This window comes from Elephas maximus, chromosome 4 (genome assembly GCF_024166365.1).
Source record: "Elephas maximus indicus isolate mEleMax1 chromosome 4, mEleMax1 primary haplotype, whole genome shotgun sequence".
Taxonomy (NCBI): domain Eukaryota; kingdom Metazoa; phylum Chordata; class Mammalia; order Proboscidea; family Elephantidae; genus Elephas; species Elephas maximus.
The window spans coordinates 25,452,038-25,524,126 of NC_064822.1; the positions used below are offsets into that span (position 1 = coordinate 25,452,038).

The 72,089-nt window shown below is 42.7% G+C and overlaps 1 protein-coding gene across 2 annotated transcripts; it reads left to right on the plus strand.

Moving 5' to 3' along the window:
- The first annotated feature begins 3,345 nt into the window (after positions 1 to 3,345).
- On the plus strand, positions 3,346 to 26,872 carry MAP3K8 (mitogen-activated protein kinase kinase kinase 8). 2 transcript variants are annotated; one of them, XM_049881727.1, is made up of 8 exons: positions 3,346 to 4,044; positions 8,339 to 8,697; positions 16,057 to 16,224; positions 17,937 to 18,198; positions 19,043 to 19,149; positions 23,688 to 23,840; positions 24,582 to 24,828; positions 25,739 to 26,872. In XM_049881727.1, exons 2-8 carry the CDS (start codon positions 8,362 to 8,364, stop codon positions 25,867 to 25,869), a joined length of 1,404 nt encoding a protein of 467 aa, XP_049737684.1. In that variant the 5' UTR covers positions 3,346 to 4,044; positions 8,339 to 8,361; the 3' UTR covers positions 25,870 to 26,872. The 2 variants fall into 2 exon arrangements, with proteins under 2 accessions (XP_049737684.1, XP_049737685.1); XM_049881728.1 differs by lacking the exon at positions 3,346 to 4,044 and adding an exon at positions 4,078 to 4,418.
- Positions 26,873 to 72,089: the final 45,217 nt, after the last annotated feature.

Here is a 72,089-nt window from a genome sequence, read left to right on the forward strand (position 1 = left end):
AGACAGGCCTGGTGATCTACTTCCAAAAATTACCTAGTGAAAATCATATGGATGGCAACAGAACATTATCAGATACAGTGCTGGAAGATGAGCCCGTAGGTTGGAAAACACTTCGTAATAGCTGCAACCTTAGTGGGACAGGCGATGTTTCATTCCGCTGTACGTAAGGTCACTGAGTCAGAGACGACAGCACAAGAAGAAAGCTGAGGGCAGCCTGGCTGCTCTAAAAATGCATACAGGTTGTGCAAATTAAAACTGTCATTTTCAAACAATGTGAAAAAATTCGATTACAATCCAACTCCACTTACATTATCATAAAAATTTACACATACCACTTAAAGAAAATGAAACTTTTTTTTTTTTTTTTTTTACTAAGCCACATATAGATATACCCCAGTTTACTTCGGTGTTTTGTAAAAACAACGTATTTTATGCGTGTCATGAAAAAGACTGGCTGAAGGCTAATGGGCCGACCAGATTGCCTACCCGTTGTTAATAATTTTCTATTTGAGAAAAATGAGTTCTGATTTCCAAACTACAGATACACCAAAACCAAATTGAACCCATTGCTGTGGAGTCCATTCTGACTCGAAATGACCCTACAGGACAGAGTAGAACTAATTGCCCCACAGGGTTTCTAAGGCTGTAAGCTGTATGGAAGCAGACCGCCAGGTCTTTTCTCCCATGGGGCCGCAGCTGAACACTTAAATCACGACGCCACCAGGGTTCCTTAATTACAAGTGTATAAACCCATTATCTGGAGCCCTGGTGGCACAGTATTTAAGAGTTCAGCTGCTAACCAAAAGGTGGACAGTTCGAATCCAGCAGCCGCTCCTTGGAAACCGTATGGGGCAGTTCTCCTCTGGCTTGTAGGGTCGCTATGAGTCGGAATCAACTTGATGGCAACGGGTTAAGTCGATTACTGTCTCAGCCTGTGAGTGGAGAAAGCCTCTTCAAGTCAACTGCAACCAGTTGCAACCCAATTTTAAAGTGCTTTTTGTTGGCTGGAAACAGCTTCAAGAGAGCAGCTTTGTAACACACTTTATAATGGCTTCTCGAATAACCCCCTTTGGCGGTGTACCCTCCAGCTCAGGTGGTTCCTCACTAGCAAGTCTAAAAATCATTTTGCTTGCAAGCTTCTAAAAGAACAGGGTTGTCTTCATAAGCCTGTGTAAGGAAGGGCGGGGGGGAGCTGTGAGTACACAAATCTTTTGTTTCAATTGTTCTTTCTCTTCAGGGTCTTAGCGGTCACCAGGTTCAGTCGTTGTTAGACTTTGAAAACGTTTTTGAGTAAAACTGCTGCCTAATTCACCCCAGCAGATGAAATCTGCTATAGCATTAATCATGAACAGCCAGTGAGAACCCTGTTAAACCAGTCAGTTCACCGGCTCCCTAAAATGCAGCTATATTTGGGCGACCTCTAAATCTGGAGCCCTGGTGGTACAGTGGTTAAGCATTTGGCTGATAACAGAAAGGTCGGCAGTTCAAAGCCACCAGCCCCTGGAAGGGGTAACGATGTGGCAGTCTACTTCCATAAAGATTTACAGCCTAGGAAACCCAATGGGGCAGTTCTACTCTTATTAAGGAAGTAAGCTTAATACTTAGTTCCCAGAAGATTAGGTGTGGTTTTAATGAGCTCATTCCAGGGGATGGGGGCAGGCAAAAGGCGGGGTTCTGTGTTTCTATTTTTAAAATGCTTATAAGGCTCATCCTTTGTTGTGCATAAGACTGACAGATGAGGGAGAGAGGGTTACAATATGAGCCTACAACCTGCCCCAACCTGGTTTCCAGAGTAAAGGCTCAAATAAAGGAGTAAGAGACAAGTTTCAGCCGAGACTGGGATAATCCGCTCTTGAGCCAGTGCCACATTCCCTGGAAACCTTGTCCAGGCCAGGTCGCCTGAGCTTCTTCCCGGCATCAGTACTGGCTGGTTCTGCCCAGGCAGTGCTGCCCGGCCGGTCTAGGCTGCGCTCCCTCCAAGCCCGGAAAGGCCGAGTCTCCTGAGAAAGGCTTTCTCTTTTTCTAGAGGGCGGTAAATGCCTGCGTCATTCACGCCACAGCAATCACCTAGCTCTAGTGCTTTAAATAAATTGAGGGATGATTTAGTACTGAGTCAGTCCTCACCATTTTATTTGCTAATTGCCCTACTTTTCAGTTTATTGGTTGGCTCAGGTGACTGTCAATTTGTTATCATCCTCCTTCCTTCTTCACCAAACACAAAGAAATTATGGGATTTAAGATCCTGCAGCAAAGGCCTTGTTTCTCACCTCAGCTAGCCTTATGTCCACCAGCAAACTTATACGACTTCCTTGGATATGTGTAATACATCCAGTCCTTTAATCGCCACAGAAAAATGCGGAGAGCTCTAAAGCGAGCCCCCTACAGTCTTGAAACTGAGGAGAGACAATGAGCTTGGGTACTGGAGAGGGCGGTCATGCTGCGCCTGAATCTGGGTTCTGCCTGGGATACCCAGCGTTCCTTGGTAAGTTAGAAACGCTATTTACCCTACTTTTTTTTTTTAATCATCTCCTGCCCCCGACACTCTTGGCAAAATGCCTGGCTCGGGTTGGGAATGTCCCGCAGAGTAGATTTCGAGAAGAGAGGTGCAATTTCCCTGGGGTTCTTTTCTTAAATATTAAATACTTCCCACTGAAAAAGGAAGAGGAAACCCTCGTGGTTAAGAGCTACGGCTGCTGACCAAAAGGTCAGCAGTTCGAATCCACCAGGCGCTCCTTGGAAATCCTATGGGGCAGTTCTACTCGGTCTTATAGGGTCGCTTTGAGTCAGAATCGACTCGGTGGCAACGGGTTTTTTTTTTTTTTTTTTAATAACACTATAAACGAACTTTGATCTTCCCAAGCAGGACCCAGCTGCGATCAATACAAGCACACTCCGTAATGGGGGTGGTGACACAAATAACAAGTTCCAATAAAGATTGTAAAGAACAAAACCAGGTTGTATACTGGTTTAATACCGGTGGTTGACCCCCACGTTCTGGACCCACACGGCGCAGCCTGTTTCAAACGTTTGTTAAGCAGAAGTTCGCGGGTGCGGACCACGGATGATGGCACTAATTGTTTGTGGACCTAAACCGGGACCTGGTCGGAGACGGTTCACGTTACCCGCAATCGGATCGACAGACGTGGTTCCCAGAGCAGAAGCTAACTGCACCATGGGCGCTGCTGTCCAGGCGGGTGGGGGCCGGGGGCAGGCCTTCCCGGCACCGCGCAGGATAGGGCCGGGTGCCTTCCGTCTCCCCCTGCCCCACGCAGGCGGGCTGCATCTCCCACCCGGGCACGTGCCTTCCCCGCAGGGCCTAAGATACCGGAGTAGCGCTGAGGGCGCAGGCAGATTAGGGCATATGATCTCCTTCGAATAGACTAGGAAGGGGTGGGGAGGCACGCTCGACCTCTTGCCAACTCCGCCATTAGGACGCCCTCTACCACCAGGTTTTCCGGTCCCCAGGTCCGGAGTCAAACTCATCTGGTGTCCCACGCCCCTCAACTAGGGCCACAGCTGCTTTCACTGGCCCCAAGCCGTGGCAATTTTTCTCCCCAGAACCTCCAGGCAGTTTGGTAATTCCGACTCCAGCGCTTGGCACCCCTCGCCCCCGCCGGCTGTTCCTCCGTAGTCCCCGCCTTCAACTCCGCCCTGGCGCTCGGAGAACACACGGGAGGGGGCCGGAATTTCCCAACGCGGGGGCTCGAGTCTCCGCTGTAACCGAGCAGTCTCTTTCTGTTTACGGAGGAAAGGGGAAATGGAAAACGCGGGGAGGCGGCGGCTACTGCCTGCTGCGCCGCCCCTCGGCGAGCTCAGACGCCGTGAGTCAGGGGCAGACGACGGCGGCCCGGGCTCACTCGTCCGCGACCGCCTGGACGACGCACCACGCTCCGGGGCCTGTCGCCCTGGCTCCCACCTCTGTCCCCGCCGGACCTCGGTTCCCCGGCGCGCTCCGCTCCCAAGGGCCGGCCACCTGCTGCGTACCGAGCAGTCGGAGGGCCGCAGCGGGAGCGCCCGGCCCGCCGGGGCGCTCTAAGGCGGCAGGTAACCAGAGTTTTGGGGCTCGGGGGTTTGTTTCTGGTCGCGCTCCTTGTGGGTGCCTGCCGGGTTCCCGCTCCGACATGGAGGCTGCCCCGCAGAGAGGAGAACTACCGGGCGAGCGGAGTTGGGGGCGCAATTGCGTTTACGTCCTCGGCGCGGGTCTCCTGCTGCAGCTAGATACGGCTGGAAAGCACCTTGCGCAAGGGTCTCCCGGGGTGCAGACTCGCGACTCCTCCCCCTTCCTCCTCCTTCCCGGATCCCCAGCCAGAGCAGTGAGTGCTGGCCTGGACAGTGAGCGGGGAAGCAGGCACCGGGTCACTGCGCCTCCCGCCCCCGATGCCCGCCGGGATAGCCGCACTCTCCCTGCTGAGCTCCGGGTGAGTGGATGTCGGTGGCTGGGGTACCCGGCTGCCGCCTCAGTAACGAACACGTTTAGTGTTGACAAGCCCTCGAAGGCTTTCTTGGCTTTTAGGATCGGGAAGAAGGGAGTAGGGGTTTCCGGTGCAGAGACCTTAGCGAATGGCTGAAAATTAATTTCATGCTTATAACCTGGACTCTGTTCTGGGGCTAAAGAGAGTGGTTATAAAAAAAAAAAAAAAAAAAAAAATTTTTTTTTTTTTTTAAGCAGGACGTAAAACCTAAGCTTTTGGTCTAAGAAAGAATATTAGGAATTTCACAGAAATCGTTTCCCGGCAGTCATGTGATACCGGGATTCCGAAATTCTTGCAGTTGGGCGGTGAGCGCTTGTTTAGAAGGAAGTCACCGCATGTGAGGGGGATGAACCGGAGCGTTAACAGGGGAAGGCCACGAGCTGTCTAAGTGAAAGATACGCGTTTTCATCTTTGGGAAGATATTTTGGTCCAGAACAAGGGGCTGCTCTTGATAAAAACAGGGAAGGAAACGTTAATGCAGTTTCTTGTCGAGCCTGTCGCATGAGTCCTGTGTATTTGTCAAGTATCGTCAGGTTCTAGACGCCTCCCAGTCTTTCCGATGGATTGGGTTTTGTGTGCAGAACGTTCTGGCGGGTGGACTTTAAGGAATGTGTCATTGTGAGGACAATTGGATAGTCAAGGCGTCTAGAAGTTTTGAAGCAGAGTGGCCCGTGCTTCTTTACAACTGCCATGCGTCATTTGGAGGCTTTTTGAAAACAAAACTATGATAAGTGATACGCCCTGAGGGGCAATGTGGTATTTTGGCAGAAAAATCTTTTAAATGGGAAGTAACGCCAAATATATTCAGACTTTGTTGGGCAGAAGCTTGTGCCTGTATTCTTGGCCATTTTTATTCACATTTGCCAGAAATCCTCAACTTTTGTTTGTGTAGAGGGAAATAGCTGAGAGTATTATATTAACTTTTAGGGAATGGGTTTTCTCTTAATTTTATTGCTGGTTTCTGAAATAATTCAAAGCAAATGATTTTGACTGTATGTGCACACCTCTCCAGCTCTAAAATTGGAGCAATCCTCTGCTCCGTTAAGAAGTAGGCATTTTATGAGGATTTTTATTACAAACTGTGTGCTTTCGGTGGGATGGGGGGGAGAAACAGTAGTCCTATACTAATGGTCTTTACTGCTAAACTGGAATATCTTCATAGTCTACACTTTTTCTACAGGGATGCTGATCCTGAATAACTCAGAAACGTTAGCATATTGTGTCCCTAATCAAGGCTGGAAACTGCAGCTGCTTTTCGCAGGGGCTTTTAGCAGGCAGGCAACTGATTGTCAGGGTTGCTGGGGAGCACTGATTTGCCTGAGAAGCCCTACGTTGCTAAGGAAGTACTGCAGGCACTGCAGGCAGTCCCTGTGTCAAAGCCTTCCACACCCCCACACCCTCACCCCCAGCTCCCAGCTTATTAGGGGTGTGTAGTGTCTTTAATCCCAGGTTTTACATATAAATGCTTGAGACTTTCTGCAGGATTTAAAAACCCAAACCTGTCTTTCATTTCTGGATCTGCTGACTGAATTGTAAACTGCATGGAATTTTTCCTCCTCCTTCCTTGAGTCCTGTTAGTACTGGGAACTTTTATTTTCTCTCAAGTCGTCCATTTGACAAGTAAGTCCAGGAGCCTGGGATCTTCCCAGCCAGTGGAGTTCTAAATTAAGCTGCTTTTGTTTTAACTTCTGTTTTTCCAGTTTAAATTCTGAAGTAGAAACTGCAGCTAAATGCCTTGCTGAAGCCAAAGTCTGACACGCTTCCATTAACCCAACAAGTTCCTCTAGTAACTGACAGACTCCAAGGGCCTGAATCACAGCTCACTGTTTAGACGTAGCTGTGGTGGTAACAGCCGGCAAAGCGTTTCATAGATTTCTGCCTTTTCTTTTTCTCTCCTTTTAGATCTAATCTTTATAACCTCACTGTGAAGAAGCTGGGGGAATAGGTAGCCACAGCCCGTTTGCAGATAAGCAGGAAGGCCCAATGCCAGTATCTGCAAAGCTAGGAATCTGACTTCTTTTTAATGCACATAATTGTTGTTGGTTGCCTTCAGTTAGAACTGTGCTCCATAGGGTTTTCCTGCTGTAACCTTTTGGAAGCAGATTGCCAGTTCTTTCTTCTGAGGCACTTCTAGGCGGGTTCGAACACCAGCCTTTAGGCTAGTAGTGGAGGGCTTAACCGTTTGCACTACCCAGGGACTCCTTATGCATATAAGAACAGCTGCGAGTTGCACAGCTAAGTTACTTTGCACCAGACGCTGCTCCGAGCTCCTTAAGCACATGCCCTTATTTAATCCTCATAGCCAGTCTATGAGGTAGGCACAGTTAGTTATTGCTTCCGTTTTACAGATTGGAAAACTGAGTATAGAGAGGTTTAGGTATTGACTGGATCCCAGACAGTCTGCTTCCAAGTCAGCGCTCGAAGGAAGCCAGGATACTAGATGTGATTTGTACATCAGAAAATGACTGTCACTCAAGTTAATGACGACACTGACTTGTGTGGTGGTTTTGTCAAATGAAATTCACTCCAAGGCAGATCACTGGGTCATACGTGCAGATGGTCCTTGGGAAACATTTCCTGGAGCTTTGAATCAACTTGCCAGGTTGACCAGAGGTTCGTGGGTTTTCGCACTGAGTGTCATATATGTGAAGAGCTTATGATTTTAAGAATGTGAAACATTTTTCAGAGAGAGGTTCTGTTTTCAGGGGCACAATGGTTTAAGTAGAAAGATGGGCTTGGGAATTCTCTTAGGCCCTTTCACCTTTCCCTTTCCAGTGGAATTGTTCTAAGATCCTGAGTAACTCTGTCCCTTTCTACACTAGCTTTACCTTTGTTTTTCTCATTTGCAGATTCGCAAGTGTGGTGCTCAATTTGTAGATGAGAACTGAAATACAGCACTGGCTAGTACAGTTAGTTGGCCTTAGCCAGAGCTTGTTTATGATAGATTTGGCTTTTCTGGTCTCTTTGTGCTACTACAACATCTACAAGGCTATTTATCTAGATATTAAATTAACCCCCTTGGGCCTTCCAGATGGAAGCTTTGTGCTCTTGAAGAATTCTGGTCCCAGGAGGGGAGGGCTGCTGATTCACAGGTTAAATGAATCATCTCCGTTGTCATACTGGGCACTGGCAGGGCTAGGATTTGAGATTTGCTGAGTAACTCATTCACATCAGACTTATTCCTGAAACTTGACCTGTCATCATAAAATAGTCTTAGATTAAAATCTATTTTATTTGCCAAGATAGCTCCTAGACTTGGTAAAGTTGGTCCTTTGACCTGAAAGCCACCTAAGCCTAAAAGCCATGGTGATCCTTAAAGGGAAGGTTGCCACCCTAGGATTATGTAGGGTTGGAAATCGTAAAGGGTCGCAGCTAAGCAGAGGTACCTAAACTATTCTCTGTTGGTGCTGTATTTTCAGGGAAAGTTTGTTTTCTCCAACTCTGTGAGTGTCAGGTATGTTCTCTGGGGCTCAGGTTTCGCCTCTGCAAAGCAGGCAGGTTAGCCTGAGGTTACGCTCCCTTTTAACGCTTCACTGCCTGTAAACTTGAATTCACACTCACTGTTGACATAAAGGAAACCCTGGTGGCATAATGGTTGAGTGCTGTGGTTGCTAACCAAGAGGTCAGCAGTTCAAATCCACCAGGCACTCCTTGGAAACTCTGTTGGGCAGTTCTACTCTGTCCTGTAGGGTTGCTACGGATCGGAATCAACTCGACGGCAGTGGGTTTGGTTTTTTGGTTGACATAAAGCCCTCATTTTGTAAGCAAAGGCATATTGATGCCTTTCTGGACCCTTTCATGCATTTGGATCTCAATGCTAGCAGGAAACAAACCATTCAAATGAATATTGGTGTTTTCTTTCACAGACGTTCGAGACACCACAACAGTAATGGAGTACATGAGCACTGGAAGTGACAACAAGGAAGAAATTGATTTATTAATTAAACATTTAAACGTGTCCGATGTAATAGGCATGATGGAAAATCTCTATGCAAGTGAAGAGCCAGCTGTTTATGACCCCAGTCTGATGACCATGTGTCAAGACAGTAATCAAAATGAGGAGCGTTCAGAGTCTCTGCTGCTCAGTGGCCAAGAGGTGCCTTGGTTGTCATCGGTCAGATATGGCACGGTGGAGGATTTGCTTGCTTTTGCAAACCATATATCAAATACCGCAAAGCATTTTTATGGACACCGACCACAAGAATCTGGAATTTTATTAAATATGGTATGTTATTTTCTAATCAGTTGAGTGCTGTGTCTTTGGTTTTTACTACTGCAGCTGCATTTAATGCATTTGAACTTGGTTTTGACCGGTTGCCAGGTATGGTTTTAAAAAGTGTAATGTCTGAAAGAATCACCTCCATGTTAAAAAATTCAAGAAAACGTCTTCAAGTATGATTTTAAAAAATGTAATATCTGAAAGAATCACCTCCACTTTAAAGATTCAAGAAAAAGTCTTCATTACAGATTCTGTTAAAAACTGTTGACTATATCTGAATTGTAGTTCTGCAAATAGGTAATTAAGAAGAATGTATTTTAACTGAACGGTTCATTAAAAAGTTCATTTATCCTTGAGGCTGAAGAGAAAGGCTTAATGAGCATCCCTTGTCTCTGATTGATAATTCTGACAGCTGGATTCCTTACTGCTCTCTTTCCACTCTTAAAATGAGAATGGCTAAATTCAGTTCTTGCAGAAATGTAATTTGCAGGCAGTAAATAGCTATCCACAGATTCACTGTATTTAATTGGCAAAGGATAAATGACAAATGATATGTTTGCTCAGTCATCCTGAGTATCCCAAATATTGTGGCAACAGTTGTTGCCACAAAAACAGATCAGGTGATGTGTTCAGGTGTGCCTAGGATGGAGTCAGCTTCTTAGTATGTCAGAGGTGAACATAGGTGCTGGCTAAATTCCATCCAATTTTTTTTTCAAAGAGCAGTTTGCAAAGGAGTAGGTGGTAACTTGCAAAACATGCTTGTTGATGTAAGTGAGTCCCTTTCCTTAGGTGTGTCTCACTGGCAAAATGGCTACTGCAGGAGGGGAAGGCCAGTGCTGAAGCACTAGAGAGTCTAGACAAATTCAGTACTTGTTTGTTTCATTTAATTAAGAACAACACCATCATTTAGGTCAGCTATGTAGTGAATGGAAACCCTGGTGGTGTAGTGGTTAACTGCTATGGCTGCTAACCAAAGGGTCAGCAGTTCGAATCTGCCAGGCGCTCCTTGGAAACTCTATGGGGCAATTCTACTCTGTCCTATAGGGTTGCTATGAGTTGGAATCAACTTGATGGCACTGGGTTTGGTTTGGTGTTTTTGATATGTAGTGAATATGGAAACCCTGGTGGTGTAGTGGCTAAGAGTTACAGCTGCTAACCAAAAAAGGTTGGCAGTTCCAATCCACCAGGCACTCCTTGGAAACTCTATGGAGCAGCCCTACCCAGTCCTATAGGGTTGCTATGAGTCGGAGTCAACTCAGTGGCTACCAGATTAATGTAGTGAATTGTTTGTTTTGTTAAAAGCAAGTTGTATTCAGCTGTACATCAGTGTGGACAAGATTACGTTTGCATAGTTGTATATCTTGCTTTGGTATGGATATACCAAACTGTTTTTAATAGTTGACTGACTACTTTAACTTGGGAATACTACTTCCTCTTATGCATGGGAAGTAATAATTCGAACTAGGAACAATGCCTTCAGCGGGTGCCTGATTTTATCAGCTGAAGTGTAGCAGGATAACTCTGGTCCAAAATAATGTGTGTATCTAATGGGAAATCAGAGTTACTGGGTGATATAAAGTGTTAGACCACTGGGCTGCTAACCAAAAGGCTGAGGTTCAAGTCCAACTAGAGGCACCTGGGAAGACATGCCTGGCAATCTACTTCCGAAATTATAAAGAGTGCAGAGAAATAGCCCCCTGAAGTTTTCGGAGCAGGGCCAGAAAAACTAAGGCAGAAAGGAGAGAAACTAAGACATGAAAAGCAAGCAAGAACTTTATCAGGAAATGGTCAGAGTAAAACGTTGTCGGTGGTGCCACAGAGCCTGTGCTCCTGAAATGAGCCAATGTGATTAAAGAGGAAATTTAAGAATAGATTATATTGTAAAGGCAGGGGTCTTTGAAACTTTGAAAGAGACTCTTATTTTTAAAATGAGCAAGATGATAAAATCTAAAGCAAGAAGACTTAAAAACAGTAAGAGGAGAACATTAAAATCCACAGAGAGGTAGAATTTGCCTCTCTGGACAAATCAATCCAATGATGGACGGCTCAGGGGGCCATGGCTGACTTTGCTGTCATTGGCGTGAAAGGCCAGATCACTTCCTATGTCTGTTAGTAATCTGTCTGTGTTTCAATAAGAATGACACAGGAGGCGTGACTTGCCATCCCTGATCTTAGCCAGTCTGAGACAAAATGGTGAAAGAGTTAGGGTTGGCTTTTGTCTCACTTCCACCCAGTTTTCTCAGTGTCTTTCCTCACATGATTCTCTCATTAGAGCCATCCTGTGTTCAATAATTTTCTCCTCCCATCCTCTACCACCCACTACCATATCAAAACTTTTCTCTTCTGGACTTCATCTGCTGCTCTGTGTCTCTCTGCTTTACAAAATGACAGCCAATGGCCTCCCACACTCATTGATCAATTTATAAAGTACATGTTCAGAATGAGGGGAAGCTGTCATTCCAGTATTCATCAGTTTGTTTACTGCAGGGATTCGGAACATCACCAGTGTATCAGGTACTGTTCCAAGTGCTGAAGATAGGCTGTGCCCTCTAGGAGTTTACTGCTTAACGAATGCAGGAGGCAAGTAAACAGGCAATTACAACAGTGTGGTCCTTGTCCAAGTATGACTATACCCGGATTGCTGTGGGAACAGGGTATCTTACGTAGTCACTAGGGTGGGGAGGGAGAAGGGAAAATGACTGCAGAGGTTTCCAGGAGGAATGGATGCCTAAGCTGAGGCCTGAAGCACTGAGTTGGAGTAGCCAGATGAAAGAATTGGAGAGTGAGGAGTGTTCCGGATAAAGGGAGTACCGTGTGCAGAGTCCCAGAGGCATAGTGAGTGTGGTGTGTTCTGGGAAACTAACAACCATAACACCTGTAATGTTAATTAAACAGGGTGGAGGGCCGGGAACTACAAAAATGTTCTGCTGCGTAGTCACATTGAATGGTGATCTCTGTACGTGTATGCATGTTTGTACTGTTTTCTTAGAAATATTATTTATTAAAGATTCTACCAACATCCAGCAAGACCTGGAGGAGAAACTTTCAGGACACTGACCTAGGGATCGCTAGGTGCAAGAGTGCCACAAGTTATTTATATTGTAGTCCGCTTCATAACCCGGTCTGGGGACAAATAACCTCCGGTGGATTGCAAACACGCCACCCTTTGGTGGCTATCTGGGAAGCTGACGGCCCCCATCAAATGGCCCATTGGTAGGTGCTGAATGCTGTTCTTCAGGGGTTAGTCATGGAGTCATATCTTCTCAGGGCTGAAGGAACCTTAAAGGTCCTTGAGTCCAGACCTCTGTCTGATGAGTGAATCACTCCATTCATCATCCCCAAAAACTGGTGGAGCATTTTGTTCTGTGTTTGCACATCTCCTGTGATGAGAAACACGTCACCTACTGGGGCATTTAATTTCATTTTTGGCCAACTCTGACTGTAAGAATGTTCTACCATACACAGAACTCAAATGTGTCTTTGATTCTCCTTAGTAGTAGTTCTTCTTTTTGGCCATAAAAAAGTATGTACAATGAGTCCTGGTTAAAGCTGCAGGCCTCTGGGCTAATGTGCCTCCGCGTGTATCTCAGCTCTGAAAGGGATTAACTGCATGACCCTGGGCTGGTTATTTCACCCTTCTGTGCCTCAGTTTACTTATCTGTAAAATGGGTAACCTCATACCTCTTACTCCATAGGAACGAATAATGCATGCATGTGACCTGTTTACACATAGTGCTTAATGAATGTAAGCCATCATGGCGGCAGGCAGCTGTTATATACAGTTGGTCCTCCCTTCCTCACGACAGTCCTTCCAGTATTGTAAAAATCTCACGTTCCCAAGATTTTCTCTCTTTTTCCACAAGCATGTCTGATTGTGTCTCCTTGTCTTACAGTGTTAACTTTCCTCATCCTCTATGTAGTGCCCTCTGATCTCAGACCTGTGCCAACGCACAGAACTTGAATGTGGCAGCTCTGTTGTTGTGTGACCAGCGGAGCAGGACAGAGCTAGCCTTGTGTTTGTTCTAGATATTGTGCCTCTTTTAATGAAGCTCAGCATCACATCAGTTTCGTAACAGCCATATCTTGCAGGTCACTTAGCAAACTCACTCTTACTAAAATACCTAAAGCTTTTTCGCACGTGTTGCTCCTGGGCCCAGTATTGTTTAGTAGAGATGACAGCAATCTGGATGAGGAAACAGGAAGCGTGCGTTAAGAACTGCACTTAAAGATGATTTTGAAATTGAAGAAGTTGGCAGAAATAATCAGCATCGAGTTCCATAAGTTTGTTTTTTTTTTCTAGAAAGAAGAAAAAAACTCATCCCAAATCCAAACAGGGAGGGAATTGCCATGAGTCGGAATCGACTTCATGGCAACTAGCAGCAACAACAACAAAACCAGGGAAAGACAAGGTCCGGACTTTGCAGAACTGTACACTAGTCAGAAATTGCATATCACACTGTGTTAAAGTCCTTGGGCCTGTCATCAAAGTAGCATGGAGAACTTGCAGGGTATTCTGAAGAGGGTCCCCTGAATGAGGGAGGCTGTAAAACGGGGTCCAAGGAACTTTGAGTATTTCATTCAAGGAGGAAAAGGCTAAGGTACGCTGAGTGACATGCTGTTGTGTGCCACTGAGTCAATTCCCACTCATAGTGACCCTATAGGACAGAGGAAAACTGCCCCTACGGTTTTCCAGGCTGAAATCTTTACCAAAGCAGATCACCAGGTCCTTTCTCCCTTGAAGCATCTGGTGGGTTGGAACCACTGACCTTTTGGTTAGCAGCTGAATGCTTAACCACTGTGCCACCAGGGCTCCTTCAAACCAAAAAACCATATCCTTGCTGTCGAGTCAATTCTGACCCATGGTGACCCTATAGAACAGAGTAGACCTGCCCCATAGGGTTTCCAATGGGTGCCTGGTGGATTCGAACTGCCGACACTTTGGTTAGCAGCCGAACCCTTAACCAGCACACCACCAGGGTTTCCAGGGCTCCTTTAGTGACATGTAAATGTAGGCTTTTAGTAACTGGTTTTGATACTGGCTCAGCTTTAATTACAGCCTTCTGGAAGATAAAAGAAAGGAGGTACGGCTTTGGGGTCAGAATCCTGGGGTGGAATCCTGGTTCTGTCACTAGCAAGTTACTTAACTTCTTGAAGCCAGTTTCCTCATCTGTGAAAAGGAGTTAAAAATAGCACTTGCCTCATAGGATTGTTCTGAGACTTTGATGAGATAATATGTTAAGGTACTGAGCACAGTGCCTGGCCCATAATCGGTACTCCATCTGCCTGCTCTTATTATCCTTTGCCCTCTTGGACAGAATAAGATGACACGGCCAAATGGAGGGGCCCTGGTGGTGCAGTGGTTAAGAGCTCAGCTGTTAACCAAAAGGCCGGCAGTTCGAAATCACCAGCTGCTCCATGGAAACCCTATGAGGCAGTTCTGCTCTGTCCTATGGGCTTGCTATGAGTAGGAATCAACTCAATGGCAACAGATTTTTGACGGAGCGGGGCGGGGGTCAAATTAAGGTATAACAAATTGCAGTTGGGCAAAAGTGAAAACTTTCATAAAGGGTAACTGGAAGGTCTGGTGAAATTGTGTCTGTAAATATTTAGTAAGAAGAAGCAATAACCAGGTGCAATTGAGTGCTGTGATTCTGGTTCTGTCGAAATACGGAAACAGACTCAATTCATGTGTTCTTAGCGTGGTGCAAAAAGACGCCTCCAGCTACTAGAGAAGACACGCTTCTTGAAAGGAGGTCATGTTCCAAACAAGGCAAGACCATGGTCTGTATTTATTCCTATTCCCTTTAGAGCCCTGCAGAAGGCCCCACGCAGAGGACGCACTCAGTAAATACTTAATTTCTTAACTTAGTGACTGCACTTCGAAGTATTAAGAGTTATTCTCTGCTTCGTGCCCTAACAGTGAGCGCGTCTGTTTGTGGATGTGTAGCTAAAATTAGCAGTAGAGGGTACTGAATGAATAACCCTTACAGGCACTAGAAATGTTCCCGTAGCACTGGCCCGAGTGAAGAGTCTGATGTATCTGCGGATGAATCAGGTATTCATTCATTCCCTTCCCGTGTGCTAAATTTGGGAGTTTGTCACGTTCCCCCTTGAGCACCTTCTGTACTTGAAATAACATAATGTCACAATGATGGTTTCATAATTCCTAGTATAATCCCAAGTCAAAATACTACTAGTTACATTTAGGAAAAACTGGACTTTTGAGACTCTTTGTCCCTTGAAAGAACACTAAATATTCTCGAGGTGTGGGCTTCAAGTCACACGTCTTGTGGGCTACCAGATTAAGCAGGAATCCCTGGGTGGGGCAAACAGTGAAGCTCTCAGCTGCTAGCCAAAATGGTGGTTTGAACCCACCCAGAGGGGGCCGCAAAAGAAAGGCATGGAAAACTGCTTCTGAAAACCCCCCAATGAGTGCTGTTTATTTTGCAACACATGGAGTTGCCATGAACTGAAGTCAACTGTACTGCAATTGGTTTACCATACTAACCTGCTTTTAATTTTAATTATAATTCCCTTTTTTTCCTCTTTAAAAATCCAGATACAATTTATAGCAGGTAAAATACACACGTCTTAAATATCTGATTTGATGAGTCTTGACAAATGCACACACCCTGGCAACCCACATGGCTATCAAGATATATCGGTTTTAATTTTTAAATTGGCTTGTTTTGCAACCTCTTGGAGGTGTTGCCTTGCCCGTGAATTCTCAGTGGCCAGAGATCATATAGATACCTTCTTCATGGCTATCTCCTTGGCACTAAGCACAACACCTCAAACATATTACTCAGTAAACAGCAGATGAGTAAGTAGATGAAATTAATTTGGCCCTGACTTTGTGTATGCAGCATTGTCAGCTCGTAGCTCTGGCATAACACATTGTTTTAAACAACCTTCTGTGATCACCAGTTAATTCGCAGGCTCTGTGTATGCATCATGTGTGAGTAATAGCTACATGGCTCAACAGGTTAGCACATTTTAATCAGAAACAAATCAACCTGCAGGCACAGTTTATATTTATGCAGTCTTTATTTTCAGCCTTTTGATCGCAGCAGTCGTGTTCCTCAGATAAATAACTTTTCAAGTTCTAGTCGGCAATTAATTACTCAGGAGTAGATGGAAATGCGATCAGGTCTGACCATGGAACTGTTTCTGTTAACATGCTTTCTCTGTCTTGCTGAAGCTCTAAATATCACCCCTGTATAGTGTTATGATGACACCTGGTGACACTCATTTCAAGTACTGCATTTAGAAATGCATCTCAAATAACCAGTTTCCAGTGTGTGGGTCTTAGAAAATGACAGCTTTGCGAGATTCTCACCCACCCCGGTTTTTATTTTGTTGTAGGTCATCACCCCCCAAAATGGACGCTATCAAATAGACTCTGATGTGCTCCTCATTCCTTGGAAGCTGACTTACAGGAACATTGGCTCTAATTTCATTCCTCGGGGGGCCTTTGGAAAAGTGTACTTGGCCCAGGACATGAAGACGAAGAAAAGAATGGCGTGTAAACTGGTAAGCACTTCATAGCTAGGCCGTGTGCATTGACTGTTTGACATTAGAGCTTTTGCTTGTTTGTTTACTTTTTTACATTATTCCGAGGTTCTTATCCAAATGACTGGATCTTACCTAAGGGCACTGTATGCAAAAGCACCTGTTTTTGTGGATTTGCTTGCTATTGCTACCTACTGCCCATTTGACCCCTAACCAGTAACCAGTTACCCTTGAGCTGATTTCAACTTACGATGACCCCATGTATGTCAGAGTAGAGCTGTGCTCCATAGGATTTTCAGTGGCTGATTTTTTGGAAGTAGATTGCCAGGCTTTTCTCCTGAGGTGCCTCTGGGTGGACTTAAACCTCCAACCTTTTGGTTAGCAGTAGAGTGCGTTAACCATTTGCTCCACCCAGAGACTCCATTCTGCCCCTAAGTCTCTGCTTATGTGGGTAGTTGATTTTAATCTAGCCTCAACCACGATAAAAAAGGAAGTGTTAGTTTATTTAGCACCATCTTGGGTAGTTTTTTTTTTTGGATAGTGTCATCACTCCGGGCGGGGGGAGGGGTGGCGGGGGGAGTAGGTGTGGATAGAGGAACGCTATCACCCAATGCAAGAACGTATCTAGGTGCTACTCCTTCAATTACACCCGCTGAAGAAAGGGGCAGGCCAGAAAGCAGCTTGGAAATCTGCAAGGTTTCTCAAGATTACAGATTTAAAGGGATGAGTTTAAATAGACCAATTGTTGAAAAGACCCCATTTCTTCTTATTAAAAAATTACTGCTAAGATATCACCAGTTTGGAAAACTGTCAGTATTCACCAAATTGAACATTCACATGCCCCATGACTCAGCAATTCCAGTCTTGTAAGTATACACCTGACAGAAATGTGTGCACGTGTTTCCCAAAAGCTATGTACTAGAATGTTCATAGCAGCACTATTTGTGACAGTTCCAAACTGGGAACTTCCCAAATGCTGAAATGTGGCGTATTTATACAATGGAATACGGTACAACAAAGAGAATGAGTGACTTCCAAGTATAATAGTGTAGGTGAATCTCATAACCATTGTGATGAATCAAAGAAACCAGACACAAAATAAGATCTAGAGTTTTTTTTTTACAAATGGGAACATGCTGTCTGTCCTTCTGGATCTTGCTTTTTTCACCTATCACTACATTTTGGAGACATTTGCCTATCTATCCGCACTTAAAGATCTACTCTCTTTAATAATAACTGTCTGGAAAAAAAAAAAAAATTTTTTTTTTTTTTTTGGTCTGGTATTGCATGATACAGATGGCCATACTTATTTTAAATGCATTGTCAAGAGTATTAACTATGGGACCAAGGCCTTTATACTTTCTCATCATAAACTGAAATAGTGAAAATACAAACTAAGGTCTATGTCTGTAATCGGTGGAAAATGATCTCGCCTTTGATTCTGTCAGGAATAATTTTAAACCCTTGGTTGATTTCTATACTCCATAAAAATAAAATTTTATTATTGTTGTTTTTTATTTTCTTATTTAGAATTTTATACCTATAGCTAACATGATAAAGAGGCAGGTCTGAGGTAACATTTTTTGAATTCTGCAGTACAGTTTCATATAGTACAATTTCATAGTATCCTTGAGGGTGCTTGTTTGCCTTTTGATTTGTGTGTTGATTTACGTTATATATTTTTTCATTATCCAGAGTTGGCTTAGACTCTTACTCATAGTTTTCTGTTCTAGATCCCAGTAGATCAATTTAAGCCTTCAGATGTTGAAATCCAAGCTTGCTTCCGGCACGAGAACATCGCTGAGCTGTATGGTGCGGTCCTCTGGGGTGACACTGTCCATCTCTTTATGGAAGCAGGCGAGGGAGGGTCAGTTCTGGAGAAGCTGGAGAGCTGTGGACCAATGAGAGAATTTGAAATTATTTGGGTGACAAAGCATGTTCTCAAGGGACTTGATTTTCTACACTCAAAGAAAGTGATCCATCATGATATTAAACGTGAGTTATCTCTGGATGTACACTTTTTGACTTAAAGAGACTAGTTAGATGGAAGAAAATGGTTTTAGACAGGAGCCTAATAGATTCCTCCCTTCGGCCTGTAGACCCTCAGTGGCAGGGCTAACTCCTGTGGTGTACACTCTGCCTTCTGCCCTGGTGCTCTGGAAACGTGTTTTTTAAGAATCAAGATGTGTCTCTAGAACTTTCAAGGCATAAGGAGGAGAGATGGCCCAATTCTCAAAAAGATAGAGCCACACACATCTGTTAAGTACTACTCATGCCCTTATGAACAATGCTTTTTAAAATTTAATTTTTCTTCAACATATACACAGTCACATATTTTTGAGAAACAAATAGCTTTTTAATTTTGAAGACCAATTTGGCAATAGTCCACTGAACAAGCCTTCACTGGCTGCCTTCTAAGAGTGACATATGGTGAGGAAATAAGAGAGACCTGCTATAAATCCTAATTGCTGTAGCTAAATTGGACTAGCAAAACTTCTACTTCAAAAAACAAACAAACAAAAAACCAGGTATTTTAATTGTTTTAGAAGAGTGACTTGATAATAGTGTGCTTACATGTTAGAATTTGAAACATTATGTTAGTAGCTACCACCATTTATACCCGTGTTGGCTGAATTCTGGACAGATGTGAAACAACGTCCACCTGAATGCTAACCAAGATTCACTGTCCTTTTTTGAATATAATACACTCATCTCAACTGGGAAAACATTTCAAGTCTATTCTGATTTGGGATTCGTTATTATTTAGATAATGTTTTCATTTCGTTTATGTGTGTATATACAATTTTGTACTAAGATACAATTTTCCCTCCCCTTACAGCTAGCAACATTGTTTTCATGTCCACAAAAGCTGTTCTGGTGGATTTTGGCCTGAGTGTTCAAATGACTGAAGATATCTATTTTCCTAAGGATCTCCGAGGGACAGAGGTAATTATATTCACATGAAAGTGGTTAATATCCTACTAAGAATAAAGAAAAAAAAAATAGTACTAGAATTACTGTGGGGAAGAAGGTTAAAGACAGTAGGAAAATCATTGCATTAAGTCATTGTTGTCATTGTTAGCATATTTAAGGAGCACTTGCTATGTGCCAAGTTCTAAGTTTAGCATTTTGAGTGAATTATTTAATTCTCTCAGTAACCCTGTTGTGGGTAGGTATTATTATTGTAGGCAAGTACTGTTGTTATTCCTCTTTTACACTAAGGAAATGAGCTTAGAGAGGTTAAAATTTGTACCCAAAGTTACTCAACTGGAAACAAATCTAACGCTTGAACCCAGTGCTTTCTGAGTCTAAAGTCTAAGTTTTGACTGCTGTGTGACTCTTTTAATATAACTAATATATATATATATTTATATATTAACATGTTTTTTAATATAACTAATGTATATATTTTTTATTAACATATGTTACTAATATAATGAGTATTACTAAGTTCTGGCCCTATTACCACCTTGATTATCAGGGTCATTAATAATATGTATTGAGGACCTGCAATATTTCAGGCATATTTTTTAGTCCTAGAGATACCGTACCGTATTTTTACACAAATAACACGTGCCCTCTACGTTTGTTTGCAAACTGAATTTTTGTAAGCACCGCCATGCCATTTTTTTTTACATATTGCTGTAAGAAATTTAGCATAGCATGCTTATGAAAATACATGGGGTGGGGAGGGAGCGGTTTGCAAACAAAGGTAGAAGGCATGCGTTATTTGCATAAAAATATGGTAATAAACCTCAAGTAGTGAGCACTAACTAGACATAAATTAGCTATAATATTTAACTCATTTGTGAAGCAAAAAAGAAACCTATAAATGAATCAAAATGAGATTCAGAGAATTGTATTCATGGACTTTCACATAACAATTAATTTAGCATTCAAATTATTAGACTGAATAATTGATTCATCTAGCAAATGTTTATTGAGCATCTACTATGTGGCAGGGCCTGTTATGGGCAGCAGGGATAAAGCATTGAACAGAACTAACAAGAACTTATGCTCAGTGGTACTTTAGAGGTTTCCCTTCTCTGATGGAGAGGACCTACGCAAGTAATAATAATTTACCGAAATTATTAAAACAGCAGCTGTCTATTTCGCAGTAGGTTATCATAGGGTTGGATGGAAACAGGAAAGTAAAAGCCATTGCCGCCGAGTTGATTCCCACTCATGGTGACCCCATAAGACAGAGCAGAACTGCTTCCTTGGGTTTCCAAGGCCGTAATCTTTATGGAGGCAGACTGCCACATCTTTCTCACTTGGAGTGGCTGGTGGATTCAAACTGCCAACTACCTTTCGGTTAGCAGCCAAGCACTTAACCACTGGGAAAGTAAATGGATATAAAAACTGCTTTTCTAGCCTCCTCTCTATTCCTGTGGGGTGTTTCAAAGACTCCCAGATGCTCTTTCTGTCAGCTGTGCCTATAGGAAATCAAGAGAGGGCGCTCAGTTGCACCTTTTGCCTCAAGGTTACCAGGTGCGGTCAGTCTTGGGGTTTAAGCAAATAATGTCCCCTTAGTCAAGCTAGTATATGCGTTGCACTGAACTGAAGCGAAGTGAAAAAAAAAAAAAAATCACCTTCATTTCAAACCAGGATGCTGAAAGCCTTTTCTTAACTGTCAAAGCAAAGACTCTTCGGGCGTCAGAACAAACCCTTGTTTTTGCTGATATTACTAACTAAAGTTATTACTGGGAAATACTTGACAGAGGATTCTTGATAGTCTCCTTTGAGCAGAATAATATTCAGAAGAGAAAACTGGAGACCTTTTTTTTTTTTTTTTTTAAAGAATGTTTTCATCTCCAGATTTTAAGAATACCTTGCCAAAGAACAAATCTAATAAGACTTAATAATTATGACATGTTTTCTTTGGAAAATGTTTCAGCATATCTTGGCATTAGTCAAGAGTTTAGATATGTGACATTCTCCCCTTTTTCCTGGAGCCAGTTTGAGAAACAAACTATTTATGGTATTAAAGATGGAAAATACCTTTCTCTTCCTGGCAGCATGATTAAATCAAACATTTTGCAATGCTGGAGAAAGACACGTCCTTTCTGGGATTCTCCAGCAGAAAGAGAATGTATGCTTGGGTGTGAAATGGTAACACGGCATTCACTCCTGAGTAGTATTTAGATAAGTTATTTTCAGCAAACGTAAATTGTTTTTTATGAACTGGCCAAACTGGCTCTAAGGCTTGACTCCATTTCTATAGCTATAAACTCTGTTCAGTCTGTGTTAGCTGTCTATTCAGTACTCGCTAGTTGAACTGTGGTAGTAAGCAAGATGGTAGAGTCCTCAGTGAACCTTTCAACAAGTTTATTCTTACTCCTCATACTTAAAAAGCCAGTAAAATTAGTCAAAGTCATTGATGATTCCTGATTCCAGCAAGACAGCTCACAGATGCAAATACTGACCCAGCCATGCTTTGTGTTCTCTGTTTCAGTGTACGTGCTCAGGACATTATATTCTAAGCACATAAGGCATAGCATTATCTAGTATATATTTAATCTATAGTTTTTGAGTTGCCTGGTACATAGTGTAACTAGTGAATGTCACGAACAAATTAGAATTACTTTTTTAGCATGGCTCCCTTTTTTTTTTTTTTTAAAGGTCTTACTTTCCTTGGAGTCTGATCTTGCTTTACATAAGTTAACATGTAATGGTCACACACATATACACAGTTTCGTCCCCTTTCTAACAAACACTTTGGGAGATGAAGCTCCAGACCTGATGGCCAGTTCCTTTGTTCCAGTGCCCCTGCCGCAGGGCGAGACACTCTCAAAGTGCTTCTGTCTGTCTGTCAGCCCTGACGCCAGCCTTTGCTCAGCCAGCCTGCAAAGTCCTTGAGCATTCTGCCCTGAGGCTCCCTGCCCAGGCTGTTCCAGCTCTTGTAGAGCTTGAGGAAGCAGGAGCTGTGGGTGGTGAAGCTCAGGCTGCCAGCCGGAGGGGCAGTAGTAAGGTCACAAGATTGGACAGGGTGCTGCCACCCACAATGTTCCCCAAGGGTGCAGTCACATGGCGCTCAAGCATTGCCTCAGCACAGCTACTGCTGATGACACCAACAGTAGATACTTGGCCTACCCCTGCTTTATGGGGGTAGGGAAGGGGAGGAAATAGGCATTGTCCACTGACAGTTCATAATAACCCACTGCATTTATTTTTTAACTTTGTGATTGCATTTAGTAAGAAAGTCCTCAGAATCTAAGTACTCCTATCTTTTCTGCAGGGAAAGCTTGAGAACAAGGAACTCTGGCTAGCCTTTTTGCAAGTGAGGGAGCATGCGCGAAAGTGGGCCAGCTGGGAAGTGTTATAGGAAGGAGCTGGGCAGGGTTAGGATGAGGAAACTGGGCAATTTCCCCACTTTTTGCAAGCCAGTTCTTTACTTACTTACTCTGCAGTGTATTCCGGGAACACTCATGCCCCTCCTCCATATTCTAATGACCCAGAGAATTTAAAACCTTCTTAAAGCAACATATTGATAATTAGGATATTAGCTACTACATGTCTGTGACAGCCGGGTCACAAACCTAGCTCATTGTCACCTGTATTTGTGCGCTCTCTCTTTTGAGTTAAAGACAAACACGTATGAGAGAAACTATAAAACTAGGCTTACTTATTCACTCTCTCTTACTGAAACCAAATACTACTTACACAGTATTAATGTGGCAGGTATTTCATATTTAATGACTGGGCAACATGGTAGGTAGAAATAAGAAGTAGTTCTTAGAAATGACAAATTGGGGTCATTTTTGCAGCACTGTATTTTATTTTTTAAGTTCTTCTGTTCCAAAGGATTGGTGATAATACCCTGTAGACCGCTGCCACCTTTTGTTACTGGAGATAGAGGTTTCACAGTTTAATTGCAAGAATTAGGTGAAGTATTTTTGTTGTGTCCATTTAAATATGAAAGCAGCTGGTATTTTAATTGGAAAATTACCTACCCCCTATAAAGGCAGTTCCAACTCATAGTGAGCTGATAGCACAGAGCAGAACTGCCCCATAGGGTTTCTAAGGCTGTAAAGCTTTATAGAAGCAGACTGCCACATCTTTCTCCCTTAGAGCAACTGGTGGGGTTGAACCAATGAAAGTTTGGTTAGCAGTCGAGTGCTTTAGCCACTACGCCACCGGGACCCCTCCATTAACTACTTCAGATCAGTGCTCTACAGAGATTTGATGAGTGGAAATCCCAGGCCCCTTTGCTGCCCGATCAACCTTGTGTTCAGGTCACGGGCAAGTGGTCTTTACCAGGCTGTTCTGACCCCGTCAGCCCAAGCTACTTGGACTCCAGGTAATGCCTGATCGTCCTCCTTCACTCTAGGGGACACAACAGTGACATTCTCCGCTGCCGGGGATGAAGTGTGCAATAAAGGTCGCCAGGGTGGAGGCCGCCAGTTTTCCACACACTGGATTGGGGATGTGGAAAAACAAGACAAAGGACGGGATTCAGCCTGACTTTCCCACTTCTTTTTCAGATATACATGAGCCCAGAGGTGATTCTCTGTAGGGGCCATTCAACCGAAGCAGACATCTACAGCCTGGGGGCCACGCTCATCCACATGCAGACGGGCACCCCGCCCTGGGTGAAGCGCTACCCTCGTTCAGCCTATCCCTCTTACCTGTACATTGTAAGTGAGGCAAACCAGGTGTGGTGCTGGGATGGGGGAGAGTTCCACCTGGGCTGGGGAGCTCTTACACCTCCTGTTCTATCCCCACCTGAATGGGCTGATCATGCGAGACAAGCACGGGTTCTTCCCATGTGGAGGGAAGCCCCCTTCTAAAAAGAAGACATTGCTATTTTAGTGAGAACTTAAATGTGAATTAGGCGTAAATTATACATTATTCCATCATAAACCAGTAACTGGTTGCTGTAGAACTGATTCCGCCTCATGGCGACCCCATGTGTGTCAGAGTAGGACTGTTGTTGTTCTTGTTAGTTGCTGTTGAGTCAGTTATGACTCATGGTGACCCCACGTGGACCTTGTGTATCCAAAGTCGAACTGCTCCATAGGGTTTTCAAGGATGTAACCTTTTGAAAGCAGATCACCTGGCCTGCCTTCCGAGGCGCCTCTGGGTGGGTTTGAACTGACAACCTTTTTGGCTAGTAGTCCAGTGCGTAACTGTTTGCACCACCCAGGGATTCTATATTCAAATGTAGCCTGTATCTTTTACAAGTTTAAACTAAAAGATGGGTTTAACTCAAGGTCCTTAGGAAATTAAAGGGCAGCTTGTCTAAGGGGATGGCCTGGGTTTACTGCAGGGGGTGTGGTGGGAAACCAATTACTTTCCGATGTGTTATTACTGGAGTATTTTCCTGTCGAGGATCTGTTTTCTTACCATTAATGCTAAGAATGCTGGTCTGTCGATAGATCCACAAGCAAGCGCCTCCGTTGGAAGACATCGCAGACGACTGCAGTCCCGGCATGAGAGAGCTGATAGAGGCAGCCCTGGAGAGAAACCCCAACCACCGCCCCAGGGCCGCAGACCTCCTAAAGCACGAAGCCCTGAACCCCCCGAGAGAGGACCAGCCACGCTGCCAGAGTCTGGACTCTGCTCTCTTTGAGAGGAAGAGGCTGCTGAGTAGGAAGGAGCTAGAACTTCCTGAGAACATTGCTGGTAGGGACAGCCTGCTGTGGTCATCATCTCTTGCTTTCCTTCCTTTTCATTCTACATCAAACCTGCAGGGTTCCTGAAACAACTTGAAAAAAAAAAAAGAAAACAGTTTCTTGAGTACCATAAGTTGTTTGAGAACTTTCAGCCAGTACAAAAGCATTTTGTCTTAAATTGGCCAATTTACCAGGAAATTATAACAGGTTTTCAGTGCGAATGTGGTTAACACAGTCCTTGGGAATTGCCTTTGGCTTGCTTTTTTGCAGCAGAGAATATCTTTTGGTTTTAAAAACAAATCAGGGATGATAGTTTTGCAGTTGGTAAAGCACGGGGTTCTTCTGAGTTCAGTTATGGTGCCTGCTACCGTCTTCTGTTGTAAATATCATGGCACAGTTCTGCACAGAGAAAATACTGAGTTTAAAGTCAACTCGTATTTCTGTTTTCCTGTGCTTGAAACTCTTTGCCAGTTGTGGAACTTTCCCATTTAGGAACGTTGGTAAGCATTCCAGGAGCACTGAATAAGCTTAGGAGAACGGCTTCCATTTTTATCATTGATATCCGTGGCATTCTTAGTCCATTTAGATCCAAAGCCAGATGCCAAGCCTGTAAAGCTGACTTGCATTCCTCTGCTGCTTGTCTGACTTTTCTGTATCAAAGAGAACCGTCTGGAATGTTGGAAAATATGCCGGGGTTTCCAAATAATTTCCTGTAGCCATTGACTCTTCTGTGAACTCTTTGGTATATGTCGTATTATGTCAGCTAGTCCATCCTGTTCACAGAACGAGTCTTTGAGAAAACCAGAGCTTAGAGGCTATTGCATTAGGCCCCAAAGTATTCTTCCTTTGCAGAAGGAACAGGTATTTATTATTGGGCTTTTTCCCTCATGATTTATTGTCTTCAATGTTGCCCTTTTCAGATTCTTCATGCACAGGAAGCACAGAGGAATCCGAGATGCTAAAGAGACAACGTTCTCTCTACATAGACCTGGGAGCCCTGGCCGGCTATTTCAATCTTGTTCGGGGTCCACCCACGCTAGAGTATGGCTGATTGATGACATCATTTCCTCTAAATTAAGACTCAGCGTTTATCTTCTGGAAGCTGATTCTGCTGACTGGACACGGAGACTCTATACAATGGCTTGTGCCATTCATTAGCTGTGCACCGTGGCTCCAATGACTCATGAATGTGAGCTCCAGGCGGCTCCCGTGTGTCTGATTGTGAAGCGACACTGGTACACACTAGGTCTACAGGTTCTCATTTCTCAGGTGGTGTGACTCCAAGGAAGGACATTGGGAGTTCATAGAAGGATCGTTTTTGGTGACTGATTCTATTCACTTTGCACTTTGCTCAGATTTTTAATCACAAGGATAATATATTAGCCTAAAATTACTGTTCTTGATTCTAATTTAAGTGTGGGGGTCTTCATTTAACTCAGAATAATTGTTTGGTATAAATATTATGTCATAACTCTTTAAGCCTTTGTCAGTAGATTTTAGTACAAATCGAATTCATTATGTTTTGGGTAAATAGGATAACTTGAGTATTGTAGCAATAAGCTGAACTAGTGTCTTAAAAATGGCTGAGCGGTGAATTAGGTGCCATCTGACAGCCTATCACTAATGACACGTCCTAATATATTCCTATGGAAACATTTTGTACTGTACGTGCTATGCCTAGAACATTTGAAACACGATGTTTTGAATGTGGATAAAACTGTGTAAACCACATAATTTCTGTACATCCCAAAGGATGAAAATGTAACCTTAAAGAAAAACAGGAACTTTTGTAAATTCTTAAACAATGCTTCTTTTATAATTCTTATGACTACTTTCTTTCAAGCATTTGTATATTAAAATAGCATACTGTGTATGTTTTATAGCAAATGCTTTCATGAGACTGTCTTATATCTATCTATATATATATATTTTGACATTGTAAAGTATGTGAGTACTCCTACTTAAAGTATGTTTTTACAGTCTGCAAATGAAACCAGCATTTTGTCCAATGTGATTGGTCAGGTCAACCAAATAAATCCAATATTTTGTCTTAATTATTGTGAGGAGTGTGATTCTTAACTGGGACTGGGGATGGGCTGTAGGGGATGGGGTATAGGCAGCTGGCATTTGTACCCAGGGCTTTCTGACTCCCAAGCTCATGCTTGTCCTCACACCATGCTGCTCTCAAGAGACCAATCATCTCTGCACAGGAAGCCCAGTTCCCAAGGGGGTTCCCTTCCCAAGGAAAAGGCGGGGGCGGGGATTCTCCACAAAGCTAATGAAGCCTTGGCTTCAGGGCTCCTCACTCACACTGGCCTTTTCTGTGGTCCTATAATTTATCATCACCCCAAATCAGGCCCAACAAAACCTGGATCTGCCCCTGATTAAAGGTATACAACTTCTGATGATTTTCAAAAAAAACTGACAAAGCCTGTGTAAATTGAGTCCTGCTTAACAAATCCCATCTGGGGAAAAGCATTCCTATTTTGTAAATCTGAACTCTGGTGGGGAGATTTGGGGATGTTTGTGTTCTGAGAACCGGTCAGTGGTGGCGATGGCTGAGGAAGCGGTGGCGAGAGCTGCCAGGAGAAGTTCAGGGCTGAAACCCGCACCCCAGGCTCTGCAGAGCCGCTCACCGGGAAGGCAGAGAACTGTGCCCGGACAGAGAACCTGCTTCAGAGAAGCAAGGAGGCCTGACTAGGTTCTCGGGGAACCCATCACACTTCATCCTGAGAAGACGGGCAGTCGGACAGTCAGGCATGAGTGTCGCTGGGAGAGAAAAATCACGTCCTGAAACTTCCTTCTGCCCAGTTTGCTAATTCCTGCTTCAGGTGGCAAGGGCCCTATCCGGGATGAGAGATGCACTGGAATGCATGTGCAAGTGGAGAGTGGGTCCCTCCACTGCAGGCCTTTGAGGCCATCCTGTCAGATCCCTTGTTGGTGAGTCATGGCTGGTTGAAGGCGACAGAGCCAGGGCTAGAGCCTCATCTTCTGGTTTTCACTACATCATTAAGTGTGAGTCCCCCTACCTTCACTATCTTTTAGCTCCTTGTGTGTTACCTTCAAGTCTGTAAAGTCACCTGAAACGAGTGAAGATGACTGCCTGTCAGCAATTGGCCTGACCTGATGGGAATTTACCCAGCCTTGGAGAAATGGGAAGAGCACCGGTGGCTCAGTGAATAAGAGCTTGTCAGCGGTTCAAACCCACCAGCCACCCTGCGGGAGAAAGATGTGGCAGTCTGCTTCCGTAAAGAAGAAACCCTATGGAGCGGTTCTACCCTGTCTGATAGGGTCGCTAGGAGTTGGAATCGACTTGACAGCAACAGGTTTGGGTTTTTTTTTTTTTTGGTTTTTGGAGAGGTGGCTTCTATCTGGGGATCAGCCAATGGGTTTCTGCTCCTGAAGCTAAGTTTCCGCCGATGTCTGCCATGTTACTGAGCTCTGATGTGAGACCTGACAGGTCTTCTTTCAGTTCCCTGTGTTTCTCTCTGGTGCTTGATTACTTTCAGACAGACCCAAACAAATCGGCCTTTTATTGATAGCAAATTTATATGGTGTTACTATAAAAGCCAGTGTTTTCTGGAGGGCCCAGAGGATTTTTTTTCTTAAGCCTGCAATTTGATTAGTAGTTGTATTGATCAGGGTTCTCCAGAGAAACCCAACTCTCTTTCTCTGTTTCTATGTATGAGTGTGTGTGTGTGTGTGTGTGTACATATATATTAGAGAGAGAGTCATCTTAAGGAGTTGGCTCAAATGATTGTGGGGACTGGCAAGTCCAAAATAACTTCACAGGCTGAAAACCCCAGCAAGATGTCTGTGTTACAGTCTTAAGGTAGAATTCGTTCTTTTCCAGGAAACCTCAGGTTTCGCTCTTTAAATCCTTCAACTAATCGGATGAGGCCCACCCACATTATCCAGGGTAATCTCCTTTCCTTAGAATCAACCGGTTGCAAATGTTAACCACATCTACAAAATACAGTACCTTCACAGCAACACCTAGACCAGTGTTTGACACAACAGCTGGGCACCAGAGTCTCGCCAAGCTGACAGGTAACACTAAGCATCACAGGGTGTGATGTCAGGACTACATCACAGGAGTAAAGACTGCTCGATGTCAGGGGTCCGAGGCCAAGCCCTGTGGGCAGCCTGGAGGAAGTGTGCTGAGTGGGAGAGCACCCCTGCTTAGTGGAGAGCTGAAGCCTTCTGGGGACCTACTCAGGCAAAGAACTGCCGGACCCTGCAGGGAACACAGGTGAGGAGGGGGCTGGCCCCTCTTACTTAATTTGTCCCTGCTTAAGGGTGCACATTCCATTTTGGAACTCTTACAAGGCTCTTTGTTTAAGGTATCTGTTTCCAAAAAGACTTTTTTGGCCAAGCAATTGCTTGCAATTTTACTTTTTGCCTGTGAGCTGGTTTTTAAAATGCCAATTTTATCTCCAAGGCAAAAGAAAGCAGCGATAACAATGCCATGTTTTGGGGACCAATGTCTGGTTTCAAAAGTCCACTTAGGGACGAGAGAAGAGAGATGTAAAGTAGCTGCACACAAAGCACCTTTGTAATAATCTGTATCCAACCTAGGGTCCCTGGGTGCTCCAAACAGTTAACAGGCTTATCTGCTGAATGAAAGGTTGGAGGTTCAAGTTCACCCAGAGTTACCTCGGAAGAAACACCTGGCGCTCTACTTCCAGAAAACTCGCGACTGAAAACCCTGTGGAGCACAGTTCTACTGTGACATGCGCTGGGTGGCAATCACCTCAACAGCAACTGGTTTGGTACCCGCCCTCCCTGGGGTGTTTGTTGCACTCTCTGTGGAGTGAGCACACGGGGAGTCTGAAGCGGGAGGAGAGGGTATCATCTATCACTCTCCCCTGTTCTTTGGGACAAAGGTCCTGACCTCTGTGAGCAGCAGCTGCCGCCTGAACATCTGGAGCTTGGCTCTTCCCTCTCTCAAGACCGTTTATTGCTTCCCTGTTCATCTCCCATGTTTGACTTAGACATGGGAAAATTGATTTGTCTCACTTCAAAACGGAAGTGAGAGGAAGTGAGAGATTATCACGTGCAGTTACCATGCACGAGAACAAAGCACGTGTTTCAGTTATTTTCAATGCTGGGAGAAGTTCTGAGTACTTCACCAATTCAGAGAAATCTGCTTCGCCACATGTTATAGATCAAGAAGCCATAACAGCTGGCTATCTGCTGACAGCACAGCACAGTAGCTGTTGTAACCAGATCCCATTAAGTCTCACGACTGTGCAAGGGGGCCAACTGCAAAGGCAAATGAACAAGTAATCAGTTAAAGAGCGGAGAACTCTCTCATTACAGCTCTAGGTGGGAGTGCCTTGAGTTGTCTTCGTAATTTAACATCATACAAATAACGTGGAATTGCTCCACAAACACTGGCTATTATTATTATAATATAATTATATATATTATATACTATTATTAAAATATATAAATATTATATAATTATTGATACTATATGATACTATTATTTCCTTTCATTACTTCATGTTAAAGTCTCTCCATGTGAAGCTTAATGTGCATCGGCTTCGTTTTTCCACGTGAATGTCGGGCTTCAGAGAGCAGGGCTCATCTTGCACTCGATTGGAACACGTTCCCACATTCACTGATTTATAGGTTCTGGTAGACTTGATTCTCCTGAGCCTGATCAACATTTTTCCAAGGCATCAAGGAAGATGCAAAGGAAGCAGAATATTTTCAGGAAAAAGAGGGTTAATGGGCACTACCGAAGGCTTGGGGCCATTGGTGGTTTAGTGGTAGAATTCCCACCATCCATGTGGAAGGCCCGGGTTCAATTCCCAGCCAACGTATCTCATAAGCAGCCATCACCCGTCTGTTAGTGGAGGCTTGAGCGTTATGACGGTGAACAGATTTCACCAGAGCTTCCAGACTAATAGAAGCCCTGGTGGCACAGTGGTTAAAGTGCTTGACTTCAAACTGAAAGGTCAGCAGTTCTAAGCCACCGAAGCTCTGCAGGAGAAAGATGTTTGGCAGTCTGCTTCTGCAGTGATTTACAGCCTTGGAAACCCTATGGGGCAGTTCTACTCTGTCCTATCGGGTCGCTATGAGTTGGAATCACCTTGACAGCAGTGGGTGGCTTCCAGACTAAGACAGACTAGGAAGAAAGGCCTGACAATCTGTTTCTGAAAATCGGCCAGTGAAAAACCCTATGGATCATAATGGTCTGATCCTCAATGGATCATGGGAATGTCTGGACCAGGCAGTGTTTTATCTCATTGTACCTGGCATCCCCATGATTTTGGGACCAATATGAGGACAGTTAAATGAAAGCTTAGAGTTACAGATTGACTCCTGGTTCAATATTGCTTTTGACAAATGTACCAATGAGCTACAGCCCCGATGCAACTGATGAGGGAGAGGCTACAGATGACAACAGCAGGCGCCAAGAAGGGCTTCTGCCAACTTTCAGCTTGTGCAGTAAGGAAGTGGCATGACCTCCAACCGCCCCACTCCCAACCCCACATTCCCACCACCTGCCTAGGTATTTCTTCTTATTGGAAATTCTGGTCTTACCAAAGTTTTGCTCCCAATAGGACAGAGGACAGAGTGGTGACTCAGGCCCTGGGAGGCCCCCTCCTACTTCTCACAACTTCTCTCTGTGGATTAATTATGAGTCCCAGCCAAGGCCACTGAGCAGGAAAGCACCAATTGTTTCTCTTAATTAAGTCACATAAAAAACAAAGAGAAAGAGCAAGGTAATTAATTCAGAGTTTCTCATTGGAATCCAAAGTTCCTTTTTTGGTAGGGCCAGCAGACAAAAGTGAGCAGGCAACTGCTTTCCGCATTTCCCTCTTTAGTGTCTTGCACCAGTTCCAGGGAAAACTCATCCAAAGCAGCAGGGGGCTTCGACACTGTTGTTGCCGCATGCAGAGCGGAAGAAAGCGCTGCCCAGCCTGTCTTGTCTGGGAGCTCTGATTCGGCATCATAGCAGAATGCATGCCGCCATGGACAGACAGGTGGTGGCTGCCTGAGCTACAGTGGTCAGTTTGGAAGGACAGAAATCTACTATCCAACCAGTAATGCCTCATGAGCTTTGAGATAAGAATGTGGTTTCTTGAGGTTTGCATTGCCCCAGGTTATTTGCTTCTAGTTTAATCATCTATCAATTCAGTAGTGACTTCTCTTATTTTTCACTCAGAACTGATTTTCTCTCTATTTTGTTGAAGGAGACTAGCAGAAAAGATTGGTTTATTTATTTATTTATTTCCTATTTCAACATTTTGTACACGTACAATTCAATGACATTAATTACATTCATCATGTGCATCTGTCATCACTGTTTCCAAATTTTTCCATATTTTTAATAAAAATTCATATTGCCTTTTTTGGAATAGATACTATGTGCACATGGTAAAATATTCGAACAGTAAAAACTAGGTCTCCCTCCCTTTCCTGGACCCTTCCCCCCATCAGTTCTTCAGCTCTCGGGAGATAATTGCTGCTAGCAAAGATATTTTATGCAAATACAAATATATGCAATTATAGAACCTTTTGTAAAACAACAACCAAAAAACCTACACAAACGGTAGCCTAATTTCCACATAGATTTACGTCTTATTTTCCTTACAGACAGTTTCTCAGTGATTCCAGAAGGAAGTGTTTTTAATCAGAGGAGGCCCTGAACATGTGTCTCACTTTGTAGTCTAAGCCTTTTCTCAACCATTTGTGCTGTGAGGTGGGGTGTCTCTGCTCTTGGCTTTCCTTGTGCTTTTGTTTCCTCCTCTAGAAGTTGAGGGGTGGAACCAGAGGGCCTCTCAGGTTACTCGCAGTCACTGAAATCTTTAAGATTATAAGAAAGGAAACTGAGAGGCAACAAGTTTATGGATCTGCTAAGGTCCAAACATGGGGGCAGTGGAGGTTCAGTGGTAGAATTCTCACCTTCCCTGCAGGAGACCCAGTTCAATTCCCAACCAACTCACCTCAAGCAGTTACCACCTGTCTGTCAGTGGAGGCTTGTGTGTTGCTATGACACTGAACAGGTCTCAGTGGAGCTTCCAGACTAAGACAGACTAGGAAGAAAGGTCTGGTGACCTACTTCTGAAAATCAGCCAGTGAAACCCCATGGATGACAACAGTCTGACTGGAGGCCAACTCAACAGCAGCTAACAACAACAACAACATTTCTGTTTAGGATGAATAAATAGACTCATGGTAAATTGTGAATTCAGAAAATGGTAACAAGTGTTTTAAGAGCAAAGCTCTCCCACAATAACCCTAACCTTGGAGTTAGCAGGAGTGTTGGGAAGTGCTGGTCTCCTTTGTTACTTGCTTTGGTGGCCGGGTCTCAGAGAAAGCCAGAGTGGGTCACACCTGCTTTCGATAAGCCAGGGCCTGGGCCTGCGTGGGGGAGGGCTGTGTTCAGGACTGCAAAGCCTGTTCGCTTAGAAAGTGTTGCCTGAGCCAATGTCAAGTATGAGGTTTTCATTTTGTCAAGCAGGAGAGAAACCTCAGAGGAAATGAAAACTAACATCGACTGAGTGCTTTATTTGCCACTGACATTGTGGTAGCTGCTTTTATGTACCTTAGCCAGCAAGGGAACTGAGACTGAGAGGTTAGGGAAGTGGCCCAAGGACTCACAGTGAATAAACGGCAGAAGTGAGACCTGAACCCAGGTCCCTCTGCCTCCAAAGTTCATGCCCTGTCCTCTAAGTTTCATTCTGTCACTGCAGGGAAGTTGTGCTCGTTTCCCAGGCTGCTGCAACAAAGTACCACGAAGTGACTTAAAACAAAACAAAAAAATTATTCTCTCACAGCTCTGGAGGCCAGAGTCTGAAAGCAAGGTGTCAGTACTGTGACTCCTCCGGAGGCTTTGAGGCCGCTCTCCTAGCTTCCGGTGTGGCTGGTAATCCTGGGCGTTCCTTGGCTTTTAGATACACCACTCCAGTTTCTGTCTGCATTGTCACGTGGCTGTCCTCCCTCTGTGTCTCCCTCTGTGTCTCTTCTCCTCTTTTTATAATGACACTGGTCACATCGGATCAGGGCCCACTCTAATCCAGTAGGACCTCACGTTAACTAACTACATCTACAAAGATGCTGTTTCCGAAAAGGTTCAGATTCACAGGTATAGAGGCTAGGACTTTAACATATCATTTTTGGATAACACAAATCAACTCATAACAGAAGAGGAGAAAGAAATTTCCTACCAAAGCTTGTTAAGATGAAAATCCAAATCCTATATTCCCTATATTATTCCTACCTATATATGTCCTATAGGGTCGCTATGAGTCGGAATCGACTCGATGGCACTGGATTTTTTACAATATATGAAGAAAGCAAGAGGTCATTAAAAAGCCAGAAAAGAGCAAAACAGATGTCAGAAGAGACTCTGAAACCTGCTCTTGAAGGTCAAGCAGCTAAAGTGAATGGAAGAAATCATGAAGTAAAAGAGCTGAACAGAAGATTCTAAAAGATGGCTGTAGAAAACAAGTAAAGTATTATAATGCAATGTGCAAAGTTCCGGAGTTAGAAAACCAAAAGGGAACAACATGCTTGGCATTTCTCAAGCTGAAAGAACTGAAGAAAAAATTCAAGCCTTGAGTTACAGTAGTGAATGTTTCTATCAGTGAAATACCAAATGACACAGGAAGCATCAAAAAGAATTGGTCGACACTCAATCATCTCAGGAGGTAGCATATGATCAAGAACCGATGATACTGAAGGAAGAAATCCAAGATGCACTGAAGGCATTGGTGAAAAACAAGGCTCCAGGAATTGATGGAATACCAATTGAGATGTTTCAAAAAATGGATGCAATGCTGGAAGTACTCACTCATCTATGCCAAAAAATTTGAAAGACAGCTACCTGGCCAACTGACTGGAAGAGATCCATTTTTATGCCTTTCCCAAAGAAAGGTGATCCTACAGAATGTAGAAATTATCAAACAATATCATTAACATCACATAGAAGTAAAATTTTGCTGAAGATCATTTAAAAGCAGTTGCAGCAGTACATCAACAGGGAACTGCCAGAAATTCAAGTCAGATTCAAAAGAGAATGTAAAATGAGGGCTATCATTGCTGATGTCAGATGGATCCTGGCTGAAAGCAGAGAATACCAGAAAGATGTTTACCTGTGTTTTATTGACTATGCAAAGGCATTTGACTGTGTGGATCATAAGAAATTATGGATAACATTGTGAAGAATGGGAATTCCAGAACACTTAATTGTGCTCATGAGGAACCTGTACATAGAGAAAGAGGCAGTCATTTGAACAGAACAGGGGAGTACTGTGTAGTTTAATGCCAGGAGAGGTATGCTTCAGGGTTGTATCCTTTCTCCATACTTATTCAATCTGTATGCTGAGCAAATAATCTAAGAAGCTGGACTATCTGAAGAAGAACATAACATCAGGATTGGAGGAAGACTTATTAAAAACTGGTGATATGCAGGTGACACAACCTTGCTTGCTGAAACTGAAGAGGACTTGAAGCACTTACTGATGAAGATCAAAGACCACAGCCTTCAGTATAGATTACACCTCAATATAAAGTAAACAAAAATCCTTTCAATTGGACCAATAAGCAACATCATGATAAACGGAGAAAAGATTGATGTTGTCAAGGATTTCATTTTACTTGGATCCACGACCAACACCTACGGAAGTAGTAGTCAAGAAATCAAAAGACCTCTTTAAAGTGTTGAAAAGCAAAGATGTAACCTCGAAGACTAAGGTTCACCTGACAAGTCATGATGTTTTCAATTGGCTCATATGCATGCAAAATCTGGATAATGAATAAGGAAGACTGAAGAAGAATTGACACCTTTGAATTATGGTGTTGGCGAAGAACATTGACTATACCACGGACTGCCAAAAGAATGAACAAATCTTTCTTGGAAGAAGTACAACCAGAATGCTCCTTAGAAGCAAGGATGGCAAGACTTCATCTCACATGCATTGGACATGTTATCCGGAGGGACTAGTCCCTGGATAAGAACATCATGCTTGATAAAGTAGAGGGTTAGCAGAAAAGAGGAAGACCCTCAATGACGTGAATTGACACAGTGGCTGTAAAAATGGGCTTCAGCACAAGAATGATTGTGAGGATGGTTCAGGACTGGGTGGTGTTTTGTTCTGTAGTACAATGGGTTGCTATGAGTTGGAACCAACTCTGTGGCACCTAACAGCAATGACAACATAGGAAAGAAGTTCCTTGTGTTGTTATAGGATGTATTTGCTTTATAATAGAAACAGAACTGTAAAATGAACATGACCTTAGCTCATAAGGAGTTTTCAATCTTTACAAGATCAGGACTTGTAAAAATATCAACTGGGACATTTAATGTAATTCGGTACAGAATTCTGTTGGCCTGGACTGATGGAGGAGTATGCAGCAACTATAACGTTGGAACAGTGAGAGCTGTAATAAGCTTGTAGAAAGGGAAAGGATCTGTATCACTGAGGGTCTTAGACTGGACTTCCCAGGAAACATAGCATGTGGAAATGCTTATCTGCTAATGCCCGATGGGAGGTTCAATTCGAGGGCAGTGAGATTGAGGGAAGAGGGTAGAGAAGCAGGAAAGGAGGGAAAGCAAATGAAAGGAAACATATTACTGAAGAGGTCACAGCTTCAGAAAAGACACAGCTGGTTTCTTGGCTACATGGGATATCTCAGACAGGCCTTACAGAACATGGTACCCCAAAACAGTCCATTGAAGGGAGGAAGGAAGAGGGATTCATTCTCTTTCTCTCCTCTTGCTCCTGTCTCTCATTGGCCAAGGTTTTCCCATGAAATGCAAACTCTTTTACACATCTGGGTTGCATCACCAGACCCCTTTAGGCAGTTTCTGAGGAAGCTGTTTGCCATGTGCTGGGATTAACATCTCATCCAAATCTATAAGTGATGGAGGTGATCAGACCCTCAGGCTGCACCCACTAGAGCAGGAGCAGTGAGGCCATGTTGGAGCTCAGCACTCACCTTGGTGAAGACTTGGAGATGGTCAGTGTCAGCAGGTGATGTGGTGGTAGCAGTGACAATGGGCAGAGGCAGGGACTCTCCGTGAGTAAGCAACTAAGAGTACAGAAGGGAGGTGGGGTCAAGCAAATATGAGGAGGTGCATAAGTGTGTCTGATAAAGGGTTCCAAGAAAAAAGAGATGGCACATTCAAATTAGGATAATTTGAGAACAATGTATTCACCAAGACATTCTTTCCATAGATGTCAGTGCAAAGGAACCATAGGGGGTAACTCCATAACTCTGGGCTAGGAAATCCCACAGGGCAGTTCTATTCTGTCATATAGAGTTGCTGTGAGTTGGAATCAACTCAAGGCACAACAACAGTAGAAGCAGAGCCATTACCAACTCCAGTCTGGAGGGATTTAAGAATTGTCTTAGTCATCTAGTGCTGCTATAACAGAAATACCAAAAGTGGATGGTTTTAACAAACAGACATTTATTTCCTCACAATGAAGTAGGCTAAAAGTCCAAATTCAGAGCATCAGCTCCAGGGGAAGGCTCTCTCTGTCTGTAGGCTATCTCATCAGTCTTCCCCTAGATTAGGAGCTTCTCTGGGCAGGAACTGTGGGTCCAAAAGACATGCTTTGCTCCCAGCACACTGCTTTCTGTATTTTATATTTCAGTAGAGATTGCCTTAAGGCACTATCTAATCTTGTAGATCTCATCAATATAACTGCCGCTATGGGGCTGATGGTAGCATTCTGGATGCAGTTTACTCAGGGAGAGACAGCAAGCTGCACAGCCTACTCACACCTCTGGAACCAAAGAATGGCACTTTTGGCAAAAGTTAAGCACTTGTGTTTATTTTACAGCACCCCCAGCTCCCAAGTCGGCTTCGGTGGCTGTTGATTTCTCTGGGCCTGAGATAGGCCCTGCCACACACCCTGGCCATTCCCACGGCCTTGGAGAAGGAATAAATTCACAACTGGGGGAAAAGATAATCTGCCAGCTCCACTAAGCTGGGGAGCTCAGGACAGAAGCAGCACCTGTCTAGGCATAAATGGTCCATGGACTTTGAACACTTTTCCCTCCTGCATAGACCTGTACAGGCATATTTCAGTAGAATAGGCCCTTGGCAGACTGCAACTGTTTCAGCTGTGTGGTGGAGAGGTGGGTGTTTGATATATGACACCGCTTTGCCTATTAAACAGGATCCTCATCTACCCACATCAGGGGGCTAAGGACTGGTGGCTCCACGCATGTTGCCTAGCCACCTGCGACAGGGGTCCAAGGATAACTGGTACCTTCCAGTCCTTACAACCAAAAGCACTGGGTGCCCATGGTCCATCTGCAGAACCCACCCACCTGTGTACTCTAGGAAACACGCTTTCCTAAAAGACACTGAGGGTATGGTTGTCAACCCCCCAACTTATTCAGAGCATGATCCCCTGCTGCAACCAGATACCTGTACCTACACCAATCACCCCTGCCCCTCTAAGACTGTAGGACACAGCCTGTAACACACACTTGTTGATCAAATACCTGGGCACCTGAGCTGAATCCATACAAGAAAAGTGAATGGACTCCTGGACTCATATACCTGACAACAGCTGTAGCTATCTGGTGATAGGATGTTAGAACTTCAAAGGTGAATATAATCAAGCTAGCTCACTCAAGCAGCCTATTTGGACATATCAAAACAAAACAAAACAAAGCAAGAAGCTAGGATACAGTAAGGAAACATAAAATAAACTAATACAATAACTTAGAGATGGCTTGGAGAAAACAGTCAATAACAAATCACATAAACAAGCAGACCATGACCACTTCAACAAGAGCTCAAAACAAAGAATCAAGAAATCTTCTGGATGAAGGTGCTTTCCTGGAATTACCAGATGCAGAATACGAAATATTAATATACAGAACAATTGAAGACATCAGGAATGAGATCAGGAAGGAGATCAGGCAAAACACAGAACAAGCCAAGGAACACACAGATAAAGCAGTTGAAGAAATCAAAAAGTTTATTCAAGAACATAATGAAAAATTTAATGAGCGGCAAAAATCCATAGAGAGACAGCAATCAGAAATTCAGAAGATTAACAATAAAATTACAGAATTAGACAACTCAATAGAAAGTCAGAGGAGCAGAACTGAGGAAGTGGAAGGCAGAATTAGTGAGATTGAAGATAAGACACTTGGCACCAATACATGCAAAGAAAAATCAGATAAAGGAATTAAAAAAAATGAAGAAATCTTAAGAATCATGTGGGACTCTATCAAGAGAAAATAACCTAAAAGTGATTGGGGTACCAGAACAGGAAGGGATAATAGAAAATATAGAGAGAATTGGTGAAGATTTTTTTGGCAGAAAACTACCCTGATATCATGAAAGATGAGAGGATATCTATCCAAGAAGCTCATCGAACTCCACATAACGTAGATTTCAAAAGAAAGTCACCAAGACATATTATAATCAAACTTGCCAAAACCAAAGATAGAGAATTTTAAGAGTGGCTAGGGATGAACAAAAAGTCACCTACAAAGGACAGTCAATAGGAATAGGCTTGGACTACTCAGTAGAAACCATGCAAGCAAGAAGGCAATGGGATGACTTATATAAAGCATTGAAGGAAAAAAAAAAAAAAAACTGGCAGCCAAGAATCATACATGCAGCAAAACTGTCTCTCAAATGTGAAGGTGAAATTAGGACATTTCCAGATAAACAGAAGTTTAGGGAATTCATAAAAACCAAACCAAAGCTGCAAGAAATACTACAAGGAGTTCACTGATAGTACCAGACATCAACCCAAGACTAGAACAACCAGATGTCAACCCAGATAGGGAAGGCACAAAAATAAATCAAGATAAAAAGAACACTCAAAACATGGTAACAGCGATGTTATTATGTGAAAGAAGACAACATTAAAACAATAAAAAGGGACTAAGAAATCTAGTCATAGATCTTTTATATGGAGAGTAAGTCAAGGCAATATAAAGAAATAAAAGTTAGGTTTAAACTAAGAAAAATAGGGGTAAATATTAAGGTAACCAAAGAGGAGACTAACGACACTATGCATCAAAATAAAATACAAGGAAAAAAAAAAAAGACTCAGCAGAAACAAAATCAGCAACAACAAATAAGAGGAAAAGACAGTATATAAAGAAAAATACTCAGCACAAAAAATTAAGTGGGGAAAAAAAGGACATCAAAATGAAGCACTAAACTCATATCTATCCATAATTACACTGAATGTGAATCGACTCAATGCATCAATAAAGAGACAGAAAGTGGCAGAATAGATTAAAAAAAAAAAAAAGATCCACCTATATGCTGCCTACAAGAGACATACCTTAGACTTGGAGACACAAACAAACTAAAACTCATACGGTGGAAAAAAATAAATCAAGCAAACAGCAATGAAAAAGGAGCAGGACAAAATAGACTTTAAAGTTAAATCTACCACAAAGGATAAGGAAGGACACTATATAATGATTAAAGGGACAATATACCAGGAAGATATAACTGTTTTAAACATTTATGCACCCAATGACAGGGCTACAAGATACATAAAACAAACAGCATTGAAAAGTGAGATAGACAACGCCACAATTATTGTAGGAGACTTCAACACACCACTTTCGGTAAAGGACAGGACTTCCAGAAAGAAGCTCAATAAAGGCACTGATGATCTAAATGCCACAATCAACCAACTTGACCTCATAGACATATACAGAACACTCCACCCAACAGCAGCCAAGTATACTTTCTTTTCTAGTGCACATGGAACATTCTCTCGAATAGACCACATGTTAGATCATAAAGCAAGCCTCAGCAGAATCCAAAACATCAAACATTACAAAGCATCTTCTCTGACCATAAGGCCATAAAAATAGAAATCAATAACAAAAAAAGCAGGGAAAAGAAATCAAATACTTGGAAACTAAACAATGCCCTGCTCAAAGATGACTGAGTTATAGAAGACATGAAGGATGGAATAAAGACATTCATAGAATCCAATGAGAATGAAAACACTTTCTATCAAAACCTTTGGGATACAGCAAAAGTGGTGCTCAGAGGTCTTATATCAATAAATGCATACATCCAAAAAGAAGAAAGGGCGAAAATGAAAGAATTACCCCTACAACTTGAACAAATAGAAAGAGGGCAACAAAATAAACCCTCAAGCACCAGAAGAAAGGAAATGATAAAAATTAGAGCAGAATTAAGTGAAAGAGAGAACAGAAATCGATTCAACGGCGTTGGGTTTTTTTATTCTGGGTAGAGAGCAGAAAAACAATTGAAAGAGTGAACAAGTCCGAAAGCTGGTTCTCTGAAAAAATTAACAACATTGATAAACCGTTGGCCAATCTGACAAAAGAAGAACAGGAGAGGAAGCAAATAACCCGAATAAGAGATAAGGTGGGTGATATCACAACAGACCCAACTGAAATTAAAAGAATCATATCAGACTTCTATGAAAAATTGTACTCTTAACGAATTTGAAAACCTAGAAGAAATGGATGAATTTCTAGGAACACATTACCTACCTAAACTAACACAGACAGAGGTAGAACAACTAAATAAACCCATAACGAAAAAAGAGATTCAAAAGGTAATTTAAAAACTCCTAACAAAAAAACAAAACAAAACAAAAAACCCTGGCCCAGACAGCTTCACGGCAGAGTGTTACCCAACTTTCAGGGAAGAGTTAACACCACTACTACTAAAGGTATTTCAGAACATAGAAAAGAACAGAATACTCCCAAAGTCATTCTCTGAAGCCAGCATATCCCCAATACCAAAACCAGGTAAAAACACCATAAAAAAAAGAAAATTACAGACCTATATCCCTCATGAACTTAGATGTAAAAATCCCAACAAAATTCTAGCCAATAGAATTTAATGACACATCAAAAAAATAATTCATCATGACCAAGTGGGATTCATACCAGGTATATAGAGATGCTTCAACATTAGAAAAACAATTAATGTAATGCATCATATAAATAAAACAAAACACAAGAACCACGTGATCTTATCAATTGATGCAGAAAAGGCATTTGACCAAGTTCAACACCCATTCATGATAAAAACTCCCAGCAAAATAGGAATAGAAGGAAAATTCCTCATTATAATAAAGGGCATTTGTACAAAAGCCAACAGCCAACATCATCCTAAAGGGAGAGAGTTTGAAAGCATTCCGCTTGAGAACGGGAACCAGACAAGGATGCCCTTTATCACTACTCTTATTCAACATTGTGCTGGAGGTCCTAGCCAGAGCAATAAGGCTAGATAAAGAAATAAAGGGCACCCAGGTTGGTAAGGAAGAAGTAAAAGTATCTCTATTTGCAGAAGTCGTGATCTTATACACAGAAAACCCTAAAGAATCCTCAGGAAAACTCCTGAAACTAATAGAAGAGTTCAGCAGAATGTCAGGATACAAGATAAACATAAAAAAATCAGTTGGGTTCCTCTACACCTACAAAAAGAACATCGAAGAGGTAATTACCAAATCAATACCGTTTACAATAGCCCCCAAGAAGATAAAACATTAGGAGTAAATCTTACCAGAGACGTAAAAGTCCTATATAAAGAAAACTGTACAAGACACTACTTCAAGAAATCAAAAGAGACCTACATAAATGGAAAAACATACTTGCTCATGGATAGGAAGACTTAACATTGCAAAAAATGTCTATTCTACCAAAAGTGATCTGTAGATACAACGCAATTCTGATCTAAATTCTAATAACATTTTTTAATGAGACGGAGAAACAAATCACCAACTTCATATGGAAGGGAAAGAGGCCCCCGATAAGCAAAGCATTACCGAAAAAGAAGAACAAAGTGGGAGGCCTCACATTACCTGATTTTAGAATCTATTATACCACCACAATAGTGAAAATAGCATGGTGGTGGTACAACAGATACATAGACCAATGGGACAGAATTGAGAATCCAGACATAAATCCATCCACATATGAGCAGCTGCTATTTGACAAAAGCCCAAAATGGGGAAAACACAGTCTGTTAAACAAATGGTGCTAGCATAACTAGATATCCATCTGCAAAAAAATGAAACAAGACCCATACCTCACATTATGCATAAAAACGAACTCAAAATGGATCAAAGACCTAAATATAAAATCTAAAATGATAAAGTTCATGGAAGCAAAAATAGGGACAATGCTAGGAGCCCTAATACATGGCATAAACAGTATACAAAACATTACTAACAATGCAGAAGAGGAACTAGATAACTGGGAGCTCCTAAAAATCAAACACCTATGCTCATCCAAAGACTTCACCAAAAGAGTAAAAAGATTACCTACAAACTGGGAAAACATTTTCAGCTATGACATTTCCGATCAACATTTGATCTCTAAAATCTACATGATACTGCAAAAACTCAACAACAAAAAGACAAATAACCCAATTAAAAAATGGGCAGAGGATATGAACAGGCACCTCACTAAAGAAGACATTCAGGTAGCTAACAGATACAGGAGGAAATGCTCACGATTATTAGCCATTAGAGAAATGGAAATCAAAACTACAGTGAGATTCCATCTCACTCCAGCAAGGCTGGCATTAATCCAAAAAACACAAATATTCGATGTTGGAGAGGTTGTGGAGAGACTGGAACACTTACACATTGCTGGTGGGGGTGTAAAATGGTGCAACCACTTTGGAAATCAATTTGGCACTTCCTTAAAAAGCTGGAAATAGAACTACCATACGATCCAGCAATCCCACTCCTTGGAATGTATCCTAGAGAAATAAGAGCCTTTACACGAACAGATATATGCGCACCCATGTTCATTGCAGCACTGTTTATAACTGCAAAAAGATGGAAGCAACCAAGGTGCCCGTCGATGGATGAATGGTTAAATAAATATGGTATATTCACACAATGGAATACTACACATTGATAAAGAACAATGATGAATCCATGAAACATTTCATAACATGGAGGAATCTGGAAGACATTATGCTGAGTGAAATTAGTCAGCTGCAAAAGGGCAAATATTGTATGAGACCACTATTATAAGAACTCAAGAAATAGTTTAAACAGAGAAGAAAATATTCTTTGATGGTTACGAGAGTGGGGAGGGTGAGAGGAAGAGGGGTTTTTACTAATTAGTAGACAAGAACTATTTTAGGTGAAGGGAAAGACAACACACAACACAGGAGAGGTCAGCACAACTGGACTAAACCAAAAGCAAAGAAGTTTCCTAAATAAAATGAACACTTTGAAGGTCAGTGTAGCAAGAGCAGCGATTTGGGCACTATGGTTTCAGGGGATATCTAGGTCAACTGGCATAATAAAACCTATTAAGAAAACATTCTGCATCCCACTTTGGAGAGTGGCGTCTGAGGTCTTAAATGCTAGCAAGAGGCTGTCTAAGATGCATCAATTGGTTTCAACCCACCTGGAGCAAAGGAGAATGCAGACACAATGAGCCCAAGAGACAGAAAGGGCCACATAACCAGAGACTACATCAGCCTGAGACCAAAAGAACTCGATGGTACCCGGCTACAATGGATGACTGCTCTGACAGGGAACACAACAGAGAACCCCTGAGGGAGCAGGAGAGCAGTGGGATGCAGACTTCAAATTCTCATAAGAAGACCAGACTTAATGGTGTGGCTGAGGTTAGAAGGACCCCGGAGGTCATGATCTACAGACCTTTTGTTAGCCCAAGACAGGAACAATTCCCAATGCCTACTCCTCAGACAGGGATTGGACTGGACTATGGGATAGAAAATGATACTGGAGAAGAGTGAGCTTCTTGGCTCAAGTAGATACGTGATACTATGTGGGCAACTCCTGTCTGGAGGAGAGATGAGAGGGCAGAGGGGGACAGAAGCTCGTTGAATGGACATGAAAATAGAGGGTGGAGAGAAGCAGTGTGCTTTCTCATTAGAGGGAGAGCAACTAAGAGTATATAGCAAGGTGCATATAAATTTTCATATGAGAGACTGGCTTGATTTGTAAACTTTCAGTTCAACCACAATAAAAAAAAAAAAAACTGCTGCTAATCCATTTTATTAACACCACAGTGACAGGATTTACAACACATAGGAAAATCTCATCAAATGACAAAATGGTAGACAATCACACAATACTGGGAATCATGGCCTAACCAACTTGACACACATTTTGGGGGGACACAATTCAATCCATGACGGGAAGGGAGCAATCACTAAACTCAGAAAGACAGTGAAGTAGGAAAGGCCACCTTGAAAGGTCCAGGATGACATCTAAATTCAAGGCAATCTCACAAAGAAGGAGCTAGAGGAACACGTACTCTGACTTCACTCTCCTCCTTCACCTGTTCTCTTGCTGGGTTCCATATCAGCTAGACGCAATGAGAAGCCCAAGATAAGAGCCTACTGATGTACATATACAGTTCATACAGGTCAGACTCCTGAGGCTAACAGCTGGGTGAAGTGTGGAGCGCGTATGGAGGTTACCTGGCACAGGATCTCGGAGAGCATCTAGTCTAGGTCTTCCTCACTCCTGCCATTTTTTTTGTTTTTAGTTAGAGGAGATGAGGTATCTTGCTCAGAATTATAGCACGAGGAGAGACCTTTATGGAGGACCAGGGTGAGGCTGGGCAAAGGGAAGAGAGCCACTGGCGAGGACAGAAGGGTGAACAAATGCTCAGGGGCAGGAATAAGCAAGGAGAGTTTGTGGGGGCACTGAAGGGGTCATCGTGACCCAACAGCAGTTGAAGGATTATGAGAAATACTGATGAGGGGTAGGGTCATATTATGAAGGGAATTGAAATGAGACAGGTCAGTTTCCTCTTGATGTGGAAAGAAGTTGCTATTAAAGGTTTTGAGATGAAAGTGGCATTAGGAAAGATTAGGCAGAACAACAAATTAACTTGATAAAACGAAGAATTGGATTCCTTTAGATTGGTGTTCAGTTTTGGGGCACATTTGCATAGAAAACAGAATTAAATTTTGAAGAAGAATGCGGAGAAATGGTAAGATACTGACCTTACATTGCCAAAAGAAACCCAAAGGGCGATGTCTGAATGCCCCAATAGTTTTCTCCAAAAACTGAACATCAATCTGAAGGAATAGATCAAATAACACCGTTGTGTACTCTAATTGTTTTACCTGCTATTTGTAGGGAAAACCTGGTGGCGTAGTGGTTAAGAGCTTCGGCTGCTAACCAAAAGGCCAGTAGTTCAAATCCACCAGGCACTTCTTGGAAACCATACGGTCTGTTCTATAGGGTCATTATGAGTCAGAATCAACTTGAGAGCAATGGGTTTTATGGGGCTGTTTGTAGAAGAAGAAAAACTTCAGGAGTTGCACCATTACACTGTTGTTTTACCTGATTTTTGCAGAAGAAAAACTTTGGAAGTTTCTTATCAAATATAGTAGAAATCTACGATGAATTTCTGGAGAAAGTTTTTTAATCGAGGTTTTTTTTTTTTTTTTTTTTCAATGAAGACTTTTGAAAGCTCCTGGGATTAATCCCAAAGTAACAAAAATATGGACAGTATAAAAAATTTTGGAATTTATTGTAAAATGGGATTTATGTGAATCTCTGCTAAACTCCACCCCCTTCTTCTTCTTCTTCTTCTTTTTTTTTTTTAACTATTTGTGTATCTGTTGCTGCATGGGGAAGAAACTTTTTGAAATTAAAATTAATAGAAACTGTTCTTCAATCAACTGTGAGTGAAGATGACCAAAGATGATCACAGTGTCATCTATTGAGCATGAACATACACAGAAGATCAATTTTTGCGAAGTTATTGACAGATTTGCAGGAGTTATGGCTGAAAAATAGAAACTCTAATTTGTTTTTTCCTATTGCAACAGATCTATATATACAGTTTTTTTCTTTCAAAAAAATACATTAATGTAATTAAAACCTATTAATCCTTTATTTTTCTTTTTGGTACTGTAACATTTATTTTAATTTTTATATTTGTACAGGCATTTGAAGTTTAATGTATCTGAAGTTAAGTAAAAGAATGTTTTATTATTTGTGCTTCTTTTCTGACCATAACTATTATTTATTTCATTTTATGAGTACAAAAGAAATGGTTTTGTCATATAGAGGGAAAAAAATCATTGCCGATGAGTTGGCTCCAACTCATGGCAATCTCACGTTTCAGAGTAGGGCTGTGCTCCACAGGGTTTTCAATGGCTGGTTTTTCAGAAGTAGATCACTAAGCCTTTCTTCTCAGGTGTCTCCAGATGGACTTGAACTTCTAACCTCTAGGTTGGTAGCCAAGGGTGTTAACTGGTTAATTATGTTAATTAGGTTAGGTGTGTCCCTGGGGGTACAGTCTTATGTGAAAATTGTGCAAAGAGGCCTTTTTTTGTTGTTAAGGTGTTCAGAAAGTTTAGTAACTTCTTAACTCTCGATCAAGGTGTGAGACTGGGGCTGAATTGCCTCTTGTCTTAATTTTGCTATATCCTGGTAAGTATAGTGTGTACAGTCATCACTAAAGCTCATGCGAAGTGTTTAATAAATATTTCTTGAACAAATGAGTGAATGAATCAGCGAATTCCCCTTCTGAATAAAGGAACTTGTGGACTTTTAATAGGACTTAGAAGGAATTTAGGTCCCTGGGTGGCATAAGCGGTTTGTACTCAGATACTAACCTAAAGATTGGTAGTTGGAATCCCCTCAGTGGGGTGGCCCTGTGAAAGAAAGGCCTGGCAATCTACTTCCGTAAGATTATAGCCAGTTCTACCCTGACACACTTGGGGGGTTGCCATGAGTTGGAGTTGATTCAATGCCAGCTGGTTTGTTTTTTGGTTATCGAGGGGATTTAAAATAAAACACTAAAAATGTACCGAGGATGAGGTAGATTATTAGCATAAGGTTTCAGGGAGATTGATAAACTTTAGCATGGGTTTTTATACCTTGGTTGTACCCAACCTGGTTAACCAGAAATCGTGAACCATGAATGCAGAGTATTTCCCTAATGAGTAAAATTCAAGAGGAAGTGAGTGGCCAAGAAAGATAACAAAATAACAGGGACTCCATTGAGTGGAAAATAACCTGGAGAAGAAGGAAGACTCCTTACCCAAATGATATAGAACCTCCAACAAACATTTTGGCTCTTTGACACCCAAATCAGAGAAATGAGGCTTAGTAATTTACAACACTGATGTGAAGCTTAATAGAACCGTTAGCACGAGCTTACATTGTGGACCCATCACATCTGACCTAAAATAGCCCAACCACTCAAGACGGGTGGTATTTGTTTCCTTCCTCTTCTATACTCACTGATGATAATTAAGAGCGAAGCTGGGAAAACTAAAAAAAGGTCTTAAAAAAGAAGAAGTGCTTGAAAATGTTTGGTGTGAGTTTCAGTACACTTTCGGTCAGCCTACACCCTGTCAATTCCTCACTATGCTTTCCCCCATTAATCCTCCCAACTCTTTTCAGTACACACGCAACCTCATCCATGGAGCTTTCCTTTTAGTGTGAAATGTGCTGTGTGACTATCTCTCATACTTTCTGGAATGCTCCGGGGGATGCTTGGTAGTGGGTGTAGGGTAGGCAAACATCAGTGGTCATGTCCAGGTGGGACCTTGTATTTTGATGCTACTCCTATTGCTGTTGTTGTTAGCTGCCATCGAGTTGAGCCCCCCATGTACAACAAGATCAGACTGTTGTGATCCGTACAGTTTTCATTGGCTGATTTTTTGGAAATAGATTGCTAGGTCTTTCTTAGTCTGCCTTAGTCTGGAATCTCCACTGAACCCTGTTCAGCATCACAGCAACAGGCAAGCCTGCGCTGACAGATGGGTGATGGCTGTACGTGAGGTGCCCTGGCTGGGAATAGAATGTGGGTCTCCCGCATGGAAGGTGAGAGTTCTACCACTCAACCACCACCGCCCCTATTACTCCTAATAACCAGTTGTCCTTGAGTTGATTCCGACTCATGGCAACCCCATGTGTGTCAAAGTAGAACTGTGCTCCGTAGAGTTTTCAGTGGCTGATTTTTAAGAAGTAGATCATCAGGCCTTTCTTCCAAGGTGCCTCTGGGTGGACTCGAACTGCTAACCTTTCTGTTAGCAGCTGATTGTTTAACCATTTGCACCACACAAGGACGCCCTACTCTTAAGAAGTTAAAAAAAAAAAAAAAAAAACCATTGCCGTCCAGTTGATTCCGACTCCTAGTGACCATATAGGACAGAGTAGAATGGCCCCATAGGCTTTCCAAGGAGCAACTGGTGGATTCAAGCTGCCAAACATTTGGCTAACCTCACAACGCTTAACTGCTGCGCCACCAGGGCTCCCTTAAAAATAGACCCTAATAAATTAGTACACCAGTTGGAGTTTAGATTTGAGGCATGCACTATGAACTAGTAGAATTGAAACAGGGAAAATATAGGGTTATTTACCTAGAAGAGGATATTTAATTAAAGTAAAAAGAAAAAATAAGAGAGTTTGGTTTGTGTAGAGGAGAGTCAAAGAGAAATATGTTTGTTGCAACATTGTTATAACTGTGAAATATTAGTAACAGTAGAAAAATGATTATGTCAGTTATGGTACACTGACTTAATGGATTGTATGTTACCAATAAGCATTGTTATAAAGAGTTACTAATCACACAAAGGAGTTGATACATTCTCTAATAGTGTAGCTAAAATTGTCTGCCCAGCAATCTGATTATCTTCAAAAGGAAGTCCCTTTGCTTTTAGGATAAAGTGTAAACTCAATAATGTATCTTTCATTACCTTTCTAGACGCAACTTTCAAAACTTCCCTTGTCTCTTCCCCTCTGCGCTGCACATGTACCATTCCCTCTGCCTAGAACCAGTACCAATACCTGTTGCTGTCAACTCTGATTCCTGGAGACTCCACATGTGTCAGAGCAGAACTGTGCTCCGTAACGTTTTCAGTGGCTGATTTTTCAGAAGTAGATCACCAGGGCTTTCTTGCCTCTGGGTGGACTCCAACCTCCAAATTTCAGTTAGCAAGCCAGGCGCATTAACCATTTGCATCAGCCAGGGACCTGCCTAGAACAGTCCTTCCTTACTTCCCAGGTAACTTCAGCTGCTAACTCCTGCTAATTCTTCAGGTCTGGCTTTGATCTCACTTCACGAGGGGAAGGCTTCCCCGACCACATCCCCAGGACCAGGTTCGGGACTATGGAAGGTTGAACTTTCCACACAGTACTATAATTGCCCATTTGTCTGCATGGACGCTTCTTACATTAGAGCATAAGCTCAGTGAGGGGCTAATAATACTCTTCACACAAAAACATGCTCAGTGAGTATTTGACGGCTGAGTTTTAAAACTGAGTAAAAAAGGAAGGATAGATAATTATATTTATGAAATAATTACAATTTTTAAAAAATTATACCTTTTAAAAAACAGGAAAGAAATACTGTACAGCAAAGTGTTCCTGTTATGTTTGCCAGATTTCTATTGTGATTGTGTATTATTTTTACAACTATAAAGAATATCTTTGTTATTTTAAAGATGCAATGAAAAAAATAAACCTTCTTAATTCAATAGTATAGTCAAGAACAGCCTATAACAGTGCTGTGAGTAGGAGAAAAAAAAAAAAAAAAAGCCTGGGGTAAAGTTTGGGTGGAGAGAAGTTAGATCTACATAAACTCCCCAGATGTAGGCCATGGTAGAGGTGAGAGCCCAGAGTGTGAAGGGAAATGAAACCAGGGCTGGTAACACCTGCCCAGCGGCAGGCAGGAAGCCACCCCAAGAAAGAAGGCAAAGCTTGCAGAGTGTTATGGGTTGAATTATGTTCTCCCAAAAGATACGTTGAAGACCTAACCCCTGGTTTCTGTGAACATGACTTTGGAAATGGGGTCTTTGCAGACGTTATCAGTTAAGTTACATGAGGTCAGATTAGAGTAGGGTGGTCCTAATCCAATCATACTTCCTACTACTACCAGTTGCCCTCAAGTCCACTCCAACCCATGGTGACCACATGCGTGTCAGAGCAGAACTGTGCTCCACAGGGTTTCCAGTGGTTGATTTTTTGGAAATGGATTGCCAAGCCTTTCTTTTGAGCTGCCTTTGGGTAGACATGTACCTCTAACCTTTTGGGTAGCAGTTGAGAGTGTTAACTGTTTGCACTGCCCAGGGGCTTCAATCCAATCTAGAGATGTCCTTGTAAGAGAAGAGCACAGACAGACAGACAAAAGAGAGCCACGTGAAGCTGGAGGTAGAGATTGTTACAAATGCAAGCCAAGGAACACCTAGGGCTACCAGAAGCTGAGGGAGAAAAGAAAGGGTCTTCCCCTAGAGCTCTTTGAAGAGATCATGGCCTGGCCCACACACTGATTTGGACTTTGAGTCCCCCAAACTGTGAGACAATAAATTTCTGTTCTTTAAACCTTCTGTTTTGAGGTGTGTGGTTATGGCAGCACTGGGAAACTAACACAGAGAGGTTTAGGCAGGAACAGGGGTGGTAGGGGAGAAGATGGCTCAGTGATGCTGAAGAACGAGGAAGGAATCTTGAGGAAGTAGCTGGAGATAATCTGAGAGGCAGGAGTACCTGGGTGGTGAGATGGTTAAGTGCTCAGCTAATAATTAAAAGGTTGGTGGTTTGAATTCACTCAGAGGCACCTCGAAAGAAAGTCCTGGAGATCTACTTCCACGAGGCCACAGCCATTGACAACCCTATAGAGCACAGTTCTAATCTGAAACACATGGGGTCACCATGAGTTGGAACCAACTCGAAAGCAACTGGTTGGTTAACTGAAGAGGTGACAAAGGACAGCCAGGAACAGATAGCTTCCACCAGGACAAGGAAGGCCTTGATTGGTTTAGATCCATAAAGGTAAGAGCGAGAGTGACATAGGGGCTATCAAGGAAATCAAGTGGTGGTGGCGGAGTGTAGATAAAAATGTACACAAGCTACAAGATTCTAGAAAAAGATCCCAAGAGAAACACAAAGGACACATGCCACTTGGCAAAAGGAACATCCAGTTTTATCTGGAGAAACAAAACAAAAAATGAAGGGGCAAAAAGAAAGGGGTCAAAGGTAAAGAAAGCTTGGGAGTTTAAATAAGATGAATAAATCTACCCAAGTGGTGAAACTCAGCTGAAAGTTGGCAGGAGTATGACTAACCCCGAGAACCAGGGGCACAGCCTCCCAAGGGAAGAACTGGAGAGACAAGAGGGGCAGGAGTGAGAGGTGTTTACTTTGCTGTGGGAACTGGGAGGAGGTGGGTGTCAGGGACAGCTTCTGGTTTGCTTGCTGGTTGGCTGGGCAGTTATGTAATGACAACTTGTTAGGACCTTCTGATAATTACAATAATAAAAATAATAACCACAAAAAAGGCAGTTAGAGTGAATTTTATGGATAGAGCGTTGCATGGTAGGCAGGAGAAAGCACCCCACCCCCAGTTGTGAGGTGGATGAGGGGTGGGAGCTGCTGGATGAGTTTCCTTAACTTGGGGGGGGGGCAGGTCAGGGGGACCAGGGGACTCAGCTTTGAGGAATCTATGGAACTCTCAGCCCACAGCTCTGTTCTGCTGTCAACTCCCTCTGCCCCTCTCACTCTGGCCATGATGGTTAGCTTAGCTCTGGGTGATCAGATGGAAGCTGGTTTGTCTCTGGAGTTCTGGCCTGCAGACCCAAAGACAGAGAGTCAGTTGATCTCTATGTCAGAAGCAACAAAGGGCAAAACTTGGGAGCTTAGCACGTTCCCTGCCTTGTGGCGGTACTGGTCATCAGTGGGGGAGACTCAAGCCGATATCCAGAAATAGGACAAGAGATGCAGACAGTCTGAGTAGCACTCAAACTTTGGTTCCAGTTTTCCCTCAAGCCCAGCTGCACCCCATCCCTCCCATTGTTAAACACCTTCTTGGATCCCTGAGTCAATGAATTCCCTTTTTGAGCTAGCTTGAGTTGGGGTTCCATATCTTACAATCACATTTGTATGCCCAGGCTAGTGAAATCACAGGGCACTGGTGGAAGAATTCTCACCTTCCAAGCGAGAGACCAGGGTTCAATTCCCCGTCAGTGCACCCCATGCACAGCCGCCACTCATCTGTCAGTGAAAGCTTGCATGTTGCTGTGATGCTGGACAGGTTTCAGTAGAGCTTCCAGACTGAGACAGACTAGGAAGAAGGGCCTGGCAATCTACTTCCAAAAATCAATGAAAACCTTATGGATCATAACTAATCCTGGGAATGGCACAGAACCAGCCAGCATTTCGTTTGTTGTGCATGGGGTCACCATCAGTCAGGGACAGACTTGGCAGCAGCTGACAACGAGTGAAAAAAAGGATCTAGTTGGCCGAGGAAGAAGGGCACAAACCCCACAGCAGAAGAAAACTAGTAAGGATCTGGATATTTGGGACCCATAAGTGCTTCCTCTTGGCTTTACAATGTTCTGATGACTGTTGCAGTCAGTGCCAGTGAGAGCGCTAAAAGAAGAACAGTCAGATTAAGTTGAAGAATTGAAGCAGCAAGAAAACTGAGGAGAGTTAAGGGGAAAGGCGAGGCTGCAGCTGCTACTGCTGTCTAAACTGAAACTCCAGGGACTCTGTGAATAAGGAAACATAATGTGGCCAGGAGACAGCAGGTTTAACCGCCCTAGTCATTTGGAGGAGGACTTCAGCTGATCTGGAGAACAGGGAGAGACACGTAATACATGTGACTCAAGAAGCCATCTGAGTGTGACATGCAGCCAGGAATAGTTCAACTCTGCAGGATTCGGATATCAAAGCATCTCGTAAGAGAAAATGGTATGAAATTTCAGTGCTAGAGCAGGTCATCTGTCCGCAAACAATAAGGTGACCACAAGTCCTGATTCACCTGGCACAGCCCTGGTTTACACCCACTGTTCTGGCATAATTATTAATAGCACCTTCAGCCACACCCAAAAGTATTCCTGGTTTGAATGCTAAATTGTAAGGTTACCCTAGCAAACAGCTGCCTTGGTGTTGTGCTACAACGAAGGGCGGGCTATACTGTAGGGTCTCAGCCTAGAGAGGAAGTATAACTTCTGCTCAGAGAGACACAGAGAAGCCCCAGGGAGCAGCGAGAGGAGAGAAAGGCAAAAAATGACAGCTTTGGGAAGAAAGAGATGAAATAAAATTGCTGTCCAGAGGTGGTGGGAAAAAAGAGGAAGTTGTCAGGGAAAGAGAAAATGGTATGGAAAAGCCATCAGCAGCCAGAAGACAACTGCTGAGGGCTGAACAGGCGGAGCTGCTGGTGAGGTCTGGTGAGCTCAGAGCCACAAGACATGTGACAGCAGGCAGAACGGAGACAGCCTTGGAGGATACAGAAAGGTCACAGATGGAGATGAGTAGTTGCTGCACTTAAGGGAGGCAGAACCAGACTGGGCAGAATCCAGACCTGAGTAATTCACTCCAGGCAATCAGGTCAGTGTGTGTCACAGCCAGGGAGCAGAGCTGTGCAGGAGCTGACGACAAACAAGTCCAGGCCAGCATGGTCCTGGCCAAGGAGGGGAGGCTGGCGTTTGGAAACTTCACACCAGTGAGTCCTCCAGAGAAGCTGCCGCTCACAGGTTCTCCTAAGGATTCATGTTCTTTGCCCTGAGAGATTCAAAGTCACTGTCAACCCTGACTCTGGGATAGACATTGAATTCTAAAAAGACGAGCATCTTAGATCAACCCCTTAACTTGGACAAAGAAGGAAAACGAGATGCAAGTGAGTGAAGTGGCTTGGAATGTCCACAGCAAGGCAGTGGCCAATCTAGAGCTAGAATTTCAGTAGCCTGATTCTCAAGATGATACTCAGATTTACCAAGGTGTAGTCCCTGGGTGGTGCTAACGGTTAAGCCCTAGACTACTAACTAAAAGGCTGGCAATTTGAACCCACCCAGAGGTACCTTAGAAGAAAGACCTGGCAATCTACTTCCAAAAGGTCACAGCCTTGAAAGCCCAATGGAGCACAGTTGTATTCCATCAATCGGAATTGACTTGATGGCGCTGGTTTGGTTAATAGAGTCCCTGGATGGTACGAATAGTTAACACACTCTGCTGCTCACTGAAAGGCTTGCAGTTCCAGTCCACCTAGTGGCGCCTTGGAAGAAAGGCCTGGTGACCTTAATAATCAGCCATTGAAAACCCCACGGAGCACAGTTCTACTCTGAGATACTTGGGGTTGACGTGAGTTGGAACCAACTTGACAGCCACTTTTTTTTTTAATTTATTCTAAAGCATGCACAAGGTACATGAGACGTTACCAAGAAGTTCCTTCTTTTGGAAATACACCACTCACATTCATGTGATAAAAGGCTTGAGAAAACTTGTCCTGAAAAATCAATTTAGCTCAGGATTTTCTGAATTTATTTGACTGTGGAACCCGTTTTTTAAGTAACACAGAATTTCATTTTGAGAGACACATCTAAGAACACACTTTGGAAATGAGACCCATATAGTCCTTGGCTGCTTAGAACAGACACAATTTTCCTAGAATTGAAGAAAACCCTGGTGGCGTAGTGGTTAAGAGTTCAGCTACTAACCAAAATGTTGGCAGTTCGAATCCATCAGGTGCCCCTTAGAAACCCTATGGGGCAGTTCTACTCTGTCCTATAGGGTGGCTATAAGTCCGAATTGACTCGACCACAATGGATTTGGTTTTTTTTTTCTTGTTGGCCAGCAATGTTTGAAATATGGGTCTTAACATACAGCCTTGTTCTATTAGTTGATAAGGGCCTCATCTAGGAAATTCCATGCTTTTTGTAGGTTTCGTTGGGTTATATGGTCCTTGGGCTATGTATTTTCCATTTGCCTCTCCGGATCTTCTCTCTGCCCTTCTCCACCTTGCCCTGTACCCCAGAGAGCTGACCTGTATGGACTACATTACTGTGCCCTTTTCCCCCATTTCCATCCCTCCTCTATCTTCTGACTGTGTTTGGACAAAGGGAAACACCGGTTGGAGATGAAGGCAAAGCATGAGGTCAGGGCACTTAGTTCATTGGTTTCCTCCCTCAATCCAAGATCCCAGCTCTTGCCACTTGGCCCTTTCCACACAGCATGCTCTTTCTCTGGGTTCTGGTGACCACTCCTTCTCCATGTCCCTTTAGGTCTAGGGATGGTAATGGAGCACCCCACTGTTACTAGCTGGAAGTACTACACTGTCCCTGTGCTTTCCCTACACCTTCCCCACACCTTTGTATTAGCTACCAGCCCCTTTAATGAAACTCTTCAAGCTACACAATTTAAGTTTGCCACTGTTTTCTGCTACTAAGGTCCGTAAGTGGCACAAATGATTTGTACTCGGCAGCTAACCTAAACATTGGCAGTACAAACCCACACGGAGGTACTGCAGAAGACAAGGCCTGGTGACCTGCTTCTGTTAAGATTACAACCAAGAAAACCCTACGGAGCAGTTCTATTCTGGCACACGTGGGGTTGCCATGAGTCAGAACAAAATTGATGGCAACTAACAACAATAGCAATAAGAAATCACACTGCCAGGTAGGTACAGGGAGAAAAGCCCTGGGTTCAGTTCACCTGTACCCACCCACCGCCATCTTCACACTGCTATTGTTGTTGTTTGGTGCCATAGAGTTGGTTCTGACTCATAGGAACCTTGTGTTCCACAGAATGAAACACTGCCCGGTCCTGTGCCATCCCCACAGTTGTTGTTATGCTTGAGCCCATTGTTGCAGCCACTGTGTCAATCCATCTCGTTGAGGGTCTTCCTCTTTTCCACTGACTCTCTACCAGGCATGATGTCCTTCTCCGGGGACTGGTCCCTCCTGATAACAGGTCCAAAATATGTGAGATGTAGTCTTGCCATCCTTGCTTTTACGGAGCATTCTGGTTGTACTTGTTCCAAGACAGATTTGTTCATTCTTTTGACAGTCCTTTGTATATTCAGTAGTCTTCTCCAGCACCTCAATTTAAAGGCATCAATTCTTCTTTGGTTTTCTTTATTCATCGTCCAGATTTCACAGTGTAGGAAGCGATTGAAAACACCATGGCTTGGGTTAGGCACACCTTAGTCTTCAAGGTGATATCTCTACTTTTCAACACTTTAAAGAGGTCTTTTGCAGCGGATTTGCCCATTACAACACGTCTTTTAATTTCTTGAGCGCTGCTTCAACTTCACACTAAACCCACCCGGTGCCATCGAGTCGATTCCAACTCATAGTGACCCTATAAGACAGAGCAGAGCTGCCCCATACAGTTTCCAAGGAAAGCCTGGTGGATTCAAACTGCCGACACTTTGGTTAGCAGCCGTATCACTTAACCACTACACCACCTAAAAAAAAAAAAAACCCTAGAGATCCTTAAATCTGTACCTCCAGGCTACACTTGACTCATAAGCTCCATTCACCGCCTCCCCCCCCACCCCCACCCCCACCCCATCTGGATGCACCTTTGCACCAGTGGTAAGTCAAAAGGGAATTTTTCTTCTTTTCTTCTAAGCCTCCTCTTCCTCCTGTGTGTCAGGGAATATCACTGCTATGCACCCTGCTGCTGAATTTCTAGAGCTGTTCTAGACTCTTCCTGCTTTTGCATTTCCCACCTGCTCTTCAAATCCTTTGCATTTGATCTCTGAAATGTGTCTACTCCACTCCCACTTCGTATCCATTCTAACCCTCGGCAGTCTCGCACCTGCTTGCCTGCCTCCCTTCTCACATCTTGAGATTCCCGGTGTGCTTGGCCTGCATGGTCTTTCTGAGGATGCCACTCTGCCGATTAATACTCAATGGCTCTACGTCCTTTTAACAAAAAGTTCAAATTCCTTCACATGACACACAAAGTGCATAATGACCTTGCCTCTCTGCACTTCTCCAGGTCCTTTTCCCCAGAACCTCCCCATGGTATCCTAGTCATTCCAACAATACTTAACAGCATCTAGCATAGTTCATGTTTTCTCTTGCCTTCTGTCTTAGTCATCTAGTGCTGCTATAACAGAAATACCACATGCAGATAACTTTAACAAAGTGAAATTTATTCTCTTACAATCTGTGAGGCTAGAAGTCCAAATTCATGTTGCCAGCTCCAGGGTGAGGCTTTCTTTTTCTGTTGGCTCTGGCAGAAGGTCCTTTTCATCCATCTTTCCCTAGTCAAGGAGCTTTTCACACAGGGACCCTGGTCCAAAGGATGCACTATTCTCCTGGCTCTTGTTTCTTGGTGGTATATGAGGTCCCCCTGTCTCTCTGCTCACTTCTCCTTTGTATCTCAAAAGAGATAGGCTTAAAACACAACCTAATCTTGTAGATTGAGTCCTACCCCATTAATGTAACTGCCTGTCATCCTGCCTCATTACGAGACATAGGAAAATCACTTTAGATGACAAAATGGTGGACAGTCACACAATACTGGGAATCACGGCCTAGCCACATTGACAGATATTTTTTGGGGGACACAATTCAATCCATGACACCTCCTTACCTTTGTAAAGACCATTTTCTCTGCCTACAATGTCCTTCCTACCTTCCAGTCCCCTTTTCTGCCTAGTCAACCTCCATGAATTTTGGTCCTTTAGGAAGCAGTTCTGGAACCCTGGTGGTGCAGTGGTTAAGAGCTTGGCTGCTAAGCTAAAGATCACCAGTTTGAATCCACCAGCCTCTCCTTGGAAGCCCAATGGGGTAGTTGTACTCTGTCCTGTAAGGTTGCTTTGAGTTGGAATTGACTTCAAGGCAATGGGTTTGGTTTTTTTGGTTTAGGAAGCAGGTCAAGTATCAGCTTCTCTGGGAAGCCTTCCCTACCACATTAGTCTCTCCTCTGTGGCATGTGTTACAAACATTCTGTGATAAATGTTGGTTTACTCCCATGTTATTACTCACCTGTGAGTCCCTTAAGGAAAGGCTTCCGGTACCTATTATGGTGCCTGGCATATAATGTGTGCTCGATGAATCAACGGTGCAACGGTTAAGCACTTGCTTGCTAACTGAAAGGTCAGCGGTTTGAACCTACCCGGCAGCTCAGCAGGAGGGGGACCTGGTAATCTGTTCTGGTAAAGATTACCATATTTTTATGCCAACAATGCCTCGCCTTCTACATTTGTCTGACAACCCCACCCTCCCCTCGTGAGGTATTTTTGTAAGCGTGCTATGCTAAGTTTTTTTTGTGTTTTTACAGCAACATGTAAAAAAAAAATGGCATTGTAGCACTTTTGAAACCGCCTGGCAGTGAATGTGTTAACCAAATCACCCAGGGACTTCCCGTCACTAATACCAGTTGGTAAAAAGCAGCTTCCAGGCACACACAGGACGTCTTTGCTCCCACAGGGGTCTGGTACTGGGCTGGCTCTGTGCCGCTGCCCAGAGTTCTCTGGATTTCCCTTTCCTTCATCTGCCTCACTGGTCTATGCTCTGAAATGTCCACAAAATATGAAATAGTGAACGTGAGTGTACCTTGGGAATCATTTTAATTGATTAGCCAAGGTACAGAGAAAGGTCCCTGCAATAGTTGAGCTTTGAGAGGAGGATGAAGTTCTGGGAAATGTGAGAACAATGGTGGCCTGTTGCTCTGGAAGACTGATTTGTTTCTACTTCTGGAAGTTCTAAGCTGAAGGTCTGTGAGCAGACGAGCTTCTGGATTTCTGTCAAATTTTGTTCAAACAAAGTTTTACTGTTTAAAAGGCTAAAATTCCACTTCAAATGGAGAGAGGGAGAGAGAGAGTGGGAACAGCTCTCTGGCTACCTGTTAAAAACCAGTTGGTTGGCCAAGGGTCTTAACTGAGCCCCAACCGGAAGGCACCACAGGGTCCCATCAGGAGTGTCCAGTGGAATCACTGTAGCGTGCAGCTCTGTTTGCAGGGCCAGAGAGAGCAATTCCCAAGGCCCTGCACTGACCATTGTTTACCTGTTTGAATGTGTGCCAGGTGCTAGCTCTAACCACTTCCTGCCCACACCTTCTCTTGCTTTCCCTGCCAATATAGAAACATTACAGCATTAACACCTAAAACTTTTGGTGAAATGAGGTATCCTAATCTAAAAGACAAAACTAATTCTAGACCATTGTACTTTATTTAGCACCCTTTTTTTCTTCTTCTTTTATTGGCCTTGTGGTTATAGAACCCTAAGCAATAAATAGAAATACATTATCATATAGTTATAATGCTACATGGTGAAAGGATCACTGAATTTCAAAGCAGAAGGAGACCTTAGGGATGCTTTGGTAGTTGTTGTTGTTAGGTGTTGTCGAGTCAGTTCTGCCTCATAGCCACACTATGTACAACAGAACGGAGCACTGCTAGGTCCTGTGCCATCCTCTCAACAGTTATTATGCTTGAGCCCATTGTTGCAGCGACTGTGTCAATCCATCTTGTTAAGGGTCTTTGTCTTCTTTTTTCACTGACTCTCTAATAAGCATGATGTCCTTCTCCATGGACTCGTCCCTCCTGATAAAACGCCCAAAGTACATGAGACAAAGTCTTGCCATCTTTGCTTCCAAGGAGCATTCTGGCTGTACTTCTTCCAAGACAGCTTTGGTAGAAGTTTGTTAATTCAGAGTTGTAGAGACAATCTCCAAAGGAGGTACATTGATGATCCAAAAGATACAGAGCTATCAAGTCAAAACCAGAACAAGAACCTAGGTCCTTCTGATAGCTAGCTCAGTTCCATTTCTGCTCTAACATGGTTCAAAAGAAGTTGGAGAAAATCCTATTACAGCACAATTTAGAATTGGAGGATGAAGATGGGTGGGCTCAAATTACAGATTTGAAAGTGAGATGTAAGAAATTTAAGATTGAAAAAGTACGTAATAGGAAAACCACAAAGCTTTCGAGCTGGTGGATTTGTCTTCCAAATTTAACAGAATGCTTCAGGGGAATCCCATATGGTCAGAGAATACAAATTTTGGTGGATCAAACACTGTCATCCTAGAAACTTGTATGCAGTGCCATCCATGGGAACATGGACCTGTAGCTGTCCAAGGGGCAGTGGCACTCCCTTGTTTGGGACACTATGATGTCCAAATGCAAATTTTTAAAAGAAAGTACTCCATTTGGATTTGAATTAATTGAGGTAATTGGAAGGTAAAGTTGTATAGAACAGTCACAAACTTAGGAATTGGATAAACCTGATCCAAAACTTACTACAGCATGACCTCAAATTACTCACCTGCATCAGAGTATTAACCCATGGGTATGAGGATAAACTGGGTTAATACATGAAAGTAACAGGCACATAGTAAAACAATACAAGATAATTCTCCACCCTTTTAACACTTCTATGTGTAGAAGAAGTCAAAGGACAGACTGAAAAGAACAAACAAATAAAAACATTCTTTTCTAGAGTACAAGCCAGTACGGGAGGCTAAGAGGATATTAAATAAGAAAATAAAAAGGAACAGGGTGTAGGGGGAGATAAGAACAAGATTATGAGGTAATGTTCCTTAATTTATTCCTTCAGATAGAGACCAGTCTTGGCCTTGTCCTAATCTAAACCACATTTAAGACTCTGCTTTATATACTGAGTGGGGCTTGAGTTGGCTTCAAACTAAAACAAACAAACAAAAAAATACTTTGGCCTTTCTTTTCCTTTATCTGGAGCCCTGGTGCCTCAATGGTTAAGATCTGGGCTTCTAACCAAAAGGCCAGCAGTTTGAATCCACCAGCAGCTCCTTGGAAACCCTATGGGGCAGTTGTACGTCACTATGAATCAGGACCGACTTCATGGCACACAACAACAACAATTCCTTTCTTTATAAAAGCTAAAATTTTGCTCATAATGATAAGAGAGTGGGTTTACAAAGCTTTGTAAACCAAATACTCAATGTTGATCTTTATGTGCTTGAGATCCATCTGCACTTGAAGTCAATGAAAATCCTTCCAACAGATAGGTTGCTTAAGGAAGCACTGAGATCTTAAAGAGTCCATTTATTAAAGAAAATAAAGAAGGAAGGAAGTGGGAGCAAAGGAAAAGATGAAAGGAAGGGAGGGCAGAAGGGAGGGAGAGAGGAAGGGAGGGAAGACAAAACATGACCTATTTCCTTTCCCAGCATAGAATTAATGATGTGGCCAAATGGAAAACAAATGAGAGGCCAAAGCCCCAGTGAGAGAAATGGGAAGCCCCGTGGGAGGTGGAGGTTCAGAATAGCCTTCCTCTGGAACAGCTGCAGCCTGAAATTCTCAAGGAAACTCTGAAGCTTAGAAGTGGACTTCTAAACGGGTCCACATATTCCTAACCAATTGCCCTAAAGCGTAGTGTAATGCAGTGTTTTTCACACTGTGGGGTTGAGACCCATCAGTGGGTTATGAAGTTAATTTATAGTTTGCCTAGAGCATTTACAAAAACTTATACTAAAATAGAAGACACTGCCAGTCTGGTTGTGCAGGCCGTGCACTGCACACCGTAGGGACATCATTCGCACTGTAGTCTGTGGAATGTGGTACTCCGAGTGCTCCTGGTGTACCATCTCAGGGCAGCAGATGGTGGGTCTGATTAGTAATGATAAGTATTATCCTGTGAAACTTCCATTTATGCGCGTGTGTATGAGTCTGCATGTGAGTGTGTGTGGTGTCTGTGTGTGCTGTAAAATGTATTTCTTACTAGCAGTCACAGTCAAAGAAGTTTGAAGAATCGTGCTCTGGTAGTCATATGTCATTTTTTTTGGCTTCCTAGCTTTGGAACTCTCTTTTTGGGGTTGAGAAACATCCAACTGTGTGAGTTTTGATGGGGGTCCTGTCTTCATCTACAGAACCCAAAGGGGAAAAGTATTCTGTCTTCCTTCTCATTGAAGTCCATGATGTGAGCTCATGAACAGGGCTGGGCCAATTTGTTGTTCTTATCGAGAACTTGACATCTCGAGAGGGTGAAGCAGGGATCCAGGGCAGTTAGAGGTGGAAAATGATGGTAGCTAAGGCCAGAGGCAACATCCTAACCAGCATGCCCCTGAGGTATGCTCAACTGTCCAGCTTCCTTTGATTGCTACCTGTTTTCTGATTTGATGAGTCAATTAATACGTGTCCAATAAATTGCATATTTGCATAAGTTCCCTGGAGTCAATTTTTATTATTTGCAATTAAGAACTCTGACCAAGATACACAGATTTTCTTGGGGACCTGAGCTTGAGATGTGATTCACCAACCTAACTTGGCCTAAATGCTCAAGCAACAAAAATATATTGACACACATGAAGAAGAAAAGAAATAGATGAAAAAAATACTTTTTTTTTTTTTTCTGAAAACTTTGTTTAATAAGCATTGTTTTTGGACAGAAAAAAATAAAAGAAGTAAGCATTTCCCTTTATTGCAATGGATGACCACACACACCGTGACCTATGTGGTCGAAACCACTGTTTTGTGATTTTATTGTTGCCCTACTTTGACTCCTACAAGCTAGCATTCATTAACATGAAACATTCTTCTCCTTGTGGCAGCAGTGAAGGCGATATCCAGAATGTATGCCAAATACATCTATATTCTACACTAAGCTTCACTGACTTTTTATTAAAGTAAAAATATATACGTACATGTACGTAAAATACCTTTTCATCAGGTTTTTGGTGTTGCTTTACTAACAGCGTGTGGAAAGGAAAACATCAATTGTTAGGATCATTTCAACAAAGGGGTTATTACTTTCAGACTTTTAAAGTAGGCATTCCAGTTTGGCATAACTTTATTCAGCTGCGCTTTCTTGAGAGCTTGCGTTTGTATTTTTGCATTTCACCTGAGTAGAAAAACATCTCATTTCTCGTACTTAGGAAGTGGTTTCAGCAGTTGGAAAGACCTCAGTCACAGAATGTGATAAAGCATTCATGACAGAGCCCGAGGGTTCTCACAATACATGGCCAGGGCAACCCACTGATAGGAGGAACCACCCAGAAATGACACATCTTAGTGATTAAGTTTAAGCCATATGAGAATTTGCATCAATTTGCTCAAATGAATGACGACGAGCCAAAGAATTCACACTCTTATCTAGTCTTTATGCATCAGTTTCTTATAACCCCGCTAGTTACAACACAGCTTTTCCACGGAGTAACTCAGGTCTCAAAAATCCCAGAAGTTTAGCTAATTTCTGGTTTGTCACAATGTTTTGTTTTTCCTTCTTGCTTTCCTTTATTTTTTCTGCATAGTTGGAGCACTCTCCCTGTAACCCTTCCCTCCCTTAGCTAACCTTTTGGCTGACATTACACTATTTTCACATGCTCCTGGCTCAGGCTCTGTCTTCTGCCTTCTAACTGCAATAGTCCCTAGTGCTCTGGTGGAGCAGTGGTTAAGACCTCAGGCTGATAACTGAAAGGTCAGCAGTTCGAATTCACCAGCTGCTACTTGGAAACCCAATGGGGCCATTCTATTCTGTCCTATAAGGTCATTATGAGTCAGAGTCCATTTCACAGCAACACTTTTGGTATTTTTTGAAATGCTCAATTTTCAGCCCTCTAGTCGTCATTTCTTTTTTTTATCTTTGTCTGCTCCTGAGGCTCGTCTCTCTATGTGACTAAACTTCAGTCATGAGACATTTCCTTTGAATGTCTGGATTATGTATCAAATTGGAACCCGTTGGATCTTTGCATGGTTTCCAGCACATGTTTGACTGGTTCTCCTCCTGCCTCTCTGGCTGTCCCTTCTCACTCTCCTGGGCAGCTTTTCTGGTACTCAGTCTTTAAGTTGTGGAGTTCCACAGAGCTTGACCCAAGGTTTTCTCTCTAGACTCTCTTCCTAAGCTATTTTATTCATTCCCATGGCTTCCAATTACTACAAGGACCAATTGTGCTAACGATTCTTAAATTGACATGTCCAGGCCTGATCCTTTTTTTTTTTTTTTTTTCAGCCCACGACCTGTAACTGCCTCCTTGATACTTTCACTTAGAAGACTTTCCAGACAACTCAGAACTCATCGAAAACTGAGCTTCTTCATGTCTTTTATTCTCAGATCTGCTCTTCCTGCAGTATAAGCTTTAACAGTAATTCCTAGCCATCCCCCATGATTCAAGGAAAAGAAAACTGGCCGTTATTTGGGACAACCCTCCCTTCCTTTTCCCGCTCTTTTTTCTCCTTCCAAAGAATTCTCAGCACCCTAGACAATGATTTTCTTAAAACAGTAAACAGATATTCTCCGGCTGAAAATCCTTCAAAGGCTTCCCATTGCTCCCAAGATAATGTCCAAGATAATGCGGCTGACAAGGCCTTCTGAATCCCCTATGTCCGGACTCAGGCTGTGCCTTTCTCCTCTTTGCTCACCACGCTCCAGCCAACTTGACTTTTCATCATCTTCTCAAACATTTCAAACACTTGCCCGCCTCCAGGACAAAGCACATGCTGTTCCTTCTAGCTAGAACACCTCTTCCTCTCTGCCTCTTAGTTTACCTAACTCTTAACGGCTTTTTCACTGTCTATTTAGGCCTTTTCTGCTTCTCCATCTTTAGGTTAATCATAATGCACTCTTATTTTGTAATTTTTTTTTTTAATGAAAGTTGTAATTGTTCCTAGTTTAAGTCGTTCTTTATGGTTTTTAACAAAAAACAACAGCTCCCTGAACCACCCGCTCCATGTTCTGCTCACCAAACACAACACTTTTCCACAGTTTTCATGGATTCTTTTGGGTAATATTTGCCTTATCATTAAATAGCATGCTTATATTGCTACTTTATTTTCCCATTTTAGACATTATCCATTGATTTCTCAGTATGAAAGATGAAATTTAGTTCTCTTTCACAATCACAACCAACCTGCTATACCGCATTCATGGATACTTCCTCTTTCTTCATTCTTCAGACATAGTTATAATTTCAGTCAGATTAACAGTCAGTGTTTATTTTTATTGTTGTGTATGCTATTTGGAGCTGAGTCACACTGTAAACCAGGTTCTCCACTCCCATCTCATCATCTACCATATCATTTTCTTCACTTGAACTTAACCATTGCCATTTTGGGGTTAAGAAGGGGTAATTGTCTATGTATTTATCACTAATTATCACCCAGCTGTCCTCCACTGATGCACATATTGATCAATAAAACCAACCAACACCATTGGGTACTCTAATAATTTTGTCTTTTTGAAGTAACTTTTCCTGGAGACATTTGACCTGATTTGGATTTGTGTCAGTTTGGGTTCTCTGGGAAGAAGACACCAAGATAGAATTGCAAGAGGTTTATTGAGGGAAACACCTATGGAAAGATGAAGGGGAAAGGGACCAAGAGTAGGCAAGGAGAGCCTTCAGATCATGGCGCAGGTCTCACACCTGTGAAGGGAGAGGGGGAAGGAAGGAGGACCAAGTAGGAAGAAACTTAGACTATGGTGCAACTCTGAAAAAGGTTCATCGTAGCCAATTGGGAGCCTTATTGGAGGAATCCCATGTTGGGCAGATGTAGCCCAGCTCTGAGACTCCTGGTATGCTCAGTCATTGTCTGGGAACAGCCTGGTGAGATTATGGCCTGGCATGAAAGCTGTGGTAGATCCAGAAGGCATGGTGGTTGAAGGCTGTCAGCTGACTGCACTTCTCCCAGCAATTCTATCTTGGAGAGCTGAGCAGTATAGCTCACAGCTACCATAGACTTACAATCTCTAGGCCTTCTGGTCAGCTTTGTGACTTCTGCTCATAGAGGCACCAAATGAGGCTGGAGATCTTGAGAGTTCCTTTTACATCACATCATGCTTTCCACTCCTCTTTCTTATCTATTTTACTTCTTCATTTCACTGAGGTACTTTCTCCACAGCTTCCTGAGAAAGAGTGCATGGGAGGCAAATATTTTTGAGAACTTGCATCTTTGAAAATGTCTTTATTTCACTCTCTGCTAAATTGATAGTTGACTGAGTACGGAAGTCCAGGTAAGAAATAATTTTTCTTCAAAATTTTGAAGGTATTGTCCTACAATTGTTTTCTATCTTCTAGTATTGCTGTTGAGAACTTTAAATCCATTCAGATTCTTGATTCCAGTATTCTGGAAGCTCATAGTAATGTGTTTTAACACATTATTTGGGACATCCTGGGACTCTTCTAATCCAGAAAGCCATTTTCAGATTTTGGAAACTTGTATGCATTATTTCTGTAACACTCTTTTCCCATCCATTTTCTCTCTTAGCTTTTTCTGGAACCTCTTTAAATCTTATGATTTTCTTATGTTTTTTTTTCCCCCCATTTTGGTATTTTTATTGTAATTTCTGAAATATTTCCTCAATGTTAACTTCAAAGTCTTCTAGAGATTTACCAAAAAAAAAAAAAAAAAATTCTATAATATTTAATTTGAAGCACATTTTTGTTTTTAGAAAAAGAACGATTTAAAACACTGTTTGCCTTTCATGGATAGCATATCTTGTCTTTTTCTCTGAGAAAATTAGTATGTATATTTAAAGGAAGAAAAAATATAATACAATATAGAGGAGCCATGGTGGTTTAGTGGTTAAGAGTTTGATTGCTGAACAAAAGGTTGGCAGTTCAAATCCACCAGTTGCTCCTTGGAAATCCTGTAGGGCAGTTCTACTCTGTCCTATAGGGTAACTATGATTTGGACTCGATTCAATGGCAACGGGTTTGGTTTGATTTTTTTATATGCAATATAATACGTATATTTATATATATTAATATATATTTTATTACATATATATAAAGTTTTCTTCCTTTACTTTTTTTTTTCCTGATTAGTTTGCTTTGATCTCTGTTTTTTAGATTAGAAGGCATCTTCAAATGTCTGATGACCCTTGGCTTTCTATTCATATTTAGTGGTTGGATACCCAAAAGCTGACTGGAAGTGCTGGGCATATAGGTGTGGTTTGTTAATTGGGGGATTTATTACAGGATGATCTGGATGTGCTATTTTCTTTTTCTTTTAGCTAAATATTTGTGTTTTTATGTCTTTCCCTCTGGAGTGGACTTTCAGACTTTCTGATGTTCTGTCTGGATGGTATAAACCTGGCTGCAGGCCTTCTGAAAGCTCATTGTAGGAGATGATTGGGGCTGAACGTTCAGAAGGTATTCACTTAATCCTTCTTTTCTTAGAACCCAAACACCACCCACCATTATGCTTGGTTTCCCCCAGCCCAGAGACTTCCTGTTTTACCCTTTCCTGTCTTCCGCCAGGGTGGGAGAGGGACAATCTTAGGAGTGAGGGAGTGGTTATAGGGGTCTTACTGCTACTTAGGCTTTTAACCAAATTTCCAGTTTTTAGTTCTTCCAGAGGTACATGGAGATGCCATTTCCTCAGCCTTTGGGGGTCTGCAGGTTATTTCTTGACTTTTCCCAATGCTGGATTACTAGTCAATTTTCTCAGGTCTGCTAAGTCAGTTACCATATAGCTTTCTGATTTCCAGTTCCCCCTATTTTTTTTTTTTCTGTTTCCTTTCTGTTTTTTTTGTTTTGTTTTGTTTTTGTCCTTATAGTTTATGCCTTTTAAGAAAATCCTTTATTGTGATATTAGTGGTGCTTCAGGAGTCTGTGGAAGCTAATGTATATACCCAGCCCTCCTTTTAGAGGAAGTTGGTTATAATTTCCTCTTATAACACAATGAACAACTCCTTTGTAATAATAATGCAACCCTATTTATAATTTCTCTTAAATCCAAAACAAATTCTTACACATTAAGAATATTTTTCATATGTGTGTAGGTTATATTTTCTATCAATTTCATTTTAGGATAGTAAGGGGATATAGTGCTGAGAACCCCTGCACTAAACTATGCTGGGTTTGTTACCTATACTCTACCACTAAATGACTATTCCTTATGCTGAGGATTGCTGAACAGAGTAGTCAGCAAATAGTTATCTATAACAATTTAATCTCTAGTCTGGAATCCTTTTAAGTAACGATGAAAAAATAAAAGTTCCATGTTCCTATTCTGCCTCATATACTGCCTGTCCTTGTAGATTTTAAGTGTGAACCAGAAAAATGTCACTATAGCCCTCTCTGTAGTATTGTGTTGGCTGAATCCATAAAAGAGTACAAAGTACAATAAGTGATGTTTATTCTTTGGTGAAGAGCCTGGTTTTTGTAGCTGGATAGACATGGCTTCAAAAATTGACTCAGCTAACTGAGCAACCCCAGGTAAGTGAGTGGCTTCTGCTTTCTGAGCATCAGAATCTCGCACGTAAAATGGAAATAACAATGGCGCTCATTGGTAAGGCTGCTGAAAGGATTGCTGTGATAAGGCAGGTAACGTGCTCAGCATGGTACCTACATAGAGAAAGTACTTGATAATGCTATAATAGATGAGAAGTTAAAATCATGGACTTTATCTTCAGTTGGAGGAGTCCCTGAGTGGTGTAAGTGGTTAACATGAAAGCTGGTGATGCGAGTCTACCCAGAGGTGCCTTGGAAGAAAAGCCTGGTGATCTACTTCCAAAAAATCAGTCATTGAAAACCCTGTGGAGCACAGTTCTATTCTGACACACATGGGGTCACCATGAATCAGAGTCGGAGTTGACTTGATGGTAACCGGTTTTTCTCTGGGGTAGACTGCTGGGGGAACCGTGGCTACACCATTCACTGGCTATGTGACTTGTGGAAGTGACTTAACCTCTTTGTGTTTTCTTTTACTCATCTGTAAAATGTGGATTATAATAGAGCTGCCTCAAAGAGTTGTGAGGATTAAATGAGGCAGTACACCTAAAATATTTAGAACGTGGCCAAACTTCACGAAAAGTTAGTTATCAGTATTATAGAGGGTGTACACTCACCAGGCCACTCATTTATTTCCGTGCTTACGGGTTTAAGGAGAAGTGGTTGGAAAATTTATTCTGGGTTCCTATGGAGCAGAGAGGCATCTGGTGCATATGTTTTTGTTCAGTCGATAGAGCTATGGTCTTCAAAATAAACAAGAACTAGACTGTTACCCAAGAGCACACTTTCAAAATGAATCCGTGGTTAGTAACATCTAAACTTCAGGATAGAATATAAACTTCAAATCCTCATGAAGTGCTTGTGGTTGCTAGGTGCAGCCGAGTCAATTCCAACTCATAGTGACCCTACTTACAACAGAAGAAGACACTGCCCGGTCCTGTGCCATCCTCACAATCGTTGTTACGCTTGAGCCGGTTGTTGCAGCCACTGTGTCAATCCATCTCATTGAGGGTCTTCCTGTTTTTGGCCGACCCTCCACTTTACCAGAAACCCTGGTGGCATAGTGGTTAAGTGCTATGGCCGCTAACCAAAACGTTTGACAGTTCAAATCCACCACGTGCTTCTTGGAAACCCTATTGGGCAGTTCTACTCTGTCCTAGGGGGTCACTGTGAGTTGGAATCTACTAGATGGGTTTGGTTTTTGGTCTCTACTTTACCAAGTGTGATGTCCTTCTCCAGGGACTGGTCCCTCCTGATAACATGTATGAAATGCTTATTGGCCCCTAAAATATCCACCGAAAAGAGGCCCACGCTAGTTCCGTAGCTAAGGTGAACCAGAGCACTGCAGTGAGCTCTAATTTGATAAGCTTTAAAGTCAAACCAAACTAGGTACTGTGTAGTTGGCTTCAACTTATGCGAACCCCGCTTGTGTCAGAGTAGAACTGTGCTCCTTAAAGTTCTCAATGGCTGGTTTTTCAGAAGTAAATTGGCAGAACTTTGTTCTGAGGTGCCTCTGGGTTAAGCTGAACCTCCAGCCTTTTGGTTAGCAGCTGAATGCATTAACTGCACTGGCCGGGGAACTCATTACTAAGAGAAAAAATGCCTGATTAGATCCTTTGGAACAAAAGGGAAACCTCCTGAATTTAGTCTATTAATTTTTTAGGGGGGATGATGAGGTGGAGATGGTTCGACATTGCATTTTAAGGAAATAGCAGGGGCGATCATCTAAGGACTGGAGAATAGAATTAATGATTGGAACAGGGTCAACCCAGGTGTGAACGCAATTCACTATTACTTAGAGGATCTCTCACAATGTCCTCCTGCTATGCTTCCCTTTCTCCCCTCCTTCTTGGGCCACTGGAATGGAAGACATACATTTTATCTTTATCAGCCCCCCTGATGGCACAATGGTAAAGAGCTTGGTTGCTAACCAAAAGCTTGGCAGTTCAAATCCACCAGCCGCTCCTTGGAAACCTTATGCGGCAGTTCTACTTTGTCCTATAGGCTTGCTATAAGTCGGAATCGACTTGACGGCAACAGGGTTGGTTTTTTGGTCACAGAAGAAGAAGTACGTTTTATCTGCCTCCTTGAAATTGATAATTGTACTGTAGCTTAAACAATATATTTGGATAAGCAGATTTTTCTGGCCTGTATCTGGGGAAAGGAAACCCTGGTGGTGTAGCAGTTAGGAGCCACATCTGTTAACCAAAAAGTCTGGCAGTTCAAATCCACCAGGTGCTCCTTGGAAACCCGATGGGCAGTTCTACTCTGTCCTATAGGGTCGTTACGAGTCAGAATTGACTCGACGGCAATGGGTTTGGGTTTTTAGGTTTAAATCTAGGGAAAAGCTAAATCAAAATGAAATATGTTAAAAATTATGATTTGCAAAGATACTCAGAAAGCTGACAAACTGTCTATTTAAAAAAATCGTCATTACTTTTTAAAGGTGTCGTAGTGAAACACCAGGCTTACACTCTGCTAGAGTTAAAAACAGAGTTTTATTGAAGAAATAAAAAAATACATTTCCCAAAAAGGAGAGACACAAGGACACTCAAACAGGTTGCTGCAGCATGTGTTCTAACCTGCAGGGAGAACAGTGAGGTATTTATTAGGCAGAGCAGACGACAAATGGTTTCACATCAAGGGGACACAGAGGAAGGAAGGAAAAGTTTACAAGGGATTGTCAAGCTACAAACTTTCCTAACATCAATTTCTAACCTAATATCAACCTCCTATGTCCCCAAAATCAAATTTACTAGCAATATTTCTAAAGCAAGCCGTGTAAACATTCTTTTTTTTTTAAATTGTGCTTTAAGTGAAAGTTTATAGTTCAAGTTAGTTTCTCATACAAAAGTTTATACACACATTGTTGTGTGACCCTAGTTGCTCTCCCTGTAATGTGACAGCACACTCCTCCCTTCCACTCTGTATTTCCTATGTTCATTCAACCAGCTCCTGTGCCATTCTGCATTCTCATCTTGCCTCCAGAAAGGAGCTGCCCATTTAGTCTCATGTATCTACTTGAACTAAGAAGCGCACTCTTTGCAAGTACCATTTTTATGTCTTATAGTCCAGACTAATCTTTATCTGAAGAGTTGGTTTCAGGAATGGTTTTTGTTCTGAGTTAACAGAAAGTCCTGGTGCCATGTCCTCTGAGGTCCCTCCAGTCTCAGTCAGACCATTAAGTCTGGTCTTTTTACTAGAATCTGAGTTCTGCACCCCACTTTTATCCTGCTTCGTCAGGGATTCTCTGTTGAGTTCCCTGTCAGAGCCGTCTTTAGTGGTAGCCGGGCACCATCTAGTTCTTCTAGTCTCAGGCTGATGGAGTCTCTGGTTTATGTGGCCCTTTCTGTTTCTTGGGCTCATATTTTCCTTGTGTCTTTGGTGTTCTTCATTCTCCTTTGCTCAAGGTGGGTTCGGACCAATTGATGCA

Coding starts and splice junctions, on each gene's coding strand:
- MAP3K8 (XM_049881727.1), top strand. CDS start 8,362: ATGGAGTACATGAGCACTGGAAGTGACAACAAGGAAGAAATTGATTTA. Junction 19,150..23,687: donor AGGATCTCCGAGGGACAGAG/GTAATTATATTC, acceptor CTTCTTTTTCAG/ATATACATGAGCCCAGAGGT. Junction 23,841..24,581: donor ATCCCTCTTACCTGTACATT/GTAAGTGAGGCA, acceptor GTCTGTCGATAG/ATCCACAAGCAAGCGCCTCC.